This window comes from Lepisma saccharinum, chromosome 11, assembly GCF_977018435.1.
Source record: "Lepisma saccharinum chromosome 11, izLepSacc3.1, whole genome shotgun sequence".
Lineage (NCBI taxonomy): Eukaryota > Metazoa > Arthropoda > Insecta > Zygentoma > Lepismatidae > Lepisma > Lepisma saccharinum.
The window spans coordinates 65,023,886-65,084,833 of record NC_139239.1 but is presented as its reverse complement, the minus strand read 5'-3'; the positions used below and the strand labels follow the sequence as shown (position 1 = coordinate 65,084,833).

The window sequence follows — 60,948 nt, the reverse complement described above, 5'->3', positions numbered from 1 at the left end:
GAGGACGACACTTGACATACAAACGTCTGAAATAGCTCTGGTCACAACAAATAACTCATCATTTGGTGTTTGTTATTATTATTCAACATATTAGATACGCCATAGAGTGGGTCCCACCGAGATGCCGAACCAGCTTACTACTTGCTCTCAGATAGGTAAATATCATCTTTTACTGTAGTTCTATACACCGTTGGTTATTAACTTTAGTGTTTACTGTTATGAATCCAGTAGGGAGGGTTCCCCTTATCACCATTCATCCTCATCTTCGCGATTAGCCAAAATTGCCAGAAAAGCAAAGTAAGTAGGAAAGTACAGTTGCTCAGCCAGACTCGCTGTTATTCCACACAATAAGCAATTAATCTTGGTAATTCATGAACTTTTTACCACTTGTATGTACTCATTTTACGTCACTATGTGTGGTATTTAAACACACAATAAACATACAACCCCAATAAATTCAAGGGTCGTTCAAAGTTGATCGAGACACTTTATTTGTAGGAAAAATAAGCAAGCACCAAACTATGCGAGTTTTTCAAAGGACTCCCCCTGAGCATCCAGGCACTGCTGCAATCATTTTGTCAGTTCCTTCTTTGCGTAACCACTGCAGTGGATTTTTGTCAGTGCTTCATCTGTTTTCTGTCAATTGCAGCTCAAACAAATCTGCTAATCACTCAGGGTTAATTAAGTCCGTAGTGTAAGAACATGGAGCGTCAATAGCCCTATCCTACAATATTCTCAGCTGTCCAATAATTTTTGCTATACTAGTCCCTAAATGAAGCATCATAATACCTTGGAAATACTTGGAATATATATAGACATATTTTCCCCTAAAATTCAATTACTTGTATCTTTCCTTATAGAGGCGTAGCTGGGGGGTACTCTTTAAGGTTTATTAAAATGTACAAGTTATTAGTATATTTGTTAACCTGGGAACTGAACAGAAAAGTAACAGAGTAATTAATTATTGCGATTTCGCACATGTAATAGTTTTTTAGCAAATAATTCTGCCTCCCCCCCACAAAGTTAACCCCAAAGTTCGATTCTGTCCTCCCCCAAGTTACGCCCATGTTTCCTTATGTCAACTTCCGTATCTTGCATAAATATTTTTTTGTTATTTTGCAAACTCGAACTCGAAGGGCGGGAAAATAACAGAAAACACAAATGTCCTCAATTTTGAATTATTGAGAAGGGATGGGTCGTGATGTATAATACACGAATATCTTCCACATATATAATAGTTTATGCACATTATTGGGGGGCTTCTCTTCTCTTCTACCTCTCGTGTTAAGAATGAAATAAACTTGAAGCATTTTCACAGACGCTTGAAAATTTTGATTATTCAAAATGAAATTAAAATTCTAACATCTTTCTATACCAGTTAAGTTCTTGTAACACGAAAAAAGTCTTCGCGAAGTAATATTTATTTCTTTTATTTTTAAATATGCGTTCCTATTGGCCGATTGCTCTTTTCTTCGACCATCCTTGAATGGAGGTTCCGGAGTGAGCAGACAGAAGAAGAAAGCAATATACTACAATCACGAATATAATTTCTTTTCCTGTCAGAGTTAAATCAAAGTGCCAGTTTCGTTTGTCAGTGCAAGACATGTCAGAAGGACGCACCCAACTAACTTGTAGTCGTGATTTGAGGAAAAAAATCCGTTGGGGAAATTCCAGAAACAACTTTCGAAATATCGGGACATACGTTGCAAAACAGCGTAGCTTTTGCAGGCCGTAGTTTCAATATGAATATGTATAAAATGAAATTTCTTGATTAAATCTTGGTCGTGAAAAATTCATAATCCAGCAGAGAACAAATTTGTTACGAATTTGTGTAGTATCACGGTATTGCTACTAAATAACTTCAATTTTGAGACGACCTGTCAGAAATCACTGACACAAAATGTAATCCACCTTCTGGAATAGAAACTGTCGTTTTCCTGATATGAATTCAGTTGTGTTTTCTTGATTATATGTTTTGGGTCACAATTGTCTGAACTGACTCCAGGGGTCCCGGGTTCGAATCCAGGCCTGGGCATGGATGTTTGTGAGTGTCCATTCATTATCCCCATCTTTGCAAATTAGCCAAAAGTGGCACAAAAAGCGAAGTAAAATAAAACAAATCAATCAATCGTCTGAACTGTAATGTATTGTGTTCAAATATAGTACTGCAATAATAATGACAAAAATTACACGTTTTGACTGTTGTTGACGATTAACACTTTTAACGAACTTGACTGCAATACAGAAATTATTCAAGCAGGCAGTAGCCTACATTTCCGGATTCTAAGACAAAATTTTAAAAATACCTATTCTATGTGCTCTTCATTGAGAAAACTTGTTTCTTACAATTGTAATAAAATAATTTTTTGTCAAATAGGAACTATCTCATTCGAAACTAGATTCTCGAACCTTAGTGTTAAGATCGCTAGCTACTGAGCGCCGAGTCAGCTGGCTCATATGGCTGGCATGTATCACAGCTGATGAGCTGAAAAGTTCCAACGTGGAACTTCCTGTTTTTTTTTTTTGCTCGGCTGCAGCAACGCAGACGTTCCACGCAGGAATGGAATAAACAAAAAAGGAAAGAGAACAGGAGCATCAAATGCATGCTGCTATTTGAAACTTTCCTTCTCTCCGCGTCCCTTTACAGCGATGGACAGTTCCAATTAGTTCGCATCATTTAATATATGTTTAAAACTAAACTAACTGCATGGCGCAACAGCCTTCCAAGGGCCAGGGCCTGCCTGCCAGAGCGGCGTGTCGAGTCCCATCGGCGCTGTTTTTTGTTTTGTTTTTGTCTTTCGAGACTGGAACCTACTACTCCTTTTCAAGCAGCCTACCAATTGTTCTCAGGGCGCTGGGAGGCTCCTACTTGGAATCGAGCCCATGACCGCTCGCACTAAGGGCCAGAGCACTAACCATTTGGCTACGCAAGAACTCCTTAATACATTTAATGTTTATTTTCTTGGCCAGTTCATTTGGAGCCTTTACCACCCACAATATTCGCCGGGACAGGCAGACAAAAGCAGCCAAATTTGTTGCTTTCCAACACTCCACGTGCGCTCACACGCACATGCTCAGATTAGCTAATCGGGACTGGATCTACAGTTTAAATTGGAATTCGAACTAGGGACGACGCCTCGATATTTTTTTCCCCTTTTCTTCATATTTTTCTTCTCTCCGTTCATCCTCATCGTCGTGATTCACAGTTGGGAACTAACGCAACACGCTTCTTTTTTGGTACTTGCGTCACATAAGTGACGAATGAAAAATACTTTGTTGCGTTGCTTTAAACTTGTGCATGTAAAATTGCAATGTTACACTGTAAAAACATACACTACAAAGAAAATATGTGAAACTTGTGTAAACAGTTAAATGTTTTTATAGTGTGACAAAGTAACGGCAATGCATTGCTTTTGGAAGCAAAGTAATGCATTACTTTCTTGCCCACCTCCCTATAAAGTCAGAAAAACTACACAAAATAAGAAAAATACAAATAATAATAATATCCAAATGTTCTGTAGCAAATAGAAGTTGTTGTTTTTTGTCTCGCTCGCAAAAGTTGAATTTCATTGGCACCGACCAGTCAAGTCAGCAGATTGGAAAAACGCATGAAATGATTCGTACAGCAGAGCATGTAAGATCGAATCAGTACTTCACACTCGCAGCTGTTCCCTAATAGCATTCGTTAACTTTGGCAACACTGTCCCATCTGTGTGTTTACCGAAAGCGAACGTCTTCAGTGGGCGTTGTGGAAAAATAGGTCCTGTTGCTGGAGAAACGAGAAAGGCCACTGCACGAGAGCGAGACTACGCTAGTCAGTTTTGTAGTTTGAGTTCCGTAGTCAGCAACAGGATCGCACGCTCGCAGATAGGTGTTGGGGCGACAGTACGAGGTGTTTCTTGTCTTAAAACCTCACCTACTAGCGAACTTCTGGCTGTGGCAACATAATCTTACTGTAAGTAATCATTTTAATTATTAGTTTAACAAAGTAATCATTAATTTTTCGTTAGATCAAAACAGACCCACCCATAAATATGTAGTATTTGAAAGCCCTTGCACAAAAAACCTAAGTGTCTGGACAGCAGGAAAGCAAGGCGCCAAACGTGAATCAAATGGTAATTTCTGTATTCTGCGTGGTAGTAGTGTGAGAGTGTCGACTTTTGTTGCCCAAATAATCATGTTGGAAATCTGCGTAGCACTCGTCTTTTTGATAGTACTGGTGCAATTTCCACCATTGAATTTGTTGCGGGATGCGTGTAAAAAAAATGTTGAAGTTACATTGGTGCTGAAAAAAATAAGTCATCACAAAATGTTTTAGGAATTTCTTCTCGGAAACCCAGAATATATATCCTCATACAAATCTCACGGGAGAGATCATTAGAATAGTTTCACTGGAAAGGAGGGGGGAGGTTGAGTTCTTACACAAGTATGTTGCAAATACGCAAATATTTTCTGGATGATTTCTTGGTCGGTGGCCGAGTGTGTTTTAAGTGGTCGACTTTCGAAGTCGCCACCGATGCTTACGGGTTCGAGTCCCCGCCAGGCCTTGGGCGTTCTTTGTGAGTGTCCTTGATTAATTTCATCTCGTCGTCGCGATTGGCCAAAAGTGGTAGAAATGCGAAGATAAATGACAAAATACATATATTTTCCAGATTATTGTTAAACTCGTCCTCATTGCCACCCCCACCCCCGGGCTAACGGGAAAGTTTACCCAAAGGCTATTAAGTGATGATTGACGGATATCGTGCAAATAAAATATATAGTAAGTTTTAAATGTTTGAAAACATGTGGCCAATTGTTTGTATTTTTTAACGATTTTAACACGTGTTTAAACTTATTTTTATAATTTATTTCAGTTTTTAAATTGTACATTTTTAAAATTAATGAAATTTGTATTTTCTGTAGTTAAAAGTACATTGTAATTTATCGATATAATTTTTTTCTTCACAGTCTAATTAGTTTGAATGTTCGTTTAAATGTAGTGCTAATTGGTCTTGTATTACTGTTTCAACCAAGTAATTATGAAAACCGTGAGCCGATTGTTCAGCATATCAGTATTCCTGGAATTTCATTGGAGCAGCACGTATCCAGTAATTCCTTTCGGGGAACATTTTTTAAAGGGGTATTCATAGTGTGGAGGCAAAAAAATGGAGAGGAACTAACCCCTAAATCGTCGCCACTGTTTAAAGCTGCCATTTAAATCAGAACGTGAAATTGAGACACTTTTTACCACTCGACTCCTCTGCAGGGGCGGCGCCAGAAATTTTCGACCGGGTGGGCAGAAGCTCCTTATTGATAAATTAGGGTGGGCAGTATAAATGTAAAACCATATATAGTATATATGTGTATGTAAGAGGTATGTATCTCCCTCTCTCTACAACTCCCGAATTCCCTCTTACATCTTTTCCCTTTCCTTGTTTTCCTCTTTATCTTTTCTAATCTATTGTCGTATCTTGTTCCATTTCCTTTCGTTTTGTCTCTGATGGACACAATTATTTCAAGGAAGTGTTTACACATGCGCAGCCATATCCCAACCAAATATTCTAATCACATTCTTTCATGCATGTTAATACAGTGAAATAAATGTGAATTAGGTTTAAGCTTGTGTTGCAAATACAAGGCACATACTTGATTTTATGTATTCGGCGATTATGACAGAAAGTGCGATGGTAGACCATCGTGAAGTTTCTCGTAATTTAAATGCATGTTCCTGAGCATAGTATTTTCATCGTATGAGTTTTTGACTGAAAGAGTTTTCTTACTCCTTGGGGGTCACTTTTCTTAGCTTACAAGGTTTGTACAACTGAGAAATCTATCTTAATGTTTATAGTAGCGGCGATTGGGTGCCAACATTTGAGGGGCAAGGACAATATACTTATTCTTGGTAGAAAAGGCTTAGCATAAAGAGACCATAGTGCGGGGGCAAAAAGTGGCAAAATGTGGCGGGGGAACTGCATCCCCCACTTCCCGGTCCTCCTAATCGCCGCCACTGAATGTTTGGATTAAAATGAACGTCTTATTAGGAATGATTTAAAACACACATGGAGAACAAATTCTTTGTTCATTGTCCATGGAAGTATTCCTAGGCTAATGAAAGGTTATTTTGACAAAATATTACTCATAAGTAATAAACAAGTAAGATTGAAAAATCTGTTCAGAATTCGTTTTCTGAACTGTCATGTTACTAATGCGGGAGAAGCAATACACGTATGGTCACATGAACATATTTTTTGAGGTAACAAAATGATTTAGGACACAGGGAATTCATCGAAGTTGATCACCGTGCCAGAAATAATTCATCTATTTTTCATAGATGACTTGGGTTGTATGGTGTGACCATTTCGAACACACTAGAATTTCAACCTCTACCCTGTGCAGCATACCCTGGAAACTTTATTCTATCAGGGCAACGAGTCCCTGGCGCTTGGAATCACTGTCAAAGTAATAATTTATGAGGATTTGTATTTTGAGTGTCAGTATGTGTTTGTTTTCGCCCCTTCGTTACTTTCATCTAATTACCATTGAACCTTATCGTCGCCATTATCAAAATTAACAGAAAAATGGCTTTAAATAAAACAAATCAACCAGAACTTACTCTTCAAAAAATGGAATTTCATTAGTCCATAGCTCTTAGAAAGTTGAGGTGGTAGTTTCAATTGCACAGCGTTTCATTACTGCATCAAGGCAGCTAATTCCGTGAACAATGACGTTGTTTTCCGAAAGTCTCAAATATTTGTCTCAGGCAATCACCCTCTTAAAATGGACGCATCTTCTGTGGTGATAAAATGCCACGTTTGGTGCGAGTTCTTTCTGTATATTCTTCCCCAATGGCATAACGCTGTCGCATTATAATGAAGAGGTCCTGTGTTCGACTTCCCCCTCCTCTGGTGGAAGCACAATACACACAGGTTCAGACTACACGTTAAACTGTAGGTTTAGTCCCGATTAGCCTATCTGAGCATAAAAGTGGGCTTAAAACGAAAACTAACAAAATCGTCTTCTGGATACTTCGTGACATAACTTTCTTTCTTTACTTCAACTGTATCTACAGATTCTGTTCAATGTGGCAAAATTTATGAGTGGGACGAGGATTTCTAAATAGGATAAGCCACTCATTAGTAATTGAATAATTCTGTAGCTTTTTCCATACATAACTTGTTTATTAAAATTTATTCACTTCAGTATTGTAGTGATTATTGTGATTCCTACTTATTAGTAGAATAAATATAAAGTTGATATTTCGCATACCATATTGATATTGGAAGACAACAGATATATAAAAATTGTAATGAAATAAAAAGGACACTTCTGGAATTTCAATGCAGAGCTAATTAAAACTATATTATACTCTCTAGCATACTTACACCCGAAGGTTTGTGGCTGCAGCAACACAAGCCTTCCATCTGTCCCTATTCGGAGCAAGATCAATCCAATCTTTCCCATCCTTGCCGATTTCTTTTAGGTCCATCTCAACGTTATCCCTCCATCTTCGTTTTGGCCTCCCTAATGGTCTCTTACCATCAGGTTTCCCAACAAGAATCCTATAAACTCTTCTTTCCTCTATCATTCGTGTCACATGGCCAATTAAGTCTTCTTGATTAAATTATTCTAACAATAATAATAATAATTAAAAATTTGAAATAATGCATTGTGTTACCGGAGGAAGTAACGCTAAGATGATGTTTTTATTTGTTTATTTGGAGATTATTTTAACCATACCCAGGCCGGGATTTATATTCGTATATGGAGGCCCGGAGCTGCAGTCCTAAAGTTCACCCTAAATTCTGATCTAATCTTGATCATACCCAGCATAATAATTTTGAGCCTCCTAAGCCTACTAACTGCTTTTAATCATGGAAGTATTCATTTGATCACAGTTTTTGTTTCAATAGCTCTAGTAATTACTTTCACTTTCTAATGACAAAATTGGCTTTTTATGGGTTGATAATATGTGAACATTTCTAGCATAGATAATATTCACAAGTAAAATATACAAGTTATGAACACCAGAATACACTTATTTAACGAATCATTCATATAGCTATCTCCAAGTATATGTAGGTACTTATTGAATTTGATTGGGTGGGCAATCGGGTGGGCACAGGAATTTTTGGGTGGGCGCTTGCCCACCCGTGCCCACCCCTGTCGCCGTCCCTGCTCCTCTGTTTCCATGCACTAACTTTGTGTGAAGGAACCATCTCAGTATGTGTGTTTGTCCATTTCTTCTCATCGGGCATGAAACCATCTGTGTACACCCAACGGCAAAAGAAACAGTAGGCGAATCGTCCATCGCCATTTTAATTCGGTCTGTATCACATTGTGATGACAGTGAATTGAAATAATGACGTCAATAAGCAGAGAACAAAGCCAGCTTCGAACCAACATAGTTTCATTCCTTAAAACAACACAGGATGTAGAATAAAAAAGTAATTAAAATAGCGGTGGATAATTTGCCTACCATTATCTTTGCCGTTGACTGTACTAGAAGTGTTACGAAGCTGTTACACATGCACGGGATGGACAATCCACTCGACAACGCGAGATTCAAACTGTGGCCTGCGATCTGGATGCAGACAGTTCTGGAATATTTCTCTCTGATTCTAGCCTGAACGCCACTAATGTGTCTTGTCCTCCCATGTTTGCAGCTATTATAAAAGCCCAAACCTAACAAATTGTTCACATTCAGGCCTAAACACTCGCAAGTGTTGAAAATTGTCTGTGACAGCTTCCGCAGTCTTGTCACACATCGGTACGAAACAAAGGAAGTCTTCTAAAATACAGCTGGATCGCGAAACAATTAATGCACAGTGAAAACCCTCCCGTTCCCAATACATCTAATGTTTCGTCTCCCAATATGATTAAATGCTTACTCATTTATCTCCAGTGACTTGCCCAAGGGAGGGTTGACCCATTTGACCCAGTATTCCTTTAAAAAGAAAACGTCAAGACAGCGTAACCCCTTTCCCTTCCGAAAATCCTGAGAACGCCACTCTTTATCTTTGACACATTTTTTAAAATCACATCACCAGAAGTTTTTTTCGTATTGGAGACTGAAGTAAAGCCCCTTGTACACAATCAAATAAATCATGAACAAGTCCTTGAATTGAACGCTTAAAAGGAAATCACGTCAGAGACGCCATTTTTGTTATTGGATCCCAGGTTCGGTCAAATAATATATATTTAGGAATGGTTCTAATTAACGCGTATTTATATCCTAATTATATTCTAGAACGTTGCGCAGATAAACGATTTATAAATATTGCCAGTAGTTTGACTCCTCTTATTCAAGAACATTCCCCCTCGCGCCTTCCAGAGATTAAAAATTACAACGAATCGCTCTACGTGTGGAGCCACCTTTATTGTGCAGCTTCCAAATGCTGGCAAGCAGTGACGTGAGGTGACGTCGACACTTGGGGTAGCAGTCAGTGGCGTGCTCAAGGGGGGGGGGGTGCGGGTCACACCCCTCCCCCCTTTAGGGCCCAGTATTCCTAAAAAAAGAATGTTAATAACAGGAAAATATTGCAAAATGATGAATGAGTACTAAAAAAAAAAGTACACGTAACCCCCACCCACATTCGAAAATAAAAGACGATTTGATTTGACCGCACTCATCACGGGTTCGAATCCTGGCCTGGATTGTTCATATGAGGTCCCTTCATCAATTTCATCATATCACTCATCCTCATTTTCGCGATAACCAAGTGTGGCAGAAAAGCGAAGTAAAATAAACCAAACTAACAACAATATGAACGCGCGTTCTCTTGCCCAAATAAATACATCTGTATTTATGACTGTTAGAGGCCAAGAGTAGTATATTTAAATAAAACACTACTAAAACGAGAGTCAGAGAGAGAACCTGAGCAAATATTTTTAATTTTATCATTATATATTCCATATTTGAAAAAAAGAAAAAGAAACAAAGCATAGCATTATTGTCCGCACATAACACGTTCCCATTTCATAAATAATAAAACTACATCCCATATTATACATACATATTGTACAACGTGTAAAAGGTTGTGTAAATACAGAGAACATAAGTACTGCAGAAACTTTTACCCTGAGTTCTTTAGAGGATTTACAAAAAAATCTATGAGAAACCAATCCCCTATCTGTCCTATACCAGACTTTCAACCATTGCAGCGGGGGCGAGGGGGCAAGGGAGGTAGAGGTAGAAATCTTCCATTTTCATTTTGGCGGTCTTTTCTACCTGGAAACTGGTCAGGCGGAGGAAGAGCGAGCAAGGGTATCTTGCCAGCTTTGCCCGTGGATCGCACCGATGGACGAGAAGTGCGTGAAAAAGAAAGTGTTGCATATGAACTGTGGCTTTAACAAGATAATAAATATAATCACATTATTCAAGAAGCCGAAGTCCTAATTTTATCTAGTGTAAACAGAAAAAAATCTTGTAAGTGGGCGGGGGGAGCTCGACCCTTCTGATTCCCACCTTTGATATGTGATATTATCGATAATTATTTCTCTCCTTAAATTATCGGCACATTATCTTATTTCACACCACAAGAAACCAAAAACCGCATTTTATCTAGTGAAAACCGAAAACATTCGGGGGGGGCTCGAGCCCCTAAGCCCCCCCTTGGATACGTGCCTGCATTGCAGAATGTGTAGCCCAAGTTCCTTTTGTTTTATTGCGATTTTATCATGCTACGAATGCAATTTTAACATAGTTCGATTTCGATTTTCTTCTGTTAACACATGCTGCGGTGTTTCAGCGGTTACTGAAGATTTTGTTCAACATATGTCTTCGTAGTTAGGTTAGGAAGACCAGGTTTGGTTCTCTTAGCATTAAAATAAAGTCCCTAAATGAATTCTACTAAGGTTCCGATTTACTCCTACATTAATTCCGACTAGTCTAAGATACTTGTTACAGTCGCTTGTCAACGGAAAATACATTGTCCATGGGAACCGCGCATGTTTGCGTAAGGAAATGTTTGTTGTTTTTTTCAACATAAATAACTGTTTTTCGAAATCCAAACAGTGCTCATTACTTTAAGGAAGGTTCAAATTTCATGTGACAATGATTGCCAAAATTCTACGGTAATTAGTCTTCCTGCTAGGAGAATTTGAAAAAAAAAAATCAAAACAATCGGAACCGTTGCCGAATGTGTCGCGTAATGTATCCAACCTTTCTTATCTCCATATATCCAACCAAGGACTTTTGAAGAGGGAGGGAAGAGCAAGGACTGAACGATTCCTCCTCAAAGGGAAGTTTAGTTTGGAACTGTTCTTCAGCTTATTGGATCATAGTTATTGTTATGATAAGGGTGGGTGATGAAAGTGTTGAAATTTGCATTTTAACAAATGCATTAAATTTCGGTCCTCTTGACAAGCACAATCCGACAAATACAGTCCAAATGGTACCATAAATATGAGTAAAATAAGGACAGAAACCTCATTCACTAAGCAGTTAAATTATCATATACAAAAGTAGACTGTTACAAGACAACCCGGGTGGCGTAGTTGCAACGTCGTCGCCTTGTAATCAAGAAGTCCCAGGTTCGATACCCGGTTAAAAACACACTGGTTCGAATTCCACTTTAAACTATTTGTCCAGTTCCGATTAGCCTATCTGTACATAAAGTGAACTTAAAATAAAAACTTACGTCACCTATAACTTTGTATTTGGCGAGGACACGTTTTTCAAATTTCGAGGTTCAATTTTCAAGAGAGCAACGTGAAAAACGAATAAATAAGAACAGAAGATTCCACACCGAAATGGAAATGCTATCCGCCAGTCAAGAAAATGTTCAAGTAGTGAGTCGTTTTGCATTAGGTAAATCTTGTTCGACGCGTCGAGTCTCATTGTCGCTGTCCGAAATCCCTTACTTCTTTAAAAGTAGCTCCACATGTGTTCTCAAGATGGCTGAACCGACATCGAATTTTGATTTTAGATTCCGAGAATTGACCTGGGAATTTCTCAAATCTTCGATCTTAAATGTAGTTACACAACAAACGCATTCCGAAACGAATAAGTCGGCTGGAGTATAAGGATCTCGCAAGCGATAAAAACCTTTTTTATGGCACCGTTAGTGCAAATGTTTGATTCCACGAAATGATAAGCGTGAAAAGGGTGTAGGCTGACTGATCACGTGCAGCACACAATGCAGTTTAACGAAGCATTCCCAAGCGCACCCAATGCACAATGTGATTTCGAGGGGGATCGTGTTGTGAACAAACGACGGCAGCTTATGAAAGCAAGGTATTGTATAGCGCTGCCTGAGGATTTCGTAGGGCTAAGAGTGAACAAAATATTTTCAGGACTCTGCTTCGGTTGACATGGTTTCAAAGATTGTCTTCTTTTTTTCAACCTTCTTTCCCTTTCGCTATCCATTTTTGTTCCTTTCTTTTTTCTCACTTTATTCCTTTTCTCTCTTCTCTTCTTCCTCTTTTTCTCCGTTTCTTTTTCTTCTGTTTCTCTTTCTCTCTTCACCTGTTTTATCTTCCTTCCTTTTCTCTTTCCTCCCCTCTCTCTTTTTTATGTTTTTCTTCTTCATCGCTTCCTTGTTTTTTGTATCCCCTGTTTCTATTTTTTTTCTTGTTTCTTCTTTTTCTCTTCCTCTGTTCATTTCTCATTCTTACTTCTTCACTACTTCTGTTTCTTCATCTATCTTTTTTGTCTCTCCTTTTCTTCTCGGGATTCTGTCACCTCTTTCTTTCCAGCTGTCTATATATCCTTCTATTTGTATCTCTCTCTCTCTCTTCTCTTCTCTGCATTATTGTACATACTATAAATGATTCTGAAAATCTCCCATATAGGCTATTCAGGTGGAGAGAATGGTGGGCCAAAGGTGGCGACCTCCGTCCCTCCTAACGGTACCGTGGCAAATCCTCAGGTGTCACCACTTCAGTAAAGCGGCAGTTCGTTTCTTAACACGTTTTTTTTCAAAAGACTGAAATCAGCCTCTGCGCTGAAGTTTGGATTCTCTTGCGAAAACATTTGAAATCTATTTTACAAAGTTTAAATATTAACATCAGCTTGCGCAGAATTTGTTTAGAAAGAGGTGTGTGTGTGCAAGTTATGGAAGTATTCTCGGGACCTGTAACCGAAAGTTTTCAGAAGTCTGAAATATCTGATTTTTGTTCCGAAGTACACAATTTAAACATAATTACAAAACAATTATTTCGTATTATTACCTACGAGCAATAAGAACATGTGGGCCTCACCGATGGCGTAGTGGTAACGTCGTCGTCTTGTAATAAAGTGTCCCGGCTTCCACTTTAAACTGTAGGTAAACTGTTGATTCAGAATCATTTAAAGGTTAAAGCGAAGCATTTTGGGAGGCAAAAGTTTCTAAATCATTGTTTCATTTCATTTCCGCGTGCGACATTCATTATATTTAATTACATAAACCGAGATGTTCAATATCTTATCAAAGTGGCAATTTTTAATCATATCCAATAGCATTCTCTGTCGTAATCCTCTTTTGTTTATTTTTCATTGAATTTTGACTGTGGTTTCACATAAAATATTTTCACATCATTCTATAATTAAACGAATTTCAATTATTTTGCCGGCTTCTCGTGACAAAATGGTCAATGTTAAAGGTTTTGGCGGCTGAGGGAAGTCATGACAGCAAAAAGTTTGAAGAACACCTGGGTTAGTATTATATAAATAATTGTAATGCATTTCCTTAACTTACGTTACCTTCCTAATTTCGGAACTGGAAAATTTGCTCATTTATTCGCCAGAACCAAACCTTAATTTGTACGTACAAATGAAGAATGGAGCATTTGATTTTCTCAGAAAGCAGTAACTTTGTGTCTAACAGTTTTTCCATCGGCAGAGGAGGGGTACATTTAGAACCAAATTAGGCCTTTGTGAAAATATTTAATTGTATGAAGAAGACATTTTAGGAATTTGTTGGGGGGGGGGGGCGGGTTGGATAAAATAGTGCCGACAATGATTTGAACATGTATGTGTATGTCACCTAAGTTGTGATCAGGCTGTGGACTTTAATGGAGCAACAATATTTTACAGGAATTTTAGTCGAAAGTAGGATTCGGCAACTTGTATGATTCTAGAGACTTTGCAACTTATCACACACACAAGGTTATTTGTTCAGTCGATGACTGAAATGATTTGTAAGCAAGAACAAGGAGTAATGTGGGTTATTTAACGATATAACTTTTGAAACAACCCTCGCAAATTTCTGCTGTGCTGACGCATCGAAATGAGATCCTCCAGTGAGACGCCGGAGCTGGCAATCCCTAAAAATAGCTTACATCAGCAGAAGTTAGCGGATGTGTATGTAGCCCATATGTCTGCCATCCTGGTTAACATCCAGCATTACATCAGCACTCGGTGGCGGTTCAAAGGTGGTGGTTGGTGGGTATATAGCAGCACATCATTTGGTCAATTCTTTTCTAAATTATATGCCGTCGAATGTACTAAAAAATGTGGAAAAGTTACAATTCCCATTTCCCTTTCAGTAAGTGTACGCTGTAGCTGCGTATACGTCTACACGGAAATACTGTATTCTACATCTCTGGTGTTGCCAGAGTATTTTGTACTATGTATGTTTATTTGTCTTTATTCCATTCTCTTATTTCCATTTTTCTGTTTTATTCCTGTGTTTCTCTATCATTTTCTTCTCAATTCCTCTTACAGTTAATCCTTTCTTACCCATACCATAAAGAAACTTACTTACCTGATGGGGGTGCCTTAGTTGCCCATACATTTTTTATTACTACAATTCAAGAAACCATGTTGTTATTGAATCACTGCTTCCTTTGTTATTTATATATATTCATATAGGTGCAGTTGTATAAAAAAAGGAACTAACTATTTCAATACGTTACTTGCATCAATGTGGCACACATTTGTTTTTATCATTCACTAGAACACCATAAAAATATTAATTTTGCATCAATGCTTTTATAGGTGCAGTTATGTAGTAATTATAATAATTATAAAAATACCATCATTAATAAGAAAGCAAGAATTAATTATTCACTGTCGTTTGCATGAGTGTCATGTAGGGACTCAGACCCCAAGGGGAGAGTGTGATGATAGACCCCCCCACAGCTTGAATTTTTACCTTATCCTCCTTTGCATGTTAAGTTTGTGATTTTATGATCAAAAGTGATAAACATTTGGAACACCCCGGGGGGGGGGGGGGGGAATTGTCCCATCACCAATTTCATCAGCGTTTTCCACAATGTGATGATAATCAATGAACAGAGGACAACATCTGCTTAGAATCAACAGAATTCCATTCCTTAAACCAAAACAGGATGTAGAATAAAATAAGAATTAAAATAGCGATGGACAATTTGCCTACAATTATCTCTACCGCTGTCTGTACATATTAATGTCATTGTCTGCTTGCATTAAAAGAAGCGACGACGGCGAAGCTTTATGTGTGGCTAATGAACCCTAGCAAACAGGGGAGTGAGAATCTAGTGATAAGATTCCTAGACGGGAAGCTGACTGAGATATCAACTCCCTCGCTTCCGCAGATGTTGGCTGCAATTACAGAGCCACTTCCTAACAAAAAGCAACCCACACGCAGCCAAAGTTCATCTTAAATGTGAAAGATGTCCATTGTACGCATACGAGTTAACATGGCCCCGTTTCCTGCAGTTTTTTTCTGGCTTGTTCGTTCGTGTGGACAAGAACTGTTCTGTGATGCATTGAGGGGTCTTCACGTCAAGGGTGCCAACTGGGAAGTTACTGGACCTTCTTAGCCAACCGTGTCAGGCATGGCTGATTCATCATTCACATACTCATCGTCGCGATTAATCGAAGAGTTAGAAACATTACATAATATACCCGAAATAGGAAGAAAGAAAATTACAATCAGCTTGTGTAGAACTTAAAATTAGAGTGTTTGGAATAGCAGACCGAAAGACTGCCAATGTAGTAAGACAGTGCGTGGTACCCTTATGTAACTTTCGGTATCATCAAATAACATTCATACTGAAATTCGGAAAGCAAGGGAAGAGGGAATTTTCAGAAATATTTTCTAACAGCACCGACCTCAATGGAGCATAGTCTCGGGTTCGAATCTCGGCATGGGCAGGAATGTTCTGAGTATCCATTCATCAGTTCTGTCCTCATCTTTGCGATTATCCACGAGTGGCAGAAATGAGAAGTAAAATAAACCAAGTCAATCAATCAATTTTCCAGCTTCGCAGTTTTAGGAAGATTGGGATAGTTAATCTTATTTTGCAATCTCCTAATTGTGTTTTCTGTATTACGTTACTTGTATTATTGTTTTTTCTATTGAATTATTGGCAATGGTCTTTTGTAAGAGCTGCCCGTGAGTCTGAAGCGCACCCGCTCTAATAAAGATAGTTTTGGGTTATTATTTCCAAAAAAAAAAATCCAGCAATATAGAGGAAAACTTTGAAAAGTTTGATTATTATGGACAATATTGTCTCAATCAATCACCCAGCGTGAATTAAAAAAAATAATCCGTGTAAATAATATTATAATATCTTGGAAACAACATGTGAGAGCGCACTACCCCCCACCCCCCTCCTCGATGTCGTAGGGTCATTCCATATCAAATCATCCAGGCCATGTCGCCTAAGACTTTGATGAAATTTGGTATAATTATAGAAATTTTGATGTCGATTCAAAATATGTCAATTTCATTAAGATTAGTCAAGGGGTCAGAAGTTGCACCCTTTTCAAAACGAGAAAAACTTAAGTAAGTTCTAAGTCAAACCTAAGGAAGATAGAATAATTTATAATCTAATGCGTGTCATTCAAAGTGAAGCCGCATTTTGCGTATCCTGAGGTTTAAAAAAGCGCATAACTTCTGAACCCCTTGACCTCTCTCAATGAAATTGATATGTTTGGAATCAGTATCAAATGTTCTATAAGTATACGGAATTTCATCAAAATCGGGAATGGTGTGTGACATATTCACAAAATTCTGGATGATTTGACATGCATTAACCTTGTAGCTAATTTTCAAACCTACGAGTATATAACCTATATAAATACAGTACAGATTAGTCATTTAAATACGCTGTGTTAGTTTTACGAAGTCTTTTCTTTAATGTGATTGTATGTGTTTCGAAATGACGATACATTTTGCTAAAATTGATGCGGAAGATTTGAATAACGATTTGAATTTGGTCTTAGGTTATTAATACTGGTGATATCGGAAGGAAAGTAGCATTCAGTCATTCTCCAGTTTCTGAAATTGTTGGAAGTAAGCATGCAAACTAAGCGCTTGCACAATTAGTATTTATGCCCGACCCTGTGGCCGAGTGGTTAGCACATCGCGCTGCGACGCCAAGGGTCCCGGGTTCAAATCCCGGTCGGGCTTGGTTGTTTGTGAATGTCCATTCATCAATTTCATCACTCATCCCCATCTTCGCAAATTAGCCAAGAGGCACAAAACGCGAAGTAAAATAAACTATATCTATCAATCAATCAATTAGTATTTATCTACTTAAATTTTCTTCCATTGTTGCGATTATTAACGCGCTATCTAACGTTCCTTTTCTTATCTGCAAACGTTGACGAGGATAGGATAATTCAGCCTATGTCCTCTTATGTGCGATAAATGACAATGCTTTGCTTACCTCTTTAATATTTATCTAAAGTATTGTAATTGGTATGGTTCACAGATAATTCATATAAAAACTCATTACAGAAGATATCTGGTGATGGAATTATCATGTACCCCTCCAGTCATTTCTGCAACCCCCACATATGTTGGCGTCTCCACTGATAGTCAAGCTAGCACAGCGCGTTACGTCAGCGGTGCCGAGTTCGAATCCAGATCTGGCCATGGATGTTCTTTGTGAGTGTCCCTTCATCAATTTCATCATATCGTCACTCATCCTCATCTTCGCGATTAGCCAAAAGTGGCAGAAATGCGAAGTTAAATAAACCAAATCAATCAATCGCCAATTTACTGAGACTGCTTGTTTGCCCTCTGCCACAAATCAGCTTCAACTGAAGCCACTTGGACTGTAACTTGGAATTCGTATTTGTATTTTTGTTATTTATTGGCCTTTCTGCCACTTTGTGGTTAATAACGATAATGAAGATGAGTGATAAAGAACACTGTGCCTACACCGGAACTCGAACCCAGGAACTTCGGTGGCGAAATGAAAAGCTGACCACACATCAGTCAATTTGGAGTTTATTATTCCAGCCACTTCAACACTAAGAAAAAAAGCGGGGGGAGGGGGTTAAAAGAAAGTAACGTATAATTAAAGTTGTTTTTTTGCGACGCGAAGGATCCTGGGTTCGAATCCCGCTCGGGCTTGGTTGTTTGTGAATGTCCATTCATCAATTTCATCACTCATCCCCATCTTCGCAAATTAACCAAGAGGCACAAAACGCGAAGTAAAATAAACTAAATCAATCAATCAAGTTCATGTTTTATTTTCCTGTATTCATTTCTTGTGTAAAATTCTAGAGCAAAATAATTTAATAAATAAATGAATACAGAAAATCCATTAGGATTCCGTCCCCTCAAATGGTTTCCACGAGGCAGCTATGTCCTGGTTATTGTTAGATGCCCAAAGCAACATTAATTAATTTTCCTCTTTTCCAAAAGTAATCATACTAACTCTGCTTGATCCTGCTTTGTAAGAATTTTCTGGGTTATCTGGTACTTTGCTTCAGAAGTAATGAGTCCATTTGGTTTATTCATATGTAGGTCACATTATCAGTTATTTCCGCCATAGCCCGTGTCACGCTTATCACAGTTTCTGCTGAAGAGGTCTTGGGTGACATTTTATTCTTGAACTTTCGAGAAGTTGTTTTCTTTTATATTGTAATATATAGCTTAACCGATCACAGTGAGTAGGCTATTGTTAATTTAAATTAAAAAGAGAGGTACTTATTACTTAAAATGGATTATATTAAATTAATTTATAATTAGAAACAATATCACGACCACCCCTCCAAGTAGGCTCCCAGGAAAAGCAGTAGTTAGAAAGATGAAACTTTATAAATTAAGCTTTCTGGAGTGTTGAATATTGGTTTACTGCTTCTCTCTCTCTCTCTTTCTCCCTCAATTGGAACGGAACAGTGTTGACAACACTTTTTTTTTCCTACATGGTGGTCATAAACTTTAGAAGACATGAACACCACATTTCCATAATGTAAAACGTTCTTCACATGTCCGCCACAAGTCTCAACACTTCCCCCAAATGGAAGGACCCAGAACCCGTTACTCTCCAGCTGCTCTATGGCTTATTGAACTCTCCTGATGTCTCCTATTAAACTTTGTCAGCACTTTCGTCTGCGAGCATCCCTCCTGTCCACAAAGAGGAATTATCTCCACTCGGTCATCTTTCGTCGGTGCCACACTTCACCTGCAATCGGAAAACAATACCGCCATTCGTTGCGGTAAATCGCTCATGATAAATAGTAATCATGTGGCTGAATTTTTCAAAGTAAGAGTTGTTCCTTGCCACCCATCACGGGCTTTCTCGAAGTTCGATACTACTACTTGTCAGCGACTGCCTAGTTGTCCTCACGATGCTGAGAATCGATATATTTTGTGCTCCCAACCGGGCATCGAAACGGTACCACTCATACCAAATGCGAGAGTTCTGCACTGGGTTATGTAAGAACCCGGAACCAAGATAGAGCTCCGCACATTTTCAATATTGGTCACAGCCTTCTATACTCGAAGATCACAGCGGTTGTCGTGTAATCAGAACCACCTCCCACCGCCCATACTACAGGGGTCGACCCCCCTATGAACTCATTGGAAGCATTTAGATAGTTAGAAAATTTTCGTTCTCCAAATTTTGCCACAGTGCACGTGTTGGCCCTATTGCTAAATCTGCACTTGAGTCCTAAGATACAACGAAATCTTATATACTGCACTGTAAAAAGTTGACTGGAAAGATTACTGTTTAATGACGTCAGTTTCCGCTGCCATTCAGCTACCGTAAAAATGACCATGACTGTTTTTTTAAAGTATTAATGCATTTATGTGCACAAAACTGCAATTTACGTATATTAAGCACCATCTGTATCTTATTGCAAGATAAAATATTCCAGTTTAAATTTAGTACTATTTACTTACTGTTTCAATTCTGCAATGATGCACTACAGGCTTATACAATATGTATGAGTGTGTGTTTAATACTCCAAATGGTTACCGATGCTGGTAACCACAGAAAGGAGATATGATAACATGAATGTACAGTCACCGCCAATAAAATTGTTACACCTAGATCCTGAAGGGCTCCCTCTCCTGAAAGGCGTTACGTGGGTTTCCTAAATTAACGGCGGTGGTAGAAGTTGGCATTGAAAATTTGCTATTAAAATCCACTTATCGCCGTAGAGTTAGGCAACACACACAACGCCTTGCAGGGAACAGGGAAAAGAGAATTTCAGGTTCTAGGTGTCCCATTTTTATTACCGGTGACTGTAACTTGACTCACGTAAAAACCGGTTGCATCCCGTTTTGTAAATTAACAGACACTCGAATTTTAACGGTAGAAAATTGTTAATTTTACGTTAACTTCTAACAATATGGCAGCTCTTTTGTTCTTCCAATTGTTATATCCACAGTAAACATTTGCTCGAGAAAATATGCTTGGAAGATTTTTTTTCTGCCGATAGCCGACAATTAAAATCACTACGCGGCTTTAATAACGAATATGTAAAAGTCACTTTTATCGGCTCAATGTGAGGTTGAAACGAAAACAAAATCAGAAGACATGTACTCCTGCAAGACCCAGTCCTGTATCCAAAATCAAACAGGGATCTTCAGCTACCTCGATGCATTTGAGGAAAAATCGAGACGAGATTCGGCATTGGCTCTATTTTGTCTGGATTTATAAACATAAATCACACCTAAATTTCGTAGGAGACCAAGAATCTCCCGTCTGGGTACTACCTCCAGTTTATTGCGGGACCTCTCAAATAAAAGCCTCCATGGATTGAAGAACTATTGGAACTCGCAGAACTATTTAACATCTGATTTTTTCTCCACACATCCGTTTCAACATCTATAAACTTAATAATAATAGTAATTGCAATAATAGTAATAGTTAATAATAATAATAGACACCTCTGTGACGTCCTTGACTCACGGCTTGGTTATTCTTCGTGAGTGTCTTTTATCAGGTTCATCGAATTATGATTCATCTTCATCGTCATGATTAACCTGAAAAGACAACAAAAGCGACGTAAAACAAAACGCAAATTCCATGGAATTCCTGCAGAAAAGGAGATTAGCCTGTCGACTTTCATATTTATCAGATTCTTCGGTGTTCCAGTTCTTCCCTCCTCCCCAGACTCCTTCATCAGCAAATCACATGAACGCATTTTAAGTGTTTGCTTGTAAGATCGAAACTAAATGGTTCAACGAACTTGTTCTTGTCCAGACACCCAGACATCTGCTCCTAAAACAGCAGCCTGTTTATTCGCTTCGCAAGATGGCTGCCAGATGACGTAATATCCTGTGCTGTACTGCCTGGATTTCATATTTGCACGTGTTAAGGTGGAGGTGGAGGCAGGGAATTACATGGTGTCTTTTTTTAATGACATGTTTGCCTGGGTGAAAGTCCAAGTATACACGTCAGCTGCTGTGTAGTAGGTGAAAAGATTTATGTATTTGCATTCCGATATATTTTTGACTGCAAGAGGAAGCAAGGCGAGGATTATGCTTCAAGGATGGAAATAAAGGAAAGAAAGGAGGAAAAAGCTTTCATTGGAGAGGTCCAAACGTAAAGGCGATCCGGGCTTTACACCTCTCACACCCTCACCCCCCCACCCTCACCCCATACCCGGAAGAACTGAATTAATAAGGGGAACTATAAACGTTCATTGTGTTTAAATTAGTCGGTCAAGTAATTTTGACATTCTAATATCATTTATAAGTTACTGAAGTCTCGAACGAGACCGAGAGTCTTGTCTCGATAATTCTGAAGAAGGGTCTGTTCTCGGTGTCGTTCTCGTATTGATTTTTCATGGACCGTCTCGTCCTCGATTTCGCTCTGAAAATCGAGGCATGCCTAGTGTTGCTACAATCCCTAGATACAATCTTACAGTCAAGGTTGGCATGGTTAAAACAAAAGCGTTTGAAACGTGTAAAACACATGCCAATGTTTTGTTCCGTACCTAATGTATGTACATTGTTGTTAATGTAATTTGATGTATTCACACTAAAATGCAATATTTCAGAAACCATTTTTTGCCACCGCACTACAGCCTCTCAATGCTAAGCCCTGTCTACCAAGGAAAAATCAACTGCCCCCCCCCCTTTAGTTTTGGTACCCAATCGGCGCTACTGGGAACCAGAGTAGCTATCAAGGGGGATAGAGTGGAGCCTGGCAACTGTGGAATATTTGAACCTTCTCGAACGGCCTACATGCGAGATTTAAAGTGCTTACTTTATAACTAGAAACACAATCCTTCCATGAATTCAACCATTCTTAGAAAGTACGTCTTCTTGATATAGGCTATACTTTAACATTTTATTTATTTTAGAAAAATTGTTTTTTTCTTGATTGAAACACAGTTTAGAACATTTAAAACAAGTTTTTAAAAAAGCACAAATTTTGCCAACCCTGCTTACAATGCCCAAGCGAAATGTGGTGCGCCCGTATATTGAAAGCAAGAGCGCTGCTCAAGAAACCATTCGAAGAAATAAAGAAATGGAAAACAAGGCAGTATGCTGTCTAAGCAAGTGACAGCTTACAGCAGCGTTTTTTCGAGTGAATAGATTATGACAACGCTTCTTAGGAATGTTCTTTCTTGGCAGCGCCGTCAACTGAAGGGTTATGCCACTGATCCAGGCGCAGACTCTTCCAATCCACGTATTTTCGAGACCCTCATTGTTAAATGTATGACTTCGGGTTCATTGCTTCATTTGTATTCATTATCGATCGTCAGAAAGGCTAATCTGTTCACGCTTGTCGCTGTGAAAGGGATGAGAAAGATGACTGGAAAGCACTCAACGAGATGACTGGATCTATAACTCCCTTTGTTTGTATTTCTTTGACCTTGTACAGTTACGGACACTTCTGGGTTGTAACAAACTCATTGACTTTCAATGAAATCGTTACAATGCAGGAGTGTCCGTGACTGTACAAGGTTCCCACTGATCTGGAAAGTTAGTTAAAGAGCATTGTTTTTGTACTTTCCAGGATTAGGAACTGAAGCACATTTCACATTATTCTCCAACAAGGTACTTAATTGTAGATATTTTATGAACATTTCTTTATATTTTTAATATTTTAAAATGCCCGTGAAAAGTGAAGTAGTTTGGTTTGGCAAAATAAACTAGAATCCTGTTGTAATTATTTTTGTAGAGCATATCTTGTGTTAGGACGTCAGGAAAAACGTCAAGTGAAATTTTATTGTCCTCAGCGCAATGAGGACACATTAGGGGGGGGGGAGATATGGCTGTTCCACACATTATCATGGGTCATAATAATGTGAACAATACGCTTCTTTACCATGAAGACCCCTCCCTCTCCTTCTCCAAGGTTCACTTTATCAGAGCAGTATGGGTGTGTGCACGGGACGCAACGAACAATGCATTTTGCAGTAACTAAGTTATTTAAGGGACATGCCGGTCCCCGTAGCAGAGTGGTTAGTACATCGCGCTACGACACCAGGGTTCCTGGGTTCGAATCCCGGTCTGGGCATGGATGTTTGAGTTTGTCCATTCATCAGTTTCATGTCATCACTCAACCCCATCTTCGCAAATTAGCCAAAAGTGGCACTAAAAGCGAAGTAAAATAAAGCAAATCAATCAATTTAAGGGACATGTTCCCATATTTTTCCAATTCGATTTTCCATCACTCATTTCATGTTTCCATGTTTTTTGCATTGGGAAATGATTCTTTCAAATATTAGAAAGCTTCTCCGGAAGCCGCAAAATACCAACGTCCTGAATTCTTGTGGATTTTTTTTTCAGTATCAGCAGCTGTATAATTAAAATGAGTAGTGCAAGAGTTTCAGAAAGGCGTGTCGCAAATGAATGAGAATTCTCATAAGACATCTGTTTTTTTAGCAACTTCAAATGTTGTAGGCGATGTACTGAAAGACAGAAGCTGTTCACAGGAATAGTAACAAAATACAAAGTAGATGAGAAAATCCTGTTCGTAATAACCTCACAACCAAGACGGTTGATAGAATTTACAGTCTCAGTGGTACGTGAATTACGTGTCAATGAATATTTTATAAATCAAACTGCACACAATGTAAGTAATGGCTAAATGTCCCCAAAATCAAGATAAACTTCTAGTCTACGTGGCCAAACTCTACCAGCACAGACTGTTTGCCTTTTCTCGTAACTTGGCCATCCCTTGCACATTTCTGTCGCACACATTTACGCGTAATCTTGACGTTAACACATGCAAAGAAATCCGTAAGCAAACACTTCCATCCGTTACGCGTAAGTTAACTGAGAAAGTTTTATGTGTTTATTCTAGGAGCGAAGTCCAGATGCACCGAAAGAATTCGTTGTAAAGAGGCCACGTATCTCCTTCATCAGAGGTTGTTACCTTTTTTTCACCACTGCACTGGTTTCATAAACGATCCATGCTTCATCCAGTCCATACAAAACTTCGTTCGTCATTTGGTTGCCCTGTTGTAGTGCGATGCAGTGACCTATTCAAACTAACGGCAATGGGTATATAACATCGCATGTTATTATGCAAAGTATCATTAAGTTCGCCTCAGTAACAGAGTGCGTTGAGTGCTCACGATCTCGTTACAGGAAGTGGATGGAAGTCCCTGGTCCCGGGGGGTCCGTTCCCCCTTTCATCCTCACCGTCATCATCAGCCTATGTACTTAAAACCTGTAAGTCCACTTCAAGCACAGATAGGCTAATCGGAACTGGACCTGCAGTTTAAAGTGGGATCCGAACCACTGTGGCATGTGCCTCCACAGCGTATCGAACGGGATGGGATCGGAGATAGAAAAATATAATAATTTCCCGGTACTTTTCTGAATGGGAACTTTTCGAAAATTTTGAATCTTGAATTCTATACACTATCCCCTCCCCCTCAAGTCATTGTTTTTGCACTTCTGGAATAAAAACTGTGAATTGCAAGAATTTTCAGATACTTATAGTGCAGAGAATTCCTCGATTGTTCGGGATCCTGAAAAGTCGGCAAATCACCTACCGTAGTCTGTATTTGACAATTTGCTGCTGTCTTTTTATTATTATTATTATTCTGTGGCGGCGATTGGGTTCTAAAACTGAAGGGGAGGGGTGCCAATACTGTTGAGGGGAGGCAGGACAGTTTACTTTTCCTTAGTAGATAAGGTTTAGCATAGTGCGGAGCAGGGGCGCCGACTTGTCAAAATTATTGGGAGGGGGGGGGCCTGTTCACTGAAATAAATTAATGAATGACTCACTCTCTCCCTTGTTTAAGTTTTGGACTCAGTGTTCGGAATCTCATAAAAGCCCACGAATTCCTCAAAAATATCAAAATTTTTATTCACATTTCGAATGCAGAATAGTAATTGTCCACGGATGGATATGTCACAAGTTTCATCAACCATAATAGCAAAATATTCCCGACTTTTAATATCTGCTACCACGGAGCGCAAAACAGATCTCCCTAATATATTAATGATCTCGTTCTGAATGTCATGTCAGTCATTTGTAACCCGAACGTCCCATCCACTACCCTAGTTCATGCACATCGTCTTTTGAAACCCTTTTTAGTAAAAATTTTAACAATACTCATAATTACATACTTAGTATATAGTAATAAGTCATGTGTTTTGCTGTCTCTGGTCATAGCCCCCACCAAAGTTGATGGTTTAGCGGTCTCGGCCCCCCAAATTGATGGTCTAGAACATTTCAAATGTGTATTTAAAGTTAAGTTCATGTGGCACAATTCAGAGTGAACTTTACAAGAGAAGCAAAATAATACATTAGATCCTCTTAAGCAAAATTATTTGGGGACTCTGCCCCCACATCGTTAACATTGGGGGTGCTCGAGCCCCCCCCCCCCAAGCCCCATGGTGCGGAGGCAAAAAGTGGACGGGCAACTGATCTCCTTATCGCCGCCACTGTTATTTGTTATTATTTACAGTAACTACAGTAACCTAGGGCGTAAGATCAGAGGTAGCTACCATGAAGGAGAACAGATTAAGTGGTAGCTGTTTCATATCTGTGCATCGTGAAAAAGTACAAAAGGGCAAAGAACTATCCATCAACAAAGTGAATACATGGAATTTTCAGCGAAAAATGCCTCGACCAGGACTTGAACCTGGGTCTCTGACATACCGTACTATTGCTCTACCACTGTGCCATCTAGCCAGTCTGGCTTTGCCTGATTTTTTGCTGCCGCTGTTTTACCTGTATGGAATCGTCTTTGCTGCATAGAACTGAGTACATCTCCTGCGTGTGCCTAATTTAATGAAACTGATAGATTTTTGTGGAAAGGAAGCGAGGAGAATGAGGTTTGAATTTGTCAACAATACAAAAGTATTTTCAACTCAATGATTTGTAAAATAATAATAATAACAACAATAATAAAGGGTAAAACATAAGTTTCTTTGACTGGAGGGCTGACATGTGATATATATATATCAAGGCCAAGTCTACTTTATGATCAGAACAGCTAATTGGGACTGCCAGGGGTGCCCACAGGGGGCTTTATGGCACAGACTGCACCATCGAGATTTTTTGGGGGGATTTTTTTTTTACCTTCAAATAATATAAAATTCAACGTTTATATATTTTTCTCAAATACACTGAGGTGCAAAAAAAACGCAACACCTCAAAAATATTGATAAATATGATGACATGCCAATTTTAACCGTTACTTTCTTACCACTATGTAGGTTTTTAAAAACTTTAATTGACAACAATGTATACAAAGACAGCAGAATAAGCTCAACAATGGCCAACAATGGTAACAAAGTGTATACGCAACCACAATGACATAAGCTGCATTATTGTGCAATAAAATTTGTTTGTTTCAACAACAAAAGCAAATAATCCATTATTGCCACTCACTGATTGTGTCTTCTTTCTTTGCAAGTGAAATCCATCACTTGAAGGAGGTAAGATGTCATTAAGTAGGGAGGATGCTGTCAAAGCAGTTGCATTGGTAGAGGATGGGCGCAGTTTTCGTTATGTTGCTCAAGTGTTGCGTACCACACCGTCCACAATTTTGCGTACCATCCAGAGATGAAGATAGCTTGGTACATATTCTAGACGGCCGGGTTCTGGACGGCGGCCGTCAACATCTGCAAGAGATGACCAGTTTTTGCACCTTTAGGTTTTCCTTAATCGCCACATGATTGCAGTTGAAGTCAGAAATCAGCTTGAACAAGTGAGAGGTGTGAATGTCAGCAAGTGGACTGTGAGAAGAAGGTTGCATGATGCGAAACTCTTATCCAGGAGACCTGCTACTGGCCCAGAACTGACAAGAAAACAACGAAAGGATCGCTTGCGTTTTGCAAGACACCATAGTGACTGGAATGACGAGCAGTGAGGAGCAGTTCTCTTCTCTGATGAGTCTCGATTTAGCCTTAGATCTCCAGATGGAAGAGAAAAGGTTTGGAGAAGGATAGGAGAAAGGTATTTACCGTGCACTTTTTCGTCAAGGACAGCATTAAACTGTAGCTCTGTGATGGTTTGGGCAGGGATATGCTTGACTGCACGAACAGACCTGCTTCTTGTGGATGGTGGATGTCACGACAAACCGCTACATTGAAGAAATCCTTGGAGATCATGTTATTCCCATTGCTCACTACATTGGTGAGAATTTCATGCTCATGCATGACAATGCACGTCCTCATGTAGCACAATGTGTCAATTGTTACCTGAATGATGTTGGAATTGAAGTTATGCAGTGGCCAGCACGTAGACCAGATCTCAACCCTATCGAGCACGTTTGGGACATTTTAGGAAGAAATGTTCGCCATCGTGCCCCAGAGACCCTGCAAGAGCTGCGAGAAGTCCTCAGACAAGAATGGGAGCGAATCAACCAGCAGGACATCACTACCATCATAAGGAGTATGCCTCACAGGATGCATGCTGTAATTGATGCCAGAGGGAACAACACACGTTATTGAATATGATGGGAATAGTACAAAAAAATCTTGTGAAGTGCTACAGGGAGTCAGAAGAATATGCCTGACATCAAAGTGGAAGAAAAATTTCACAAAATCATGGGAAATGTTCAGTGTGCACAATGACTGTACAGTTTACTTTACGTTACATTACGTTATTCATGGCGATTTGGTTAAAGAAATTACTCTTTCTGTGTTAGAAATATTGTAGCATGAAGAAAATACACAATTTTCTGCAAAACTTATAATTACAAGCATGTCATAAAGAGTTTGGATTAAATATATCACCTTGCCTGTAAATTTTTCAAGTGTTGCGTTTTTTTTTGCACCTCAGTATATATGTAAAGTTTACACCTTAAATCCACCATATTGAATCCATTAGATGAAGAAAATAAAGTATATAGGGGTAGGGGTGCCCACAGGTGGGTTTCTGGATGCATGTTGTGTCCACTCAACTTTGGAGCTTTATTTTTATAATTGAAATTTCAATGGTAATTGAAACTTGTGCCCAATGCTACATTGTTCACGTCAATTAACCATTGCTGCTATACCTAGGTATAGATATCAATTTGTAGACTTCCAAGGGAATTGTAACGGGTAATATGTGTTTGGGGGGGGGGCAATATCCAAATCTTACATATTAGGCCTTAAATTGACACTTGGATTCTGGGGGGGGGGGTTGAGAATTAAATGTTGGGGGGAACAATACATCCAACTCTTCAATATCAGTGTTAAGTCTTCGATTATGGCGGGTATTTCAGTTACACCCTGGAGCAAGCAAAGGAGAATAAGTCTCTGCGCAAGTAGTGGCCTGAGACGGCTCCACCAATAAACACGTAGAGTATTGGGATTGCATGGAAAGGGGCGGATGACAACTGCAGTTACCAGCGTTCCCAGCAGCGTGTAATGCTTCGCTCTGCCCAGTCGATTTTCCCCACTTCTCTGACGCTATGCGTGACCTTGCTCCAGAGATTTCCGGGACAGAGTATAGGGGCTATTTAACATTAAATTGAGGGGTACCCAATTCTTGTGTATTACTCTTGTCTTAGACTGTTGTGCAAATTCTGGTGTGGGGACTGAGAATTAATTTTTTGGAGGAGGCAATATCCACTCTTCAACATAAACAGTAAGTCTAAAATTGTCATGAAAATTTTGGTGGGAGGATTGAGTATTAAATTTAAGGGGGGAGATATAAAGCTCTTGATAAAGAGTTAAGTCTTGGATTGTCAAGGGATTTCTGTAGTGGGGGGGGGGGGGGCGTGTCTAATATTATTTCACAGACAAACACACGTTTTTGCCGCCCAACATTCGAAAAGAGTAACTATCGCGGGATCCTAAGAAAGTATTGACACCCCATTAAATTAATATTTTTGAAAGCCTGCAAAGAAATGGATGTAAAAATGTTCTTGCTTGCTTCGCTCGCAATAATATCTTAAGGGTATATGTGTTTCACATTTTAATCGGGTGAATGTGAAGTTTTATACTATCGCTACATTACAAGACATTGACGATATTCTCGATCTTGATTAATAACATCACTTCTTAAAATATAATGCTTTATGTTGGTATACTGCTTAATTAAAGCAGGTGCATCATTTGGATGGTGTACTTCTATTAGCAATATTAATGATTTCCTGTGTGCTGTAATAGTTGTACTAAGTGTACTTCATATGTTAACACCGTGCACGCACGTTACCCGATAAAACAGAAAAATAAATATTTTCAAATTCACATTTCTAACTTCTTGTCACAGGACATAACAAGTGAAATTTGCATTGAAGATAAAATCCAGGTAATTATTGCTATGGATTACCAAAATAATTATATTTACCTCAAGCAGAGGGAGCGAGTTCTTTGAATGAGGAGCCGTATTATATTCTCGCCCTGAGCTAAGAAATTTCTGCAGCAAGTTATTTGTTTGGCTAGGTTGAATTTTCTATCTTAAGTTGTGTAACAATTTGTGTTAAATGTGTGGATTTTATAAATCTTATTCTCCAATTCGCAAACACTGTTTAAATGCATATTTATATAATTTAATTTAATTTATTACATTTAAGCAATCGATGTGCTAGCTTTCCGTTATTTCGACAAGTGAACAATTAATAAAATATGGACAGTTCAACATGTTATTGCATTCAAATAAACATAAACTATTATGTATTCATCGAAACTATTGTGGGGGATTTTGATGAATGAATTAAGGTGGGGGGGGGGGGTAATGCATTCATGATCTTGGGGTGATGGACATCCCTGTTTAGAGAGGAGGGACAGATAAATTATAGTGTTCAGTAAAACTAAAAAAATAGTTACTGTCAGTAGACATGCTGTCATAATTAAATACTTTATAGAGATTATAACATGGTTTGAGGGGACGAATGACATGATTCGGGGCATTATGTGATTTGAGGGTGGGAACACGACATGATTTGGGGGGGACACATGAGAAGATTTGGGGGGATTGTGCCATTGGCCTTGGGGGGGATGGGCACCCCTGACTGGGCCTACAGTTTTTAAAGTAAGATTTTGAGACCCACCCCCAGAAATGTAGTCTGTACCTTTTGGGGATCTGAATGAAACTTGAGCATAACTTTAGGGGTGGGCAGAATGAAAAAGTTTTCTACCTCATAAAAATTTGCTAAATTACTGTTACATTTGCAAAATCATAAAATTACTCATAAACTTACTTTTCAGGTCCCAGGAGCTTAACACAAGTTCCATTACCTTGTTAATTCTGAAAATTTGTTAGGTGGGCAAGTGTCCCCGCCAAGTTATGCCTAATTAGTCCGGAACTTCTTCAATACAAGAAAATATAGCGATTACCGCTGCTATATATCTAACGCCCATGGGCGTCAGGAGGGAGGGGAGGAGTTGGACAAGTCGGTGGACCCCCCTTGGAAATTGACATTGTTAATTTAAGAATACAAGAAAGTCGAAAGTTTGTTACTCTTATTGTTAAGAACAGAAATAAAGTTCATTTAGTTAGTATTTGAAGAGAATAATCAATGTAAAAATGCATTGGATGGAAAACATTCAGTGAAAAATACACGAACAAGGTTATATTCTACCATTTCATCCAAGGAACAAATGGTTCCACAATTTTCAAAACTCTTAAGTTGTAGGTGAGAGATCACACACCAAACTTTATGGGAAAAAATCCCCCTAACATTTAAAGCCTTTTCTTGAATGAGACTTGCAAAAGTTAATATCAAAATGCATTTCAGGCACTAACTGCATAAAATGCAAAATAAATAATTGAAAATTGTGGTGCTGGTATTCACTCGTTTGGTGCATCGAGTGTCCCAATTCATACAATAATAATAATAATTACTATTATCATTTGCCCCCCCCTTGCAAAATTTTCTGGTGATGACCATGCTAACGCCCATCGTTGTGTATGTAATTTCAAAAATTCCATGTAGCTATCTTTGTGTACTATTGTTCCACACATATAAATATAGACATCATGTGGAGACAAGTTCGAGTCACATGACAACTCATTTGTAACTTTCACTTTCCTTGGAGTGGCATTTTCCTGCCAAATTCCTTGTACAAATGAAAGGGAAGAGGGGAGGTGGTCTTCAACCCTGGTTACTTGTTTGTCAGTTTCAGGAATATGGAGGCACTTGATGCCACGTCTGCCTTCGCCAAATGGAGCTTCCAGGGGATAAAATTTGTCAAGCAGAGAGGGGGACACAAGTATCCAGAAAGGGAATTTCCCCTCATTCCCCCTACAAATACCACCCTGTATATATAACATGTGATTGCCCCCCCCAGACAAAAAATTCCTTTATGCAGCTCTGTTCAACACAGATTCTTTGAGGGCTGCACATTTCTCAGCCTCAGTTGTGGTCTGTCTTCTAGTCTCCTTCTTATCCAGTACTGAATCAGCTGTGAACAGCTTCTGTTTCACCTCAGTAATGTCTTGTGATGGTTCTGTGTTAAATATTGCAGTGAGGTCACATTGCTCTTCCTTTATTGTTCTACCGCCTTGTGGACGTTTGTGTGTCCATGCACACGCTACTGTTATTCTACACCAGTTACTTGTGTCAGCCTTCTGAAAGTAAGGAACAAATTTCATTATTTTCACTAGGACAACCATGGACCACCCTGTATACTCCTCTTTGACTCTATCCAAAGTGCCACTTTTCTTGAACAGAGGTGTACTTGCCAGATAAAGATATTTTGCTTCAGTATAGCCGTATTTTCAAGTGTTGTGAATAGGGGGGGGGTTAACAGTATTTTACATTTATTGACAGATGTAACCACTCTGATTTTTCAAAGCACCTAATTTTAGTTTACACATCTGCAGCTGTTTTAAAACTGTGGTTATAGCTCATAAAAATCTTTTTAAGCTACTACTTCGGCCCCTTCATTTATGGAATTATGAGTTCTTGGAATGTCATGCTTTGAGAAACTCTTTCGAATCTTAGACATGTATATTCTCCTGTAACTCAGACTCGGACAAAGAGTATAAACTGTCTTCTGGGAATGACAAAAATTCCTCCACCATTAGTCCTAGATGGCATTTTGAAAAGCTTAAATTAAGAACCAACATACACTTTAGTGCTCGAAGTGAGGGGGTGCAGGAGTATGGTATCACCCCAGGTAGTGAAGTTTTCACAAGACCCCCCCCCCTTTCATAGCATCTCATTGTCACCAATACCATGTTAAACCATAGGATCATGCCACAGCTAATCCTAACTAATCAACCAACACCCCCTCCACCAGCTAGCATTTTCCATTTCAAACGCTGCTCTAGATTCAAGGCAGGACAGTGACAGCCCCCTGCCCCTCCCTATCTAAAGAAAATACTTTCGTAGAAAACAGGCGAAAGGGGTTTCGACAGTGTTTAATAACATCGTTCATTTTAGTGTAAAGAAGAACCAAAAACCTTGACATTTTGTCATTAAAGGAATAATTTTCAGTCCCCGCATTCCCGGCATTATAGAAAATATTAATGGAAGGAAATATAGGATGATCCATAAGTGATGAAACTCCCCTCTAAAATGAATAATCACAAATCGAAGATCCCTATCCATGATATAGGAAAGGAAGAAAACTTGTTAGGATATGTTAATGCCATGGCAACCATCTTCATTTTCTTAAATAGAAGGGTGTGCATGTGACACATCAAAATGGGCTAAAATTTGACAAGAAACATGTTGGCAAGCATAATTTCAACATGATCATAACCAATTTGCTGCTGGAAAGACAATGTTTGGCCATCTTGAAGTTCACCATTTTGGAGTCAACTTTATTTTTTTAAAAAATTTGAAAGTTGGTCATGTGATATCAGAATTGGTTAAAATGTGCAGAAAAATGCATTGGCATTCTTACTTTCAACATAATTTTATAACCATTACAACCATGTTGTTGTAAACCTCGATTGTCAATGCCCAATAACAATTATTACATTGGGGTGATTCAGAAATTGTTTATACATGCATATCGTCTTGGTTGACTGCAGCTTAAATTACAATGTGAAGTTTTATAAATATTATGCAGTTGGTAACAGTTGTTTTATGGCACATTTAGGACTTACTTCCTTGATCTTTTTCTGTCTCTGCTTGGTGGGCCTGCTCAATTTCATGTGTGTTAGGTTTAGGAAAGTGGCAAGCAAGATGTGCCATTAACCCCATAAATTCTTAGTAAAACAAACCAACCAGGAGAATAGTTTGTCTTAGGACAATGTGGCACACCAAGCACAAGATTTCAATTTTGTAACAAAACAAATACAAGGTAGTACCTTCCATTCTTGGAAAATTATTTTAGTACAGATTATTTAAGCCAATAGGAACTTCATCATCCTTCAGTTTCCTGCCTCTGGCTGGGTCAGCATAGAAATCAAGCCTCTCCATTTTCTTCTGGTCTCCCACGATTCGTCTCTTTCCACGATGTTCCCATCTGGTCCTCTCCTCCTAACACTCTCCACTATCTGCTCTTTCCACTGACATATTGGTCTCCCCCAATAGTAACTTATCATAACAAAATGTTGTTTAGTAACGTATACCATAAAACATTTCAAGACTGGAGTTTCCTCAGAGAGTTTACAATGTACAGAATGACTCCTAAGCATTCTTCCAAAGAGAGTCTGAGCCCCCTCCCTCCCTCTTGGGGGGTGACTCTCACAGGATACTAGGTGGATTGTTTGTGAAATGTCTACTTTAAATGTATTTTAAATTATAAATGTGTGAACATTTATGTGCAAATACATACAGGCATGATTTTTCAATTGAACTATATTTTACAAAATTAACTAAAGTATTCAATGATTTTTTTTTCGTTTTTTGCAGATTAGACAAGATGAAGTTGCAGCTGTTGTTCCTTACAGTACTTCTTTGCTGTCTAGTCACCGATGTATTGGGAGAAAAAGTAGTAAGTGTGGTTTTATATTTACAAATCTGTTCTACATAAGAGTAATGCTTTTGAAGTTTTCTAAATGTATTTTGCCTCTGTAAAGCTATAGACAGGTTGATAGTAGTATCCTTTTCTAAATAAATAATAATAATTCCTTTATTTAGTTGGCATGGTTCGGCCATAAATTCCATTGCACAACAGTCCTTTTACTAGCAAGGACTGATGGCATATAGGCCCATCACATCTGTTCTCATGCCTTGCTGATGGCATCTATGTAATGCTGTTGCATTGTAATCTAGAGGTCATGAGTTTCATACCTGGTGGATGCACATAGTGGCTCGAATTCCACTTTAAATTGTAGGTTCAGTTCCAATTAGTCTGTCCTTGCATAAAGTGGAACTCCTTAATAGGAGTAGCAGGCACAAGTCTAGAAAACTATATCAGATGCTTGTTAAAGTTTGTTTTTAACCTCTATTCTAACTTTCTAGACTTGTGCCTGCTTCCTTTTTTTTTAAGTATTCCCAATTGTCCTCACAATACTGACTCAACATGGGAATTTGGGGCCTTCCATGTGACCAGAGGCAGTGTATAGCTAATTGGATGCATTGGAGATCATGATTTAAAGTTTATTTTGATATTTGAAAGAAATATTCAGATTTCTTCTACCATGAAACTTGTGCTATTCTTATAGACAGAAAGTATTTTAGTGCTATGAAAAGGCTTCTGAGTCATATTAAACAAATGAGGACAGTGACTTCTAGGTCTTCCTATGTTGAAGTTGTAGAACGATCTTTAAGTCTGTTATTAATAGGGACACAAATTTATGGTAAATAAAAACTGAGGAGAGTGGTTACATCAGCGGTATATACCAGCGGTGGAAAAAAAAATTGGCACACACTTTTTCATTATGAGAGGAAACAACATACAAAAGAGCTATAAATTGAAAAACTACTTCATTTTCATATACTGTACACATGCACAAGTACTTAGCTGTCCAACCAAAAAGAAAACATCAACACAAAATCACTTCATTTCTAAATTTCATATTCGGGGGAAGAAAGGAATGCAGCTTGAAAGGGAGCGAAGTTTTCGAACTGAGATTATGTGCATGGGAAATCCCAATTTGCAGCATCTTCCTGATCTGATCGAAGATAAAACGTTCTTCAGCTGCAAGTGGTAGGAAACTTTAGGCAAACGTTTCGTTACAAATCGACAGTTTGTGCACACAACCTCGATTGCCGGTTTTTGCATGCTTTCTACTTAATTTGATGATATTTCACGGTTATTTCACGAAAAAGCGTTCATTTCATGGAAAAGCACACATTTCGCATTACTACGCGAATAAAACTCATGCATATTTCATCATTGGGGGTGTAGTTACGTGCAAAATGTTCAAAATTGCATCTTTTTTTGCATTTTGCTATTTTGCACATCGCGAAAATTCAATGTTCCTAGTTATTAAGTTAGATATGGCTTATTAAAAGTGTTTCGACTCTCATGTATTTCCTGTGAATCACAACTTTTGCTCTTCAACTTAAAAAGTTTTCACTAATCAGTGTAATATTATGTCATATTTTGTAAAAGCTAGCTCTTCTATAACATTTCATCTTTCTGTTTATGTGCTTGGGGCAGGTACAACAATTAAAAAGACAAACCTACATATCAGTAAATATAATAACTCAGCACTTATTTCATATAACTTGAATGTAAACTATCAAAAAACAATGTATATGGTTTTCAATCCTGGAAATAAATCCAATTTTGATAATATAAACTTACAAATAGATGATAATCAAACCAATTATGAAAATCCAGTTAAATTTTTAGTTTTAGTTATTGGTGACAAATTAAGATGGACATATCATATTGACCATGTATGCAAAAAAGTAGGGAAAAACTTATATCTCCTGAAACTCCTAACACAATATCATGTCTCTGAAATAAACACAAATCTATACTATGGACTTGTATATCCATACCTAGAATATTGCATAATAGCATGGGGAGGAGCTGCGCAGGAATACACTCAAAGATTGCTTAATCTACAGAAAAGAGCAATATGGTATATGTTCAAAATGCCAATTAGAAACTCATGTAGAGAATTATTTAGAGAAAATAAAATTATGACCATATATTCCCTATATATTTACAAAGTAATTGAATATGTGCTAAAACACCATAAATTATATAAGAATTCGACTGTCCATCAGCACAACACATGTCAAAAAGAGAACTTCCACATCTTCCACATGCAAGCACACAGACTTGTTCTCTCAGACAAATCACCTCATGTTGCAAGAATAAAATACCATAACAAACTTCCCACACACATCAAACAAATTACAGAAACTCACAAGAAACTGAAAGCAATTAAACAGTAATCTCAATGAATTTCAAAAGTTAAACTGGATTAATAAATTGAAGCATTTAAATTCTTTTGATATTGTATGTCTCCTATATTTGGATTTTCTCTTTTACAAGTTAAGTATGTGACACTTATAACTGTTTATGTTTAACTCATATGATTTATTTGTATTTTTGTGTTTGCATTTTGTTCTTTTCATTGTAATCCTACTCCATTTGTAATATTTAGTATTGTATGACGTTTTCCACACCCATGGATATGGGTCTACGGAAATAAAGAATTTATTATTATTATTATTAATATTATTATTATAACCCTCTGTTAATCATTGCGAGATTTCAATACAGTGAATTACACTGCGCGTACGTGCTGAATGTTCTTTCTTTGTTTTTATTCTAATCTCAGCTGCATAGTTCTGCTGCTCTTCTAAGTGACATAATATTATAAAGCAATTCTTGAAGCTTTCCTGGTGGCGAATGATGAAGTTTTCTCAGGGTATCAGCCAGGTGATTTCCAGATAGGCTTCCAAGCTTTCGAGAGCTAACGTCACTCTCATCTCATCACCTGGCTGATATGCTGAGAAAACTTCATAATATTGTAAAGTTAAAGTCAGTGGCATATTTGGGTGACAGTTGTCAACCACGTGCCTAAATGTAAAAGTATGGAAAGGCACACAACAGATTCAGATATTATTCAGAGGTGGGTTAATGAAGAGGAGGAGGACACAGATGTGTGTGTAACTGATGAAAGTTAACATGAAAATGACCACATGATTGAAAGTGAACATGACACTGCTTTGGATGTTATGTATTTAGGTGTTTGGTAGACAACTGTCACCGAATCATATGACTGACATTAACTTTGATATTACATTGCCTAGAAGTGCAGCAGCAAACACAGTTGAGCTTAGAACAAGAACAATGGAAGAATGTTCAGCATGTATGCACAGTATAATTCACAGTTTTTCATACTTTAAAGACAGTTAAGGTGTTGGGAGAGTGGTGTCACCAATGTACCTGAGTATGTTACAGAAAATTGCATGCCTAACGCAGGGGTAAGTAACATGTTCTTAAAACACTCACATCCATGTGCAAGCTGCATAGCTCTTCAATATTCGAATATTGCAGATCTACATACACTTATTTCTTAAATGACTTTAAGTTCCATTTTGTAAAATTAAATTTCATGCCAGTAACTCATAGCATAATATTTCATTTTGAACAAACTCATTACTTGTGCTGTCTAATAACAATTATGTTGTTAAATCAATGTTGATAGTTTATTTGCCACATTCATGAGTGTTGTTTAATGCAATTTTATTTTCAGAGAAAATTCAAGAAGTACAGGAGGCATAGGACAACATCAACGACTACCACTGAATCTGAAATAGAAGCTGATGCAGGCCAAGATGTGTTTTCCATGCTGGAAGATGATGAAGCTTCCGAAACTGATAAAAAAGAGCCTGTAGAGGACAGTGCTGAGAATGATGTTCCACTAGTTGGTGTGTATTGATCAGAGTGTTCTCTTAAAGTTTGGTTACATACTATGAGCAATGTTCCAATTGAACATGTTGAAAAATATAATTCAAATCGTTTGTTCGAACACAAATGCTTTAGCACCAACTTCTACCCTCTTTCTGCATAATTTACGAGGGTAATAACTTCTGTGATACTACTACTACTACTACTACGATACTACTACTACTAATAATAATAATGTTGGTCCAGGGTTCGAATACCGGCTTGGGCAAGAATGTTTCATCATATAATCACTCATCCCCAAATTTGCCAAAAGTGGCACAATAAGCGAAGTAAAATAAAGCAAATCAATAATAACATTATTATTTAAAATAATAATAATAATAATAATAATTATTATTATTATTATTATTATTGGCATGTTTATCCTGCTACTTGCTCCCCCCCCAGATAAAAAATTGTGGTTGCGCCTCTGGTTCTAAGTGGAAATTCCTAGCGGGGGAGGATGCATGGTCAAGTCTGGAGATAGGTGCAGGGGGATGCTTATTCACATTATCCTATATGGGAGGGTGTTTTATTGATTGATTGATTTGGTGTTTTAAGTCCACTTTATGCACAGTAAGGCTAATCGGGACTGGACCTACAATTTAAAGTGGGATCCGAACCACTTGTGCCTCCACCGGGTATCGAACCCGGGACCCCTTGGTTGCAAGGTGACAACACTACCACTGCGCCATCGGGAAGGCCCTGGAGGGTGTTTATGAAAAAATTTTTAACACCCTCCCCATTTTGAACACTGGCTATGAGACACTTTTGCCAAGGATAAGGGAGGTTTCCTGAGTGGTGATGTGTGGGCTGAGTGAGCTAGGGTGGGTGGGTGGCATCCATCGAATGACATCATTTATTTAGGGGCTTTCCAATAGTTTAGTGCAATGGCCTTCAATGTTTTTCCTATAATGAGCCAAATTTACATTCTATAAGGGACTGATGATCCTCAAACTGTATGCTTTCTGTTGCTGAATATTCATTTCTTTTTGTTTATAAGCATTAGTAACTAATGCAAGGAACACTGTCACGTTCTGAATTGAGGTTAGTCACTGCAATGCAACCAATAAGCATAATGAAACAATGCTGCATGATATTTATTAAGAAAGAAGCACGTTAACCATTCATACACAAGAACTATCATTTACTCCTTCAACGAGAAGACTGTGATTGTTTTTTCTTCACCAGCATATTTACCCTCCAGTTTGATGAAGCTGCAGAAAGTTTATAAGATGTGTGTCGGTCAGTTGATTCTTCAACTTTGATTCCACATTCTTCATTTTGGAAAAGGCCAGTTCGCAGGCATAAGTGATACGGAATAGAGGAGAATGAATAGGGCATGATTGTACAGGAAATTCTGACTCTTTCATACATTTTGTGTTCACTGGTTCACATTTTTTCATTTATTCTTTTATTTCATTGTGTGTGCCATTGAAGAATTTTGTAGTGGTAATGGTGGTGGTGCCTTGTAATCAAGGTCACAGAGTTTGATCCCCATGGGGGTCACATTGCACAGTGATTCAGATCTCACTTTAAAGTGTAGATTCTGTCCCAATTATCCCATATGAACTATGAACATAAAATAAGTCATTGCTATATAGTTGCAATTAATTCCATCCTGAACTATTTCCTATTGAATGAGCACTATCCATCTAACATGTAATTTTTATTTATGTGAAAAATGAAAAGTGTGTTTCTTATGCATAATAGTTTCATGCACATTTGTACATTCACGTAGAAAAATGTATGCACACTTTCATTTTCAGATCCATGTGCAACAAAGCATTGTGGTGCTGGACGTATTTGTGAGGTGAATGATGATGGTGAAGCAGAATGTGTGTGCATTCCAAATTGTCCAGATGAAACAGATCCTAGGAGAAAGGTATATATTTTATTCTTTTTAATTTTTGAAAAATATGTTTGACATAAGTTAATATATTATTAAATATTAGGGCTGAGCCGATACTGATGCCAATGTATCAATATCGGCTGGTATCAGTGGTATCGCAGAAAGTATCGATTGAAATTCATCTACCAATACCAGCAGATATTTTTCCAGCATATTAGTCTTTCACGGGGTCTGCTAAAAAAGGCGACGCAACATTTTCACAGTCTAATTATCTTGGAAATCACTCAAAATTATGAAAGAAATTTGTATTACATAATGATGAGAGCAATATATGCACTCAAATTATTGGGTGCTAATATTGAATTAACCAGGCTGATAACTCAAGAACACTTGTTCAAATCACATAGCCAGGAAAGCTACAATTCCTATGTATAAAGTATAGCATTTTCTGTTATTGACAACAGTTGTCTTGGTTTGATCAGTTGTAGTTCATAGGAACACCACATACCAAATTTACGTCTGTATAATGTGCACCTTTTGTTCCAAAATTTTATCCCAGAAAAACTATGGTAATTGTTACACATGGAATAATTCAGATAGTTATACGAAACCACATTTGCTTTCACTAAATCACTAACATGAAGATATCAACACACGCGGTTGGGTTTCCTTAGCAGTCTGCATCTTTATTACACTAATACATACACTATTATATTCTCTGCCTTATCACAAACTAGTCGTGGTTCATGATCCATTGCAGCTATATTTTTTTTTTTCGAGCTATATTTATACTTTTGAACATGAGCTTGTCATTTGAGTTTGCATATACATGCTGTTCCACTTCTGGATATTTGCAACACTTCTTTCTCTCTTTGCTTCTTACGCTAGCCTTGCCAATGTCAAAATTTCAAGCCTCAGAGTTTTTTATTCTTTCCCCTTACTGTATCACAAACCTTGCAACTTGAAAGCAGTAGAAATAGAACTCGTCCTTCTCTACTTCAGAATAAGTATGTCATTACAAAAGTGAAAAATTAGAGACTCTAAACATGATTGAGGAGGAAAGTAGGCTGGGTGTGTGACTCATTGTGTACACACAACAATATTCTGTGTTGGTCAACATAGCTTTACAACCAACAGCAAATAAAATAATTTCTTCAGCGTAAATTGTGTTACTCGTTACAATAGAGATAAAATTTGTTTGCCAATTTTCCTTATCAAAACCAGGAGCATATTATACATGCAGTGATGCAGAAATGCTTTTGATAGGAGGAAAGGTGCACAAAGTTCAATTCTCCCCCCCCCCTCCTCCACAAAAACATTGATACATATATATAGAAATGTGGGTCATTTCATGTTGAAACAGACCACATAGTTCTCAACTTTTAAAATAAATTTCGCATAACCTTGTACTTACAATTAAAGGAAAGAGCTTCACAAAAATTATCACAAAATAATCATATCGCTTCTTGCCATAGTTTTACATTAATTTCAAATAGTCCTTACTTCCTTGCAAAATTTCCAAGAGCACAGTAAGTAGTACCACAATACAGTACAATAGGTTTAAATGCTTTTGATCCTTTTGGATAAGGGGATAATGTCGACAAAATGAACTTTTTTTTATTTAGATACTAAAGCACAAGTTGGCAGCAACTTGCATCTCAAATTATTTGAGGGGACTAAATAGAATACAATCAGTTCAAAGAATTTAGGGGCTACTGTACCACAATGGATTGTCAGCTCAGTTGGCCACAAAATATTTGTCGAGACTAACCGAAGAGGTTGATTAATCCTGTGTATCTTGAAAATTTCATCAGCTTTCATACTTCCATTTGCAAAGAATACAATAATCTGTGTTGTATACTGTAACAGTCACCCTCTCTTTTCTTTGTATTGTGCACCACAAGTTATTGTAAACCTTAGGTTGGCCAAGCTTGACATCTAGTTTTCTTTGGATAATTCTGCTCATCAAGGGTACAATGAATTAAATGTGAAGGTAAAAACCACATGATTGTGAATGTGGGAGGATAACTATGCCTAGTGTTGAACGAGTCAGCTTTCAAAACTAAGGGCAGATTAAGAGGACAAGCGTTTCTGATGGCATAGTGGTAATGTCATTGCCTTGTAATCAAGGGGTCCTAGGTTCAATGCCCTGCAAAGGCACTTAGTGGCTAGGATCCCACTTTAAACTGGAATACAGTCTCAATTAGTATATCTGAGTATAAAGTGGATTTAAACAATAAGACCCTCAAACTCAGGTTAAGATTTGATAACAAAGATCATTGTAAATTGTCCATTATTTTAAGAATAAATTGCAATTTCCCACTTCTTTTTGCCACCTCATATTAAGCAATCACTCCAGAAATGATTGTAAACTCTGAATTATCTTGTAGCCAGAATAAAAGATAGCTACAACAGAAAACAAATTTGAAACTCTGTTTCAAGCTTTCAACCCTTTCTCAGAATAAGTCAGGAAGGTAAACATGTATAGGAGAATGGCTAAGAATTTTTTAAAAATTCAATCCAGAAATGACATCTAAAACTAACAATAATATTTTTAGCACTTGTCTAGAACACTCATTTAGTGGTTGTCCGTGACACTCATTTAAAGTCAGCCACCCTCCACAAAAGATTGTTGGTAATCGTCTATTCACTTTTCACCCCTTCACTCTCTTATACAGGATGTCCCAACAAGAAAGTTAGATTTAATAACGTGAAAAAAATATTTTATTTTCATGAAATTGTATATATTTGTACATCATTACAAAATGTACATGTTGCTAGTTAAATATGAAAACACTTGCTTCTTGATTTGGCCGATGACACGTCTAATTTTCTCCTTGAGTTCTGGTAGGGTTCATAAATTGTTTTCATAAACCTGCGGTTTCACATAAAGAAAGAAGGTCACATGACCTTGCTGGCCAGTTCTGGTCGCCATTGTGCAAAAGTACTCTGCCAGGAAATTTGTCATGCGGCAAGGCACTCGTTACATGGCAGGTGTGGCAGGTAGTGCCATCCTGCTGGAACCACAAGTGTTCAATATCCACACCATTCTAATAAGACCACAACCATTTCATTACCATAGTGCGGTAATGTTCTACATTCACAGTCATGGCATTTCCATCCTCAAACAACAAGACAATGGCACAATTCAAATCTGGCATTCTTGTTGTTGCTTCTCCAAAGCAAATCTCCAGTTATTCACCAATATCATTCTCAACAAATGGTGTACAACTTGCTAATATGGCATTTCATTCATGATTTCAGAGCTAATATTTTTTCCATGTACAACACAATGTTGAATAGTACACATCTGTTGTCTCATGCCTGTTTGAACAATACTTCTTGAAAGGGAATATGATTTGCTAATTCCACTAAAGAGCCAGAAAGGATGTTGATCTTTTGAAGATATCTCATTCGAGCATCAGAAGAAACAAAGGGAAGGCAAAGGGAATGAGCAGCTTCATTAACTTTTCTCCCCTTGTTTATTTTCATGTGGATGAGATATCCTTGAAATATTCACAACCCATTGTAACTTTAGTTATATTCACCATAAGAATTTTCTTGCTGTATGCATGATAAAGAGAAAAATTCATTTCTGTTTCCTTGTAGTTGTTGTTGATTTTGATGTTACGAAATTACTCATCTTAGTGTTTTAAACATTTATTTAATTATTATTTCTGAAATGTTTTTTTTTGAAGGTGTGCTCAAATCACAATGAAACCTGGGGATCAGACTGTGAAGTATATCAGATGCGCTGCTGGTGTGACAAGGGTAATGAGCTGTGCCGTGGTGAAGAATTCAAACATGTCCACATTGAGTACTATGGAGAATGCAGAGACTTGCCAGTGAGTAGATATTCCACAATTTTAATTCATATAAGTTTATGGTAGAATCATGTCACTTCTGATTTTTCACTCACCCACACATTTTTTTTTAATGTTTTTATTTTACATTGCTTTTCGACCATGGGGATAAGCTGGAATGAAGAACTGGTGAAAGAACTCTGGTGTTAACACTGTATAGTCAAACCCAGACCAGTGTTGCTAATCTGCTCGATAGAAAAATCGCTACAGTGCGCCGAGGCACAGCTGTTCGTAGAACAAGGAAATTAGAGAACTCAGCTCTATCTAACGTTGAGTTTTAAACGCCATGCATTATAACCAGGGCTGGGATATGCTAACAAGTGGCTTTATATGTACATACATATGGACTAAAACCGCTAAATGTGGACTAATCCTTGCGTAAAATTACCCAAAATGATGTAAAAGAGACTTCTTCATAGTGATTTCAAATATAAGTAAACAATTTATTATTTTTCCATTGAATTAATGAACCTGGTGGCATTTTAACTGTTCACTTCCAATAAGCCCATCCACACTGGTACTGGAACTGCAACGACATGTGATGCACGACTGACACTACCACTGGTTTGAGAACTAATGACACTGTTCTACACACGTTTTGTTACAGAAATGAGAGTACCCAATCTTTACTAATATGAGGGTGCTGAATATGGAAGTGTTCAAGTGGATTAAACAGAGTTATGCTTTTCCCCAGTTAAGATAATTATCATAAAGCATCACCAGCATTAAGTTAATTTGCATCTGTCTTTCACGGCATCTCTCATCTATGTTTTCACGCTTTAATTTCAAAATTTGAATTGTATTAATTCTTCCCAAGTGCCCCCCTGGCCTCCTTTTGCGGGCGCTGTTAATATATTTATTAAGTTATGCTCACATTGATTATGATTAATTGTTATGTAACATGAATTATGCTATCTTGAAAATAAGAGCCAACACATTGCTTATGGGTAACATGAATTATGCCGTAACTCAAATTAAGAGCCAATCTTAGAAAATGAAATTCGTATTCGTGTTCAGGAGGTCAATTTCAGTAAGAAAGAGCTACTTTCCTTTCTGTAACAGAAAAAAAGTGAAAATTTGTAGAACAGTGTAACTTGCGAACGTGTTAAACAACGACAATTGGACCACAAACACTCCTCCTTAAGCAGTATTATTGCCTCTCTGCGATGGCAGACAGTTGGTTGCCTTTGTTGTACATTTACAAATGATGCCGGCTTCCGCAACAAGAATAAGAAGTACATATATTGCCACCAGACGATAAGCCTCACAGCGTTATGAACTTGTCACCCATCAAAACATGCCAATTTTAACACACACACACACAGACACACACACACACACACACACACACAAAAATGCATCTCATTAAGCAGCAAAAATAACAACGTCCATAATACAATTCCTACAAGAACAAGTGCTGGTGCCGGAGCCGAGGGTTGAAATGCTTATGCATCCACATAATTTATTACTTTTGAGCAATTCTAAAGTGATGAAATATGAACAATAGTACTGGAGGCATTATGAAATTTAACGTTCACTAACCAAACACATGCACTTTCACTTACACACACACGCAATCCACGCACACAATTTCAAACCAGTCAAATACTTAAAATAAAAATATGGTGTTTACAATCCAACAAATCTCAGTCATTTTGCCTTTCTCCTTCCGTAACAGAAATAGTGCTTCATATTTACATTTGGCAACACTAGTCACCAGCTAGCCAATGAACATGCACTGCATAAAAGAAGCAACCACTACGCCATGCTATATTGCCACATTATCGTCCCTGCCGAACGGTGTGAACCGCAAGCTGGAGAGCTATTCAATTGTTTTCAATGATGTTTGCGCGAGTGTGTCCAGGAATGGAATGACAATATGGCAACAATGGCGAAGGTTGGCGAGCAGGGTAGGACACGTGATGCTAACACAGAGGGAGACGAAACAAAAATTGGTATCTGCGCAACAGCAAAGATATCTGCCTCGGGCTCTACAAACCATTGCACCACAGATGTCAGCAGTTGTAAATATTATTAGACAGCCATGTAACATCTTGAATATTGTAATTTATTAGTTGCATGCAATGCAGAAGTACACTTTAAATTTATATTTTTGTACCACAGATAATAGCCTGTCCACACCATTTTGATAAGGAATTGTAAAATTGTGGCCCAAATTGTGTGTGTAATTGGAGTGAAATGAAAGTATAAAATATTTAGTTTTTACATAAAGTTGAATTTCCATGGGCGGGGGACCATATCCCTTCCCTGACCTCTTTCCAGATGACCATGTATTCATTTGTAAGAAATAATTGTAACCACATACTTCTGAGAACCTTCATATTTGGAGATGATGTTTAGATACAGTTGATAATATTGATTTTATTTATAGCAATATGGCAGACTTGTGGAAGTAATTAATTCATGGGCTGTATTTATAATAATATCAAATAGTTATTTTTTTTACTATATCATTATCGGCCAATACTGAACATCAGAAAATTATCAGTTAATGCCATAGTCATTTCTTGTTTGGTTTTTCCAAAGCGAAACAAAATATATTTTAAAAAGTGCAATTTTTACCTCGCACCCACTTTTAGGTGGGCATGGTCATCCTCAGATACCTCTCCTCCTGCTCTTAGTGGATGCTGAGAGAGAGAGAGGTGCACCAGGGTCAGAATATTTCTTGAATTATGAGGTACCTGTAACTTTTTCAAATTTTTATTCCTATGCTATGATTTCCCTGAAAGGTGAAATGCAGATTTTGCCCAAAACTTTTTAGTGTTAAGAAGATAGAATGAAAGTAGTCCTAATGGATTTCTTTGATATAGGAAAATATAAATTTGCATTTCACAAGGTTCACACTCTAGTTGTATTCTCTGTAACAATCCTAGTTTCCAATGCTGCATGTGAAAGAACCTTCTTGTTTGAAACATTTGAAAAGCCTTTCTCGAAACAGGATGCTGGATGCCAGCTGCCTCATTTGGCTGTCCTTGCTATTGAGAAGATATCAAGTCTTGGATGTACCAAAGGTGGGCAATGATGTGTTCTCCAAAGCACATGTAGCAGAATTCTCCTACAGGAGAATTGCACTTCACTAAGTGACTTTCGTTGTTTAGAATTCTTAAAATTAATTTCTTCCAATGTCATGTTTATTTTGCAAGAAAATTAATCTCTTCGAAATATTTTCTTTCATCATTTATATTATTATCTTATAACTTTAATATTTATATCAGTAGTTTCATCTCAAGAAGGACGATGAATTATATTATAAAAGGGGAAACTATTTCAAACCACTTTCTACCTGTCTTCCAACACTGAAATAGGACACTAGAGACAACACAACTTACGAATAAAAAAAATAATTATTACCTTTATTAAAATGAAGCATATGGATCTAAACTAGGCAGTAAACGTCCACTCTGAATAAAGGACAAACACAAAACTCTATACATGAATATAATAATAATAATAATAATACTTATTATTATTATATATTTATATATATATATTATAAGTAGGGTTTTTGGGCATTTTTATGCGACTGCCCCCTTACAATATTTTCTCCCCCCCCTTACCAGTCACAGGCTATGGGTTATTATTTATAAATTGAGCCATACACATTGGATGAAAGTTAATCTTAGTGTCCATGTACTTAATTTTCCGAAATTGATTATGGTCATCATTTATAGGAATGCACAGCTGACGAGATGGCAGATTTCCCTCGCAGAATGCGAGACTGGCTTTTCAACATTATGCGTGACCTGGCCGACCGAAGAGAGCTTACTCCACATTACCTGAAGATGGAACGTGAAGCAGAGATTGACCTGACCAGACGATGGGCAAATGCTGCCATCTGGAAATGGTGTGAACTGGATGGACATCCACATGACAGGTATATTGATAGAAGCATTATTTCAAATTCCTCCCATGCACTCATACAGTGAATTGGAATGAATACAGAGCGATGTCACACTTGCATCCCTAGAATGCGTAAACAATACATGCACCAACCTTAATTACCCACCCATGCTACTTGTCTTTCAAATTTTCAAATATATAAATTAATAGGAACTGAAGTAGTGATATCTAACCAAAAATTACCCTAGAGAAAAAAATAATAAAAAAAATCACAACCCTATAGTGGTTTATAAAACTTTAAAAAAATATTGCCATCATCATTGTGAAGCACAGGTATTTTTTTTATTTCATGTTTTAATATTCCAATACTGAAGAAGATTCTTAATGCTTTGAATGAAATTGTCAATAGTTTTTTACATTTTTTTAAACCACTGCAAGTATTTTATATTCTTATGAAGGAAGTGGTAACATAGATAATTACAAAAAACTTTAGATAACCAATTTACCTATTTACATGAGTAGAGCTCATCCATAGCCAAATGGATGGTACTCTTGCATTTGCTGCAAGCATTCTTCAGTTCAATCCCACGCAGGTCCTTCAAAATGTTGGTGTTGACCCAGCACGATTGGGGAGCTCCTTGAATGCAAAAGCAATGGGTCCTGGATGTGGGTACCGATTATCAGTTCTGGATCTGGGTAGTTGATTCTCAATTCCGGACATGGTTAATTGATTCTTCATTCTGGAGATGGGTAATTGATTCAGTTTTAGATGCAGGTACAACATTCTCAGTTCCATATCTGGGTACCTGATTCAAAATTTATAAAAATGTCACTCAAAATTTTAATAAATAATCAGTGACCAAATTGACTGGATGCAGCAATTCTTGGTGGAAGGGAAAATCCCCCAATTGCTTGAAATAATCTTGTAAGTTTAATATCTACATCTAAACTACATTTCATATGAAGTACAGCTGGCAGCCGACGAGAAGAGCGCTGGCAGAAGAGGTGTGACGTACTGCCAGGCGACTCCACTCTTTCGCGTGGGGGAGGTGCTCTTCTGCCAGAACTCTTCTCGTCAGCTTGGCAATGACCCGCCAAGAAGAAAACAAGACTTCCTTCTCCCTGACTACCCCTAACCACCCCTAAATTCTGCAAATGAACCTGACCCTCCCTTTCCCTCTGTGCCCCGTCACCCTTCATTCAGCGATCTTCTCGCGGCTGCCGGCTGTACCTGGTTAAATTATTTGATGAAATAATAATGAAAAGTGTATCAAAATGACCAGACTAACAGCTTCCTTAATTCTAGTGTTAAGCCAATTATTAAGCTAGATAAGGCTTATTAACTCCCATGTTTTACCACACTTCAACTTAGTTTTGTTTTCTATTCATTGTTTTTGACAATTACATTATTAACTAACAAGTTCCTAGAGTACTTGCATAATATTGCGTGGGATTATTTTACAAATGTGAAAGCTACATAAAACTAATGTAACTCCTGAAAGAATTCATGGTTGGTATGGCAAATGAAGCTTAAGTATTGCAAAGACAAAGTTCTGTATTTCCACATTGCATTTCCTGGTTTTTCAATTAATTTCGAGCCTATATTAACAAAGTTTACTACATCTAGATGCTACGGTGGACAGAAGTTCTAGATGCTGTAACCTTTACTAATGAAGGAAGTTATCTTTCGAAATGAATCAGAACACCAATAAAAACTGCAATGTGGAAATATGGAATTTACCTACACAATGCAGAAAGAATGTTGAAATAATTAAAAATAAACTTTAAAATCATCTATTCATCCATCTTTTTTTCCCAGCTCTATTTCCAGACACGAACTGTTTCCAATCCGTGCCCCTCTGATGGCTCTGGAGCACTGCATCGCTCCTTTCCTGGATGGTTGTGATGAGGATGATAATCATCGCATCACTCTAAAGGAATGGGGAAAATGCCTTGAACTTGGAGAGGTATGCATGTTTATTCTTACAGATTACTTGAAACTGTTCAAATTAGAACATGAAGAGTATAGTAGACATGCTGAGCAAGAGGTAGCAAGTGTAGTGTATCAAAAGAAAAGTTATTCCCTCCCCCAAACTTAGACCAATCATAATAGAACAGTGGTTCCCAAACTTTTCCGTTTCAAGGCACTCTTAGTGTTTCAAGGTTTTTCCACGGCATCCAAGTCAGAATGTAGGCCTATCTAACACTTCCAAAGCCTAGTTAGTGTTAGCTTGCCTTAAGTTTAAAAAAATTACCACATATTTCAAATTCAGAAACATTTCACATGTAAAAATTACTAAAGCCACGTGTAGACTAACATAAGTGTCATTTCAGTGAAAATATTGGAACATTTCACAGTGCCCCTGTAAGCCAGCCATGGCACCCCAGGGCACCGCAGCACACACTTTAGGTACCACTGTAATAATAGAATATCTTTAATCTATTTCAGTTTCATTGTTACACTATATGATGTGCTAATCATATCTCATCATCAGTGGCGGCAATTAGGGGAGGCAGTTGCCCCTCCCCCCCACTTTTCACCACTTTTTCCCCTGCACAATGCTAAATCTTATCTACAAAGGGAAATATACTGTCTTTGCCCCCTTCCCCATTTTGGTACCTTGCCCCCCCCTTTTTTTTTTGGAACCCAATCGCTTATCATGTAGTGATGTTTTGAATTGAAAGTACTGGGTTGCCATTGTCAGAGAAAATCATGGAAACCCCTACCTTTTTTTTTTCCATATTTAAGTTGTACAATGTTTAGTGGGTTTTATGTATATGTACATTACATAACCCGGATCGGCTGTCTTCTCGTCATCTAGGGGTTTCCAATGGCCAACCAATTCACAAACCACCAACACCCTTTACACTCCTACTGCCTAGCATGCACATACAAATCCTAGGACTTGCTCAATAGTGCCTCACGAGATAATTTATGTATTCTTCATATATACAGGGCTTCAGTACAGATTCAGAACAACATTCTAGGTTCCCTTTGGCTTTATTCCAAGACATGCACTTTTAAAGACTTGTTCTATGAGCACAGTATTTATCATATCAGTAACCTGTTCATGCAGTTTATCATGCAGGAGTCCCTACGCAGTCATGTGTTTTATTAAATGCTGTACGTTTAAGTCTGCTATGAGTGCACTGTTTATCATAGCCCTAATCTGCCCCCACAGTTTATCACACCGGAGTTCCTACACACACCGCTCTCCAACTGTATGTTGCAATTCATCTCAACCTCAAAAAACCCTCTTGTCTCCAGTTCTAGTCAGAACTGAATATTTATACCTCCATGAAAACTGGCCCACCCCACCCACTGGGGCGAAGGCCCTTTCCTTAAGAAAGCCATTTGGGGGAGGGGGGAACTAACATTTGAATTTCTGGCTACAGAACAAAAAGCAACTTTGGAAAGAACATTTACACACACATATGAGATTTTTCCATTTCACAGCTGGGTGTGTCCAAACCACACAACAATATTTCACTGTTGGTTTTGCATAAACTCACACATTGAAAACAATCATATTGCTATGATCATCTGGGATGAAGGTCAACTAAATAACCCTGGATAATCTTATCAGATTAATTTCTTTCTCTTTGACCGTGATAATTTTTCATAACTTTTCAGAAACATACCAAACACTTTTGTAACACATTTTGCTTTTTCTTCTCTTATTTAACCAGTTTCTGTGCTAGTGATCTTTCATATAATTTTCTTTTTATATTTGTTTCCTTATTTTTCATCAGTGTTTAAGAAACTTGATTCATTTGAATGTGATGTAATAGTAATGACTTAACGCTTATTTTAGTAGCATGCTCTTCAGCTGTTATAAGAGGCGAGGTGTCCGGTCATCGGGAGATGTGGCAATGACCAAGCAAAATAAAAAAAAAAATATTGCATTTGATATATTTTAGAGAAGAAGTAAAGAAATAAGTCACAATACTCGCATATTTATGTGAAATAAGCCAAGGGACAGCATGAAACAGCTCGAAATGCGCAAGAGATTCACTAATTTTTGCACATCGAAATGAGGCCCCAGTACTACCCCTAGTGCCGAACTCTTCCGCCAAGTTTCCTATTGAAGGAAATGATGTTCGATGGCTCAGCTCATCGCAGAATGGTGCGAATCCCTCTGGTGTCTGCTGGTGCCGAGAACAGCTGAACGCTACCCAACAGGCAGACACCCTACAAGGTCCAATGACCTGTACTTTCCCCCACTCTTGAAGGTCTGGGTCATAACATAACAGACCCTTCTTTTCAGCACCCATACCCATGTTTACAGCCACGGCAGGGTTTCTCTGGAGTCATTAAGATTCTTCCGAGTGTCCAGTGGCGTGCCCAAGGAGGTTTTGGTGAGGGTCATAATCCCTGCTTAGGCTCAATATTATTTTTTTAAAAGAAAGGTGAAAAGAAAAGACAGGAAAAGATGGCAAAATGAGAAATTCAGGAATGACTACTAATTGTTAAGAGGAGAAGCACACATTGAACAATATGAAATTCCTTTTCATTATCAAAACAACAATTGGGGGAGAACCATGGTTTGCGTGGACCTCAGCTTCGAGGTGAGGTAAGCGTCACTGTGCTCCAGTCACATCCGGTGTGAAAAAATGGGACACTCACCACTATGCTTCCCTTCACCTGCCGGGGAGCATAAACAAGTCCCAGATGCATGGCATATTGACAGTAAATGAAACAGAGCTCGGTGACGCTTACCTCACCTTGAAGCTAAGGTCCCCGCGATTCACGTGGACCATAGCTTCAACGTTAAGTAAGCATCGTCGGGCTCTGTTATGAAAGAAAATGAAAAAATGGTCTAAAAAGCTGATTCTTCATACCTTTAAATGCGACAATTGAGGTGTTTGCATTTCAGTTTCCTCATATTTAATAATTCTCGTCGTATGGGATAGAATTATATGTCTTTTGTAGTCGTAAGGTTTGTGGTATGAGCTTTTACATTGAATTGGCAATGACCTTGGCATTCATCACAGAGAAATATTGTGCCCCCTCCTTTGAAAGATCAACCTTGACGTTTGGCAAATCTTGCGATGACTACGTAAAAATGTCACCACTGCTGTTGATACACAGGAAGAAAATAACACCTTATAATTCCACCAATTGCTGTGGTTGCATCCATTATGACTTCCATAGAAGCTGACATTCTTACCTTCATTGCATCAATCTCTTTTTAACCCTTTGACCTGGATTTTAATCTTCCTTCATTTCTTCCATGACATTGCAAGTGAGAAACTCACAAAACATTGGAATTTTGATGTGCAATCTTGTGCTATTTACTTTATTTCCCTGTACCAACTCATTCTGTAGTTTGTCAACCATTACAGAGTGGTCTGGAAATGCATTTCAAAATGCATGAAAAAAAGTTGTCAGTTGGGAAATTTAATTCGACTGTAAGATTGGGAATTCTGATGTAAGAAGTTGGCAGAATAGAGATTTTTTTGTAATATCTAAATTGTTGAACAAAGTCGAAGAGATTTTACTTCTGATCAGTATGCAAAACATGGTTTTGCACATCGAAGAACATTCCTTCGGTGGACTCTTTTTCGATTTTTACAAATGTTCAATTACACACACAGATAATTTATTATATGTTTTTATCTTGTAGGATGACTTGGATGAGAAGTGTGATGAGGTGAGAGGAGACTAATTTCTGCATAGACCAGTGGAATTATTTCTACCAGTCATAAGTGTTGCTTAATAAACACAGTGGTGCTAACTGTAATAACTTTCCTTTGTTTCATAAGGATAATTTTTTATGTCAAAAAAGGAAGTAATGTTATTTTTTAAATGTGGTTTATTTGTGCTAGCGTGGTGATTTAGTGATGTACATAACAGTTAAGATTCTGTATTTGAGAAAAGGCTTTGTGTGTAACTGATTATACCAATAAAGAAGGATGTAAGAATGTACTGGAAACAAATATTGTGCCATCCCTATTTGGGGAAATAGCTAAATATTGTCTAATATTCATGAGCTATTGTAGCCTAATGTTCAAATTTTTTGCATAAATGCATCATAGAAAAATGTTGGTAACTTTTTTTTAAAATAAGGTTTATGTTTTATATAAATATTATGGCTGCAGTCTTTTATATATTTTCTATACATGTTACTGTATCACAACTCTTAAACACTGCCAGTATGCCATTTGTACATTTATAATAATAATAAATTACATTTTCTTATTAATCCAAAATGGCTTATTCTTTCACCTAAAATTAACTGAAACATAAATATTTTGAAGCACTTTCAGAGAATCTTAGAACAATGACTGTCCTGATTGAGGCAGCATTAGGCTTGAACGATTGCAAGAGTCGAATCTCCTTGCCTGTAAATGTATTAATTTAACTATGTTTTGGCGAAGCATGTTCTACTTCTGAGGGTAGAGCCATGGCAAGACAGCTCTCCCGTTAGAGCCAATTGGGGGCACTGGCCCCGGCAAACGTCCACATGGTCCCAGGAAACTGTTCTGTACTTGCTGGAAATTTTACTTTGAAGACAAATATTGTAAAATAATTCTTCAATAAATTTTGCTTGCAGTTTGAAACACTTCTTCAATTTTCAGTAGCACGAACCCAAGCAAGGCATTTCTTTCATTTTCCCTGTTTCTTGCTTGTTGAACACAAACAGATGTATTGGAAGGGGATGCAGTTAATGATTTTGTGGTCCTTCCCGGTCACGGAAGTCTGGGATCTATTGAAAATGCACTTTTCCTCCCTGCTGCACACCAGATCCAGGATCCCCCCAAAACCCGCACTTTCTCTTCATCTGCCCCTGCACTGACTCCTCCATGGGCACCGAAAGGACGACACAAACTGGAAGATTAGCTACGAGTGGCTAGAACTTTTGGGTAAATTATTTTATGGTTCAGAAAAGATATCCCCATGCTTTTCAAATTCCAAGAACAGAATTCTATTGCTTGTCCCTTTTTGGGCACGGGAATGAATGACATAGTGGTTCTTCTCACATGCACTCAACCCTCCTGCTAATGACCTGCCCTGCAAAGGAGGGGAAAGCCCACTTTCTGAAAATTCAGAGGAACATCGAAGCGGTTGGTTCAGCTGTTGATTTGGTGGACAATTGATATCTGTCAGATAGTTTGAAGTAGGATTTGTGGTCCCAGCAGTGGTTAACTTCTGTAAACAAGAGAAGTTAACATCACGAAGTGTTTGTGATCTCGTCTTCCTACATCGCGAGTAAAATGTCGAATGAGAAGCTGCCAGATTGTCTTCCTCTGGAAATAATGGATCAACGACTGATCGACCAAATATCCAACATATTGTCATTCTAAAAGTGTCTGACTACCACACAAGATCCTGGGTTCGACTCCCAGGGTGGTTGATCTCATATATAATGAAGAATAAACCACGTTTCAATTAAGGAAGGAGACTAGGTACGTAGCAATAGTTTTTACAGCCGTCTGCATGCTCTATAAGTATTATGTTACAAAATTTGTATATATTTCTGACTTTCTGTGATTTTTCTTCATTTAGCCTCCACCTGCAAATGCGGAAGCAGCTGCTGCTTAGGTGGATAGGTTGGCTAGACATACAAATATAATTAATCCCTAGTTATACAGCGAATAATACTTATAATATAATCATGAGTTATGGAGAAGCTAATAACTTATCAAGCATTTTCTGTTTTTATTTGTTGTGCAGTGGTTAACAAGGTGCATTACGATGCCAGGGGTCCTGGGTTCGAATCCCGGGCTCGGCGTGTGTGTTCTTTATGATGGTCCTCTCATCAATTTCACATCACTCATTGTCATCTTCATCTTCACGATTAGCCAAAAAGTGTCAGAAAAGCGAAGTAAAATAAACCAAATCAATCATTTATATATTTCTATATTACGCCGCTTTTCTACCTCTTGGGTTAAGTGCAACGATGAGGATGAATGATGAGCCGAAGGAATGGCGATGGGACAGACATTATACAACCATACCTGTCCAATGTCCGAACCTTGGACCTCTGGTTTTGTAGTGTGTTATACTCGGTGGAATTCTTAGGAAGAAAAACTGTAAAAGTAGGGTGAAAAGAAGCAAAGTTGTACGATGCATAAAAAGCCATGTTTAGGCACATACCCAGGGAAGGGGCTCGGGGGCTGCAGTCCTTTCCAGAGATCCTACAAATATATGATTTTCATAATGTGTAGTAGTAACTAAATTTACTTCATTAACAGGATTAAACATCTTGTATATGGTAAGTTGCAATATACAAAGAAATTCATATTCAGCGCATTTACTTCTCCCCCCAACCTTTTCGTCTTTAGAAGGCGGATGCCGATAAGGGATAAGGCCCTTCCGAAATCAAATTCTGGCTACCGGCCTGACCACCAGGGATCGAACCTTGAACCTTTCGATTGATTGATTAATTGAACTGGTGTTTTAAGTCCACTTTATGCACAGTAAGGCTAATCGGGATTGGACCTAGTTTAAAGTGAGATCCGAACAACTATGTGCCTCCATTGGGAATCAAACCCGGGCAGGTTGTGGAACCTGCCAAACCAGACGAGAGGGTAATCATTTGAGCATGTGGGAACTTTGTTTTATCCAGTGCCATCATATATTCAGTTTTCCACAAACAAATAAGATTAATTTTAAGAAATTAGACGTGTGCATATAATATCTTATCGTCATCATTTCCCAAGTGAACAATCAGATGCCATAGAAGACTTGGGCCCGCCCTATAGAATAGTGCTTCACGCGGTCACCTTGAACTAAGAGATACCGTATTCGATTCCGGTATCATATTTGCACTGTTGCCAATACTTGTAAACCTGGTTCCAGCACTTTATATCTAAAACCGCAGAAAAGAGTTTTATCTACTTCTCAATTTTCTTCCAGCAAATTTACAAATCTAAAGACTAATAACATTGTTCTTGGTGTATAATTCATTATGCTAATGAGTTCATTCTGCATTTAGTTTCCAGAATAATGGCTGTGGATTTCGAGAGAGTATATCCGTAGACTGTTGGGGGCTACAGAAGAAAATGATGTTCCTTTCCAATTTATTGATTGATTGGGTTGGTGTTTTAAGTCCACTTTATACACAGTAAGGCTAATCAGGACTGGTTCTAGAGTGTAAAGTGGGATCCGAACCACTATGAGCATCCACCGGGTATAGAACCTGGAACCCCTTGATTAGAAGGGGACGATGCTACCATGTGCCACCGAAGATGCCCTTGCTCTTTTTTTTCTTTCCAAGACTATATATACACACAGTGTAGGCCTATATGATGTATAAATAGTTTGTTAAATTTATAATAGTTTGATAGAAAGAATCTTAAGTTTGGGCCCCCCAAACTGATCAACCTAGTTATGTCCCTGCTGATCTTGATGGAACAAGCAAATATTACAGAGTGTGCAGTGAACATTTTATCTTGAATAACAGGAATTTCTTTTGAAGTATTTGTGTGTGTTACAGTGCAAGTGGACAGGGGTTAATGGGATTTATTTTTTGTATGGAAGAACTAATAACCCTTATAACATAATGTAAGGTATGGAAGCTGTTCCTTTTTTGTTTGCTTGTTTAAACAATGAACTCAATGTAAATTACAGCCTTTCGAAAACAGTAAAATAAAAATAAAACCTTAGTAACAGCTGAAGGGGAGTTCCCCATAGGTGTGTGCACAGGGGTCAATGGGGGCAGTTTTCCTTTCCTAATACTCTCACTTAGAAATTTATTGTAGAGAAATCTTATTACCATTATTATTATTCTCTTTAAAAAATAAAGCAGATGAAAGTTCCAAGCAACTACAGCAGGTTTATTTCCTATGTAATTGTAGTATCTCACTTTGTTCTCCAGCAAATTACTTGTTATTAAGACTGCGCACATTTTATTTGTTAGCCTAATTGTGTTACACATATGTGGATAAATAATAAATAAATTGGGCACAGATTGGAAATGAATAAATTATGTGTAATTAATTTGAATCTGCTGTACGAAATCATGTTTATATTAAATTAGTCTGAACCACAGAGAAGGAAAATAAAGGAGAACAGAGAACTTTTGTGCTATGGAAGCTGGAATTCTTCTAATAGAGTGATTTTCGCCCCTCTTCATAAGCTTTGGGTAAGGCATGGGGACTAGTGCTGCTGTAACACAACAAAATAACACAAAATCCAGCCTTGAATAACTTCTGTGCATCAAGGGCCTTTGTGTGTGTTTTTGTGAATTAGTAAATGGCGTCCATGATTCGAATATATCCCAGCGCCTATAGCTTGTTACGATTTGAGTTAACAAGAAGAAGTGATTGGCCTATGTTGAAAATAGAGAGAAAATCGACACTTGTCTTTCCTACCATTAATGTTCCCATTGCCCATAATTTTAATTTAATTTGCCTCTTCAATTTTTTACCGTCGATCGTACCGATCAGCACCACAACCCAAGTCACGTCTTCTCGTATCATTTTTGTCCATTGTGCAAAGAATTTGTACATACGATAAGTAGTAGCGTTATTTCCAGAGGGCACAACATTGTACTCAACGTTCCCGACATCGAACACACAGCTAAAACTACCGCAATCTGAACTAAAGCAAAGCTCTGCAAAGGCACAGAGAAAGACTACTAGATACTCTCTGGCAAAGGTAATGCACGCGTACAGTACTTATATCACACTCTTTGCTCATAAGTCGGCTCTAAAATAGGGAGGCACCGCGCTCCGTGTCCTAGTCCCATTTTAGATCTTTTTTGACACGAACTTTTTAAGATAGCCAAGTCAAATGGATGATATTTCAGCGTCTTTGAAAATATCAATGCCATACGTAATGCTAGGGTGTCCTTTCGACCGTCTTCCTCTTCCCTCCCCCATTTCTCTACGTTTTAAAAGGCGAGATCAACGAGAACCAGGAAATACATGGGCTTATGGCAGGTAGCGTATTGGCAGCCGAAAACAAGAGTGGACAGTTTGGAAAGCGTGTTCTGGTGCATATCTCGCTGACTGTTGCGTGTTCTTTGTTGAAATGTGAGAAAGAAGTGTCAGTAAACTGCGACGGACGGAACTACTGCAACTGAAAAACGTTCCACTTGCGACATAACCAGTGAAGAATGCAGTGACAAGTAGTTAAAAGGAAAACGTTGAGCACTTTGGAGGCGCTGACCTTCCCAGCACATTTAGGATGTAAGAAGTAAGTAAAAAAAAATAGTAATGTTTGTTTTGTAAGTATTTTCATAATGAGAAAGATATTAACAGTCCTACGTCCAGCGGAAGCAATTAAATATAGCTGTGAAACTTTGCCGAATAGATTCCGTCTTTTGGTCACCATCTTTGCGCAAGGGCTTCCAGGCTTACTACAGCTATATGTGTCGATCGGGTAGAATAGAAGGGTAACGACCTTAGGAAATTTAACACCTATCAAAACCGCGGTGTTCCAGTCTAGACAATAAAACATTTGACTGCCACGGCCACGCAAGAGTTCTGGGTTCGATTCTCGAGGTGGATGATTTCACGTGAGAATTTTTCAGACAGTGCGTCATTGGGGTCCGCCTATACTCTGTCCCGGACATCTCTGGAGCAAGGTCGCGCATAGCGGCAGAGAAGGGGGAGGGTCGAGTGGTCAATAGGTGTGTTTCACCTATGTCACAAACGGTTGCATTGTGGGATCGAACAACCATGATTGTGGCGGGTTCTTGTAAACATTCGAAATTCAAGCGGGCGAGCGGGAAACTTGAACCTTGTTTACGATGGTATAATATGTGCAATATTAGGTTGTTTAGGTCTAACAGGCACTCACGTTTATCCTAGAAATTTCTGAGAAACAACAGAAGGTGCAATTCACGGCACAGAATTTTCCGATTGTTGATTAGAATACGCCGCCATGGCGATAATAAATCGTGCCAACATTAATGAACAAAACAAACAGTACAGAGCGGTGGGGTGAACATTTCTTTTCAGGTAAGTTCATATATCGCATTTCTCTGTGACTTAGTACAAATGGATTGTTTCTTATCATACTTGCAAGTAGTGACGTTTCCTTGTTATTGTTTTATTTGGTAGAAAGGTGTTGATAAGTTTAACGATAAAAATGATAACATTCAAAGTTAAATTCATCTTGATAATTGCACGCTTGTACTTGATTATTTATATTTCATTCATTAACACAAATGTTATTAATTGTTATCCTATTCACGAGAAAAGGTGCCGGTAGTAGGTTTTGCATACTGTCAGAAAGAAGCACTGCTTGGTTCAAACATGTTAATGATATATCAGAGTATTTCGAATTGATTGATTTATTTGGTTTATTTTACTTCGTTTTTCTGCTATGTTTGGCTAGTCGTTAAGATCAGTCATGAGATTCGAATCCGGGACCCCTAGCATCGTAGTGCGTTGTGCTAACCACTCCGTCACTGAGGCCTGCCCCAAATTGTTAAAGCAAGGAGTGAAATTACTGTTTTTGACCAACTCAATATTTCAAATTACTGCGCTTGAACAAATGTTAAAAGGAAACACAGAAGATAATGGCTGAGTCTTGGAATTTTCAGTTAATCTGTACTCAAGGTCGTCGATGACCACTTTCTCCCACCCCGAGCGGGAAACATAGGTTACTTACTGGATGTACATATTTCATTCAGAATCCGAACTAATAAATACGAAAACAAACTGATTCCATGTAGCTGGTTCAAGTAAATAAACACAGGTGAACTAGAGTTGGCCTTTTCGTTGTATTTTTATGTAATGTTACCGACATTTTACACGTAAAGGCGGTCCGAGCGTGGTGCTAATCATTTCACCTCCAATATTGCTGAGATCGAGAATGTGTGCGTCCCTAGCTCCACATCCACTATTTTCTTATATTGAATAGTGCACACCTTCACCAGAACTCCGAAGCCAGATGTCCCAGGTTTGAACCCTACTCAAGGCATCATTATATCGGATCCCACTTTAAACTGTAGGTCCAGTCCCGATTAGCCTTACTGTGCATAAAGTGGACTTAAAACACAAAATCAATCCATCAATCAAGCATCATTATTTATCCCATCATCCAGGTCAGTATTCATTGTTCATTTTCATCGTCCCGTTAAACTTTATTTAGTATAACTATGCCGCCCACATCGGCACATCCGATGTCTTGGGAAGTTTTCAGACCGAAGCGACAAGCGAAACTTGT

At 38.1% G+C, this 60,948-nt stretch overlaps 1 protein-coding gene across 1 annotated transcript; it reads left to right on the top strand.

Annotated features, from left to right (window-relative positions):
* The first annotated feature begins 3,776 nt into the window (after window positions 1-3,776).
* SPARC (secreted protein, acidic, cysteine-rich) lies at window positions 3,777-54,035 on the top strand. Its single transcript, XM_083131886.1, has 8 exons — window positions 3,777-3,955; window positions 34,298-34,379; window positions 38,053-38,227; window positions 40,016-40,131; window positions 43,797-43,943; window positions 47,654-47,856; window positions 49,642-49,789; window positions 53,450-54,035. Exons 2-8 carry the CDS (start codon window positions 34,308-34,310, stop codon window positions 53,489-53,491), a joined length of 903 nt encoding a protein of 300 aa, XP_082988012.1. The 5' UTR covers window positions 3,777-3,955; window positions 34,298-34,307; the 3' UTR covers window positions 53,492-54,035.
* Window positions 54,036-60,948: the final 6,913 nt, after the last annotated feature.

Bases quoted from the DNA above. Each gene is read 5' to 3' on its own strand.
- SPARC (XM_083131886.1), top strand. From the start codon at position 34,308: ATGAAGTTGCAGCTGTTGTTCCTTACAGTACTTCTTTGCTGTCTAGTC. The intron at 40,132-43,796 runs GTATATATTTTA...TTTTTTTTGAAG, and splicing joins AAACAGATCCTAGGAGAAAG to GTGTGCTCAAATCACAATGA. The intron at 49,790-53,449 runs GTATGCATGTTT...TTTATCTTGTAG, and splicing joins AATGCCTTGAACTTGGAGAG to GATGACTTGGATGAGAAGTG.